The sequence below is a fragment of the Brugia malayi genome (genome assembly GCF_000002995.4).
Source record: "Brugia malayi strain FR3 genome assembly, contig: Bm_v4_Chr2_contig_001, whole genome shotgun sequence".
NCBI classification, from domain to species: Eukaryota; Metazoa; Nematoda; class Chromadorea; order Rhabditida; family Onchocercidae; genus Brugia; species Brugia malayi.
In genome coordinates, this window is record NW_025062476.1 from 13107899 (window position 1) to 13179520 (window position 71622).

Here is a 71622-nt window from a genome sequence, read left to right on the forward strand (position 1 = left end):
TTAAAAGTAATAAAAACTGTTTTTTTTTTTGAAAAGTTTATATTATGTTTTTAAGAGTTTATTATGATTTTTGCTTTTAAATTATTTGAATTTTAATGTTATATCATAAAAAATCCATTCTTTACTTATTTTAATTTTAATTGATAAACAAAATGCATAATAATTATTAATAGAAAAGATAAAAATGAAATATTTAAATGATTATCAAAGATTTTTCCTTCAATTCTATTTTGCATATTTTTTTTTTTTTACTAATTCAAAAAAGATTTTATTAGTTTTTATTTTTACTAAGCTACAAAATTACTGGTTAAAAAATTTTACCAATAATAATTAATGATATTAAATAATAAGTAGCAATAATAAAATAATAAGTAACACACTTATCACTATTATCAATTATCACTATATTATTACTTCTGCTATATATCAACAAGTATGATAAGATCATAAAAATCTATCAAAAAATTTTCAATTGATATTATGCATACAATAGAGAAATAAAATTAAATTTAACTGATAACTTATCAAAAAAAATTCCTTCTTATCACAAATTTAAGTTTATAGTCGTTAAATAGAAAAAAACAAGCAAACAAACTATAATTTTCATTAATTTTTAGTTTTAATAAGAAATTATTTTTCAATGTTTCATTTCATTTCTTTCTTTCTTTTTCTTTCTCATTTTTAAATTAAAATTTATAAAATAATTTAAACAAAAATAATGAAAGAATTGCAAAAATCAATGCATCAATTATAAAAATTACGCAAAATCTCATTTAAGAAATTGTACTTTTCAGTAATAAAATATCACTTTCTAAGCTAGCTAATAGATTAAAACCTTTTCATGCTTTTTCAGCATTTTAAAATAGCTTTTTCTTTTACCCTCTCTCTCTCTCTCTCTCTTTCTACTTTTTTACCTTTTACCTCCATTTCCACCTTAAAATAGCACCATAACAACGATAATTTCCTTTTTTTCTTTTACCCTCTCTCTCTCCCTCTTTCTACTTTTTTACCTTTTACCTCCATTTCCACCTTTAATCCCTCTCTCTCTCTCTCTTTTTTCTTTTCAATTTTTTTTTTTTCAACTAGCAATTAAAAATTATTTGATTTATTTTACCTTCACACGAAAAAAAAAATGGAAGAAAGAAAAAAAAGAATGAAAGAGAGAGAGAGAGAGTGGGAGAGAGGGAATAAGAGAGAGAGAGTGAGAGAGAGAGAGAAAAATTTGTCACCAATTTTATTGAAATTTATTTTCTATTTCTTATACATAATTTTTTCTTTTTCCTTTCTTTTCTTTAATTTTTCATTGAATTTAATCAATTAAATTTATTTGCTTTATTTTTGATTTAAAAAAAAAAAAAAAATTATTTTTTAATATTTCAATTTTCACAGACAAATTTTTTATTTATTTATTTGATTTGTTTTTCTTTCTTTTTATTTTTTTTTCTACTCTTATAGTCAAATAATTTTTGAATTGATTATCAATAAATAAAAATTTTGAAATAGAAAGAGGGAGAGAGAAAGAGAGAGAGAGAGAGAGAGAGAAAGGGAGAGAGAGAAAAGAAGTAAAAAGTGCTAGCTAAATTATAATGAAGAAATAATAATCCATGATGTTTGTCAAAATATCAAGATGGAAAGCTCTTTTAAAATATTATTCATAGATAAATGATCACATTTTTTTTTTTTTTTAAATTGTCTCCTCTCTTCTTTTTTCTTTTTCTATATGTCACCAATTTTTACTGTCATTTCTATTTTTTTTTTTTTTTTTTTTTTGTAATTTAAATATAAGTGCTAAAAGCTAAAAGATAACGAAGTAAGTAGGAGGCCTTAAAAATTTAGCAGCAAATTGAATATTAAATATTAAAAAAAAAGATTTTATTCTATTTTAAAAATACAAATTTAATACTAAATATTAAAAAAAAGATTTTATTCTATTTTAAAAATACAAATTTAATAATAAATATCAATTAATATAAATTTAAGTTAAATTTATTTATTTTTTTAACTTTAACTAATATATAATATAAAATTTTTGTTATTTACTTTTTTTTTTTTTTTCCACTATTTCATTAATTTGATTTGCATTTATATATGTATGCGCGTGTATGTGAGTGTTAAAAAAAATTAAAAATTAAAATTCGTTTTTTTTTTTTTTTTAAATAAGAAATATTAGATTGAAAAAATTTTTCTTTAATGCTACTTTTATTTACTTATTTATTTATTTATTTTTTCAAATAACATTCAAAAAATAAAACAAGTAAAATTATTGAATTAATAAAAAAATAGTTATAGAAGTGAAATTTTTTTTTTTTTACTTCTGAATAATAAATATTAGACATAAAAAAAAATTTTTGTTTTTGAAATAATAAAAGCTAAAATGAGTAAATTATTAAATTAAACAGTTACTTCCCTTGCATGTCAAAATAATTTTTTGTTTTTCAAAAAGTTAAAATTAAATATGAAACTTCTTTTCTTCTTTTCTTTTCCTTTTTTTTTTTTTTTTCATAAAGCTTTAAATAATTTCAAAATGACATTTACATATATATTTGAATTGCATTACTCTCAACAATTTATTTCATTTATCGTTTTTTTTTTTTCACTCACTCTCTCTCTCTCTCTCTGTTTTTATTCTATCTTTTTTGCTAAATAATGTATTCATACTTTTCAAAAAATTATTAAAAGGTAAAATAATCGAAAGAAGAGAGAGAGAGAGAGAGAAAGAGAAAGAGAAAGAGAAAGAATATAAATGCAATCATTGTTAAAAGAGAAAAAATTATTATGCCAATAATTTCTTCTTTCTTTTCTCTTCTTCTTTCTCTCTTTGTTTATCCTCCTCTCCCTCTCCTTCTCTCTCTCTCTCACTCTCTTTCCATATTTGTATTTATTTATTAGAATAAGAAAATAATGATTGCAATTAGTTGAAATAAATCATAATAAAATGATTATTATTTTAATTAATTCTATGAAAAAATGAGATAAATTTATTAATTAATAAATTTTTATTTTCATTCAATTTTTAATTTAATAATATTTTCACAAATAATTTTTTTAACGGTTTTTTAGCTTTTTTTTTCCCTTTAAATAAAGGACATAAAATGAAATAACTTTAATGAACAAAAAAGAAAAATTCCATTTATTTATTTTCATTCATTCAATTCTTATTTGATATGAATTATTAATAAATAATTCGTTTTATCTCAAAAAAAAAAAAAAAAAAAAGGAACGAAATTTTAATAAATATTTCAATTATAGCAGCAAAAAAAAAAAGAAAAAGATTAATAATAATAATTTCAAAAATTTAATATTAAGAATTTATGAAATGAAATGAATCATTTTGAAATGAAACATTTTACATTTTTATTTTCAATAAAAAAAAAACAAAAAAAAGTTATTTTCCAAAAATACAAAATAAATATCAATGCTTTTCTCTTTGATCAAAAATACTTCGTACACATTTCTTTGCTTTTTTTCTTTCAAAAAAAAAAATAAATAAATAAATAAATTTATTACTTTTTTTGTTTGAAAATTTTATATAAGACAATTTTTCTCCTTTTTTTTATGTTTTTAATTAAAAAAAAAAATACAATAAAATTCTGCTAAAAATATTTAAAGGAAATTTGTAATTCTTCATTTTATTATTTTATATAAAATTAATTTTAATATTTTTACATAAAATTTTGTTTTTCTTCTTTTTTTTTTTTTGTTTGTTTTTTATTCTGTTTTTTTTTTCTTTTTTGAAATTATGTACAAAAATTTGATGTGAAAAAATTTTTTTTGGAAGAAAAAAAAATTTTTTTCTCAGTAAAAAATAATAGAAATATTTATGAATAATAATGCGCAAATTATATTTTTCAGAAAAAAAAAAAATTATTCATTTACTTTCGAAAAATTTTAATTTAAAAATTTTATACAAAATTTTTTTTAATGCTTTTTTTTTTTCTAAATACTATTTGTTTTATTTGAGTTATAAATTAAGAATTCATTTTTATCTTTTTCATCCTTTTTTTCTTTCATCTTTTTGAGAAAAATTATATGTTTAAAAAGGAAAATATAAAACGATGTTGTGAATTTGTGAAAAATTTTTCTCAAAGAAACGAAACGAAAAGCATTTTAAAATAATTATTGATCAAATGCAGGTGATGATGCTAAGATATGAAATGAAATATTTTCAAATGTAATATCAACATAGTATAGCATATGTGAAAAAAAATTCTTTCTTATTTTAAAAATTTTCAGAATTAATAAAGTAAGAATTAATTTTATCGATGATATTACTTGTATGATATAACTTTAAGATATTACTTAAGAAATTACAAATAGAAATATCAAGTAATTAGATAAAAAAAAAAAAAATTACAATGCAATAAATTAGATTAAATTTTAGATGTTATAAAATTAAATTTTAATTTTAAATCCTATTTATTACAAACACCAATCAAAACAAAGAAAAAAAAAATAAGCAAAATATTTATTTAGTAGAATGATAATTTTGCAATTTGATAATGATTATTAACAAAAAAATAAAATAAATAAAAAATTGAATATATTAAAAATTAATGAATGAATTGTTAATTTATTTTTTGAATGAATTGTTAAATTATTTTTTCAACTTTCTTTTTTTCTGCCTTTTTTTTCTTCTTCTCAATCCTTTTTAAAATTAGAATTGTAATTATTAACAATGTTTTATTTTATGATAAATTTTAATTTGCAAAAATTTTCAGAAGAAAAAAATTAAACAAAATTAGCAAAAATTTTGCAAAGTGTTTAATAATTTTTTTTTTATCTTTCCTACTAGTTAAAAAAAAAAATAGTTAAAAATAGTTAAAAAAATAGTTAAAAAAAAAAAAGAGAAAAACTTCTAACATTACTTTTATTTAATTGTTTTAGAAAATAATGATAATTATTATGAATATATAATTAATCAATTTTACAGATCTTTTTTTTTTTTTCAACTTCATTTTTGACAAAAATTAAATTTAAAAAATTGAAAGCAAAAAGTGAAAATTTTTTTTAAAGCTAAAAAAATTAAAAAAAAAAATTAGAAAAGAAATTGAAACTTTTATTTTTCTTTTTTTTCCTTTTATTTTTAAATTGTATTTAGATGAAATATAGCTTGCTAGACATTTTAGGAAAACATTTATCAATCAATTTTTTGGGCATTTGATAAATGATAATGGCAGTGAGATTATTTTTCATGCTTACTTCTTATTTATCTTTTCTTTTTTCTTCATCCTTTTTCTAAATGAATGTAATTTCAATGCAAATATATACATATTTCATTATTTTTCATGTAAATATATTGTAAACACTTTTTTTTTGTTTTATTTTCATTTTCATTTTTGATCAAAAAGCAAACTTTTTTATTTTCATTTTAATTTCTATAATATTTTAAATAGCAATAATTTATATCGCATATATGTGATGCAGATTTATACAAGTTAATTTTAAAAATTTAATTGTTTTTTGTTAATTTTTTTATTATTTTGTTTTTCTAATGCATCTGTGATCATAATATTATTGTTTAGCTTAGGATTAAATTCAATCTATGAATTTGTACGAATGTAAATTTTGCAGTTTATTTCTTTATTTGATGATACCTAATGCATGTAATTAAAATAATGGTAATAATAACAAAAATTATAATAATAATGATAATAATATTATTTAATTAAATAATGATAATAATAATAGCAATAATGGTAATAATACTAATTAATCAAATAATAGTAATAATAACAATAGTGATAATATTAATTAATTAAATAATGGTAATGATATTAGTATTAATAACAATAATTATAATAATATTGGTAATAATATTAATTAATTAAATAATGTTAATAATACTAGTAGTAATAACAATAATAATAATAATAATAATGGCAATAATAATAGTATTAACAATAATCTTAATCTTAATAGATAGAAGATGATGACAAATAATAATGACAGTAATTATTATAGTAGCGATAATAAAACCAATAATAGTAATGATAGTAACAATAATAATGTTAGTACATAGACAGTAATAGTGATGATAATTAATATACTAATGATAATAAAATAATTTTTACAAATAAATTTTGATTATTTCAGGATTTAAAATGAATTAAAATTTTGATGAAATTTATTCATAAAATATTATTATCCAAAAATTAAAATATTTTTTTATTTTATTTAGCAGTTAAATTTATTTGAGAAACAAAATGACTAAAATAAATGATTTTTTTCTTTCCTTTTTTTTTTTTTTTTGATGTTTTCATTTTAAAATTGTGTGTAGAATAGAAGGAAAAAAGAAAGTACATTCATCTTTCAGTTAAAATTAAAAGGTTTAATAGATTACATCTGGGATTTTGTTGCTATTCGAGAAGTGCACAGAAAATGTTGCAAAAGTAATAAGTAAAAATGATGATATTTTAATTTCATTGATTATTTTAACAAAATAGATAAATTATATTTATTAGAAAGAACAAATGAATTGAAATTTAAAAATTCTCCGGATGTTTTTTGATATTTTGAGATGTATATGAAAATGTTTAAAGCTAATAAGTAAAAAAAAAAAGAAATGATATTGTAGTTTTAGCTAATATTCCAACATATTAGATCCATTAGAATTTGTTGAAAACAATATTTAATTTAAAATTTTTAATTTTTGTAAAAAATTAATTAATGTTACATTATATATACATATTTGATTTGCATCGGATATTTAAAAACTCATACTAAATGATTATTTCATTACAGATTATATTTTAGATTAAGTTAAATCTAATTTTTTTTTTTTTTTTTTGCTTATTCTTTTTTCTCATTTTTGATTTAAATTTCATTTCAATAATATGAAGCATTTCGTTTTTTTAGTATTTTTTTTGTTTTTTAGCATTTTTTTTTAGTGTAATTTGTTATTATTGTTAATATTAAATTAAACAGTGGAAAAGTCAGCGGTTAGTACAATTACTGCTTTTATTACTGATAATCACAGTGGTGATGACAATGATGACAGTATGACAATAATGATGACAATGATGATGACAGTGATGTCAATAATGATAATAGTGATGACAGTATGACAATGATGATAATAATGATGATGACAGTGATGTCAATAATGATGATAGTGATGACAGTATGACAATGATGATAATAATGATGATGACAGTGATGTCAATAATGATGATAGTGATGACAGTATGACAATGATGATGACAGTGATGTCAATAATGATGATAGTGATGACAGTATGACAATGATGATAATAATGATGATGACAGTGATGTCAATAATGATGATAGTGATGACAGTATGACAATGATGATAATAATGATGATGACAGTGATGTCAATAATGATGATAGTGATGACAATATGACAATGATGATAATAATGATGATGACAGTGATGTCAATAATGATGACTTTGTTGTTTGCATAAGCAAAGAGAAAATAAATAAAGTATGTAGTTGAAAGAGCAGAAAAATTTGTCGCTTCACTTAGAATGTTTGGATATAGTTGACTATTGGTTATTTAATGGTTGATTATATCATCTTCATCCTGGTACGCTGTCAACAGATGGAATAGATATTTTTCAATCCATCCAATCCAATCTAATTCATCAATTTTTTTTTTCAATTTTTTTCCTCTTATACTTGTCAACATCATCATCATCATCATCATCATCGTCATTATAATAACCACAAACACTATCATCATCATCATCATCATCATCATTACAATCATCACATTATCGTCATCATTATCATCATTATCACCACCACCATCATCGTCATCATCATCGTTACTATTACAACCATCATCATCACCATTATTGTCATCATTATCACTATCATCGCATCACAATCATCATCATCACCAGCATCACAATCATTATCATTATTTTATCTGCCGGAAATAAAAGTCCTTCAAAGATCAACTCTTCCTATTTCCTTTTCTGTCGTCCCTTTTCATCTTTTATGTATCGAAAATTTCTTTTCTTTTATCCGTTTTTTTTTTTTTTTTTGTTTTGTTTTGTTTTGTTTTGTTTTATTTTATTTTATTTTTTATTTTATTTTATTTTATTTTATTTTATTTATTTTATTTTATTTTATTTATATGTCACTTTCATTCTAACCATTTTCCTCTCCAAATTTTTTGTTTTTGTTTTTTAGCATCTTTGTTTGTTTCTCTTGCGATCTTTATTATTAATTATTATTAACTTTTAACTTTATAAAATGTTGCATGAAAAAGTTTATAGTTTATAATTAAAAAAATTTCTCCCTTTTTTTTTACATAACATTATTGCTATTTAAATTACTCATGAACAATTTTTTTTTTTTTTTTAAATTTCATCTTTATATCATTTATTGTATAAACCTAATATATTAATTAATTGTATGCAAATGACAAATATTCCACTTTATTATCTTACATAATTATATTTGAATATTTTGCTTACTTGAATTTCACATCTATTTTAAAAATCATTCAATCAATATGTAGCGGAAGGTACCAGTTAGTTAACTGCTGGTAACAACAAATAATCCTACAATTTTAATAGAGTTTTTGTGTAAAGCAGAAAATCGTTATATTATAATTAGAAATTAAGAACATTCATCGCTATTCTAAAAATCGTAATATTTTATCACTATTCAATGATCATCTAATTTTAACTATGTAATTTTGTATGAAATATTTAAGATTGTCAAACGTATAATTTTCTTTTTTTTAAAACTAATAGTGTGAAGCTATTACGTTAATTTAAGCTAATGACGTGAAACTACTGACGTTTTGATCATTTTTTTACGATATTTTGAGCATAATTGAATAATAAATAGCAATAAATGAAACGATTTTTTTTTTTTTTTTTGTCTTTTTTATTTTTATTATTCGGGAACGAACTTTTTTTTGCAGTAAATTTCCGGTTGTGAAGAAAACAAGTTCCTGTATTTTAATTTAAATTTGAACATTAATTGTGATAATGTTTAAATGGAATGACAATATTTCACCATCGTCTTTTCTTTCTTTTTTTCATTTTTAAATAGCATTAAAATATTTTGATGGAGTAAATGAAAGAAGAAAAAAAAAAAAAAAAAGAAATTGAAAAAAGGATAAAAAGAGTTATACGAGAAAAACTAGCTTCTTCTTCTTTTTTTTTTTTTTTTTTTTGAATTACTTTTTAAAATGGAATATGAATCAATAGAGAAGGAGGAAAAAAGCGAATTATTATGTATTAAGAGAGTTTTTTATTTTGATTGAAAAGCTAAAATGGATGCTACTTAATTATATTGTTGTATTCAAAGTAAGTAAAAAATAAAAATAAAATTGAAAACATTTTTTTTGAAATAAAAATTATTTATTTAAGAGAGAGAGAGAGAGAGTATAAAATAATTTTAGGATGCTAAAAGATGCATTTAGGAAGAAATGTATGAAAGCATTCAAAAAAAAAAAAAGGAAAAATTTGCTAAGATTATGAGATTTGTTATATTTGATATTTGATATGATGTGCACATTTAAAATTATTGATAATTTTTAATATGTCATTTTCTATTCTATCTCAAAAATTTAAATTAATACAAAATTAAAAATTATTTTTCAAATTCATTCGTTGCTTTTTTTTAAATGTTTGTTTATTTGTTTTTTTTTTCTTTTTCAGAAGCTATTTTATGTTCATTATATGTGAAAATTAAAAGTAAGTTGGAATTCTATTTTTCTAAATTAATCTTTATGTTTTTTTTTTTTTTTTTTTTTTTTTTTTTTTTTTTTTTTATTTTTAATGTTTGTTTTATTTTTTCATACATTCATTTATTTATTTTAATAAACTATTGATGAAGTTTAAAAAAAAAATTTAAAAAATGACTTAGGAATGTTTAAAGAAACAATGTTTTAGTGATCAATCAATCAATTTTTCTTTTTTTTTTTTTTTGTTCAACAATTTTTTAATGAATGATTCATTTGGAAAAGCTATTAAAAAATGTTGTAACATTCATAAGTACAAATAATATTACTGCAAAGTAACAGTGGTAAATTACTTATAAAATTGTATAAGTAATTTACATTTTAGTATAATTTTGCAAATTACTTAACAAATTACAAAAAGTATGAATGGATAATAAGTGTTTACTGTTCTCACTTTTTTTTTTTTTCTCCATAGCAATTTGATGCAATAATCAGATAAAATTTATAACTGTTTTTCTAATATTTTACAAAAATACAAATTAATCAATTTTGTATTTTTGCTGTTTTTTCTTTTTCTATTTCCCCATTTTTTTTTTTATTTAAAAATAATTTTGATAATATATAATTAAAATTGACAATAATTGTGATTTTGATTAATAATTGATAATAATTATATAATTTTGTGATAATTGATGTGTTTTTTTTTTTAATTTTTTTATTTTTCTTCTTCCTTTTGTGTATTTCTTTTGAAAAATTTCAGTGTCAAATTGCTCAAATTTTGGTAAAAGAAAGAGCACTATTATTTGATTATATGAACAGCAAAACTTTCATCATACTGTCTACTGCGAACAAAGTGGAAAATTGTCAAATTGCTATCGCTTTTCCTATAAACGTATCAAATCGTACAACGACGACAATTGCTACTATTACTATTATTATTTAACAATTACTATTTAATATTATCATTATCACTATTACTACTATTACTATTATTTACTATTTAACAATTACTATTTAATATTATCATTATCACTATTACTACTATTACTATTATTTACTATTTAACAATTACTATTTAATATTATCATTATCACTATTACTACTATTACTATTATTTACTATTTAACAATTACTATTTAATATTATCATTATCACTATTACTACTATTACTATTATTTACTATTTAACAATTACTATTTAATATTATCATTATCACTATTACTACTATTACTATTATTTACTATTTAACAATTACTACTTATCATTATCACTGGTATTAGTACTATTTAACAATTACTATTTATCATTATCACTAGTATTAGTATTTAACAGTTACTATTTATCATCATCATTACCACTATTACTGCTACTATTATTATTACTATTTAACAATTATTATTTATCATTATCACTAGTATTATACTATTTAACAAATACTATTTATCATTATCACTACCATTACTACTGTTCAATAATTGCTATTTATCATTATCACTAATATTACTACTATTTACTAATTACTATTTATCATTATCATTATCACTAGTATAACCCCTATTTACTAATTAGTATTTATCATTATCACTACTACTATTACAACTATTTCCATTAGATTTGCATATATTATTCATCAATTTCTATTTCTATTATTTCTATTCAATTGATCAAAATTTTTTATTATTGGTCAAATTTAATTTATACCTTTTAATTTCATCCAAATAAAAATACGAAAAGAAAAAAGAAATGTCTAATTTAATCTGTTATTATCATTATTATCATTGAATGATAAAATACAATGGAAATTTTAATTGATTTAAAATTTCTAATTTAATCAATTAAAAATTAATAATTGACTATTTTAAAATTTACTTCTTCACTTTTCCATTTCCTCCTATATTACACTACAAATATCATACTTTGATATTCTTTTCCTTCTTTCTTTTCTTTTTATTTCTCAATTTTCATTTTTATTACCATACTTTTGGCAAGGATAAAAAGAAAAAAGAAGAAATAAAATAAAATAAAAAATAAAAAAGAAAGAAAAAAATTGGTAAAAACGAAAGAAAGAAATATTAATATCGCTTAGTGGCAATGTCAAAGGTGAGAGATATTTTAATTTTTGTTTCTTTTTTTGTTTTTTTTTTTTTTTTTTTTAACCAAAATAAAAGGTTAAAAAAAGAGATTTGTTATTGTAAACATTCATTAAATTAAAATAAAAAGACTTTTAAAAATAATAATTAGAATATAATTCATCTCGTCTAAAACTTTATACTTTATTGATTTCTTTTATCAAATCTCTCTTTCTACCTCTCTCCCTCTCTCTCTCTCTCTCTTTCCTTCTATTGCAAAAGTTAATGTATGGAATAATTTAAACATAAATGTATTCACACAAGTTTACTTAGAAATGCAATGATATTATAACTTAAATTATGTATATATATATGTATGCTACTTAATTACTTAATTAATTTTTTATTAATTAACCAACAAAAGTAAATGAATATTTCCGCTTAAATTAGTTTGATTGTGAATAGTAAAGTAATCACTATCGTATAACTTTAGTTATTTACATATTTACTCATTCTACAAAAAAAAAAAAGAGAAAGAAAAGTATTTTATCCAAAAATTTACCCAAAAAAAAGTTCACTTCTACACTTCCAAGTAATTACTACGTCTTACTTAACCAATTAGTATTCATTATCATATAACTTTAGTTATTTACATATTCATTCATTCTGCAAAAAAAAAGTATTTAATCCCAGAATTTACCCCCACCCCCCAAAAAAAAAAAAAAAGTTCATTTCTACATTTTTAACTAAATACATTTTACTTAACTAATTAACTACTCTATTTTTTTTTTTTGGAAGATAAAAGGATTAGAATTACTAAAATTTAATTATTATTTATTTTTGTATCTTCCCAATAAATAATTTCAATGTTAATTACACATACATTTTACAATAATAAATTATTCCATAACACTTTAAAAAAAAAAAAAAAAAAAGAAAATTAATTTTATATATTTGTGTAAAAAATTATTATCAAATTTTTTGATTGTAATTTTGAGCATTTAATTAAATATAATTTAAAGTTTAAGTCAATTTTTTCGGATTTAAATTTGATTTAATAGCTCAAAAATCTTTGAATTTCATTGATTGATTTATTTTAAAACTACACTTGTATAAAGTTAAAAATTGTATTTCATCTTGATCTAATCCAAATTTAAATTTAATGTTAGCCTACTTAAAGTTACTTCATTGACTTATTTTAAAACTAAGTTTTTTTTTTTTTTTTCTTTTCCTTTTTTTTTCTTTCTTTCGTTCATTCATTTTTCTTTTCTTGGATATGACATAAATTAAGAAAGAAATGATACTTATGGGAAATTTTTTTTGCTAGTTTTCTTCAATTTTTTTTTTATATTTTTATGCTTAATTGCTTCTTTCTTTCTTTCTTTTTTTCTTTTTCTTTTTTTTGCAATGAATAAATTATTTATGCTATAATTATTTATGTTAAAATGTTAAAAATGCTTAATTATTTTTACATTTGATAAAAAATTTCAGATACTTTCATTATTTCATTTTATATTTTTAATTTTAAATTTTTATAAAAAATAATTTTGCATTTTTTTTTTTTAATATTATTATCAATTATTTCATTTTCTATTACCAATTTTTTTTTTTGCATTCTGTTTAAGCATTTCATTATTTGTATATGCTAATAATAGTTGCTATCTTTCAATTCTTTCTGTCAACAAATTATTTTATTGGAAATGAAATTTGCTTTTTTTTTAAACTGTTTTCTCTCTCTCTCTCTTTCTCTCTATTTTGTCCTCTCTGATTTTCTTCTTTTTCCCTTTCTCTCCCTCTATCTCTCTCTCTCTTCTTTTGTCAATTTTATTTGAAAGATTTTTTTGTCGTTTCTTTTTTTTTGAAAAGACTTTCAAATGTTATTCAAATATTATTTCAGTACTGTGATTTTGTGATTTTTTTTTTTTCAATAGATTGGATTTATTTTTTGCTTGCGGGAATTTTTCAAAAATATTAAATAAAAATTTATTATTATTCATTCTTTTTTTTTAATGTTATGTTTTAATTAGAAAGAAAATAAAATGAATACTTTGTATTCTTAATTTTTTAATCGATTTCATTTAATTTTACAAATTAGAAATTATTTTAAAAAAGAAAAAATGATTCAATTATATATGTAATATTTGTATTTTGCGACATTTTTTTTTTTGTTTTTAAATTTAAAAAGTTTCGCAAAAATAAATCTATTGTCAACTATCATTGTAAAAATATTTTTTTTTTTGTTTACAATCAGTTATCATGATTGTCTTATCAATGATAATCATTACAATACTTACATTTTGATATGCCATTATTATAAATAAACATTAACCTGTAAGCAATATTTTTCCATTATCATCAGTTATCATTATTATCACAATCATTATCACCTATCACTGAAATTAGTATCATTATAATTACAATCATAATCATATTTATCCTATGCATCACAATTTTTTTTTTTCAAATCAAATTTAATTTGGTTTAAATGGTTTATAATTCAATGAACACTTAACATTTTTTCATTTTGTATAATTGAAAATAAAATATTTCAAAAATAAATTTCATTTATGAGACATATATGTATATTGTTCGATTATTTTCAGTTCATTTTAGTAATATTTAACAAATATTTCTCACAAAAAAAAAAAAATTTTTTTTTTCACTTTAATAAATATTTATCAAATTTGAATGCTAAGCAAACTAAAGTAAAGGAAAGGGAAAAAAAAGTGATAATAAATTGAAATGAGTGAAAAAAAAAATAAAAAGATGATTGTTTTTGAAAATGTGAAATATAGAATTAATAATAATTATTATAACAGTTAATTATTATCAACTTACTTAATTAGCTATATGATAATATCACTAATTAGCAATACTTCATTTATATTTGTAAACATAAACAATAATTATTCATTTGTTTTGATTGATAAAATTATCTCATCTAATTGTGTACTTTTTGTTTTACTTTCTTTTTTTTTTGTGTAAAATATTGGATGAAATTTTGAGAGTAGAAATGAAATGGAGAAATATTAATTTATCATTTGCATGAATATTATGATATGATATGAATTAGTGATAAATTGATTTGTAACATGAGTGATATGATATGAATTATTGATAAACTGGTTTATAGCATAAATGATATGATATGAATTAGTGATAAATTGATTTGTAACATGAGTGATATGATATGAATTATTGATAAACTGGTTTATAGCATAAATGATATGATATGAATTAGTGATAAATTGATTTGTAACATGAGTGATATGATATGAATTATTGATAAACTGGTTTATAGCATAAATGATATGATATGAATTAGTGATAAATTGATTTGTAACATGAGTGATATGATATGAATTATTGATAAACTGGTTTATAGCATAAATGATATGATATGAATTAGTGATAAATTGATTTGTAACATGAGTGATATGATATGAATTATTGATAAACTGGTTTATAGCATAAATGATATGATATGAATTAGTGATAAATTGATTTGTAACATGAGTGATATGATATGAATTATTGATAAACTGGTTTATAGCATAAATGATATGATATGAATTAGTGATAAATTGATTTGTAACATGAGTGATATGATATGAATTATTGATAAACTGGTTTATAGCATAAATGATATGATATGAATTAGTGATAAATTGATTTGTAACATGAGTGATATGATATGAATTATTGATAAACTGGTTTATAGCATAAATGATATGATATGAATTAGTGATAAATTGATTTGTAACATGAGTGATATGATATGAATTATTGATAAACTGGTTTATAGCATAAATGATATGATATGAATTAGTGATAAATTGATTCGTATACTATGTACAATTGATTGAAATAATGTATGATAGATATGAATGATTATAATTTTGATCATTTTTAGAAAATTAAAAAAAAAAAAAGAAAAGAAAAGAAGGATTGAAATTTATTTCAATATTTATCTGTTATCTAAATCAAATATCTTGTTATTCTATCTTATCATATATATGTTATTCTATCTTATCATATATACATCTCTCTTTATCAATTTTTCTTCAAATTTTTTTATTTTCAAAAAAAAAAAACAATAACAATTTCTATTTCAAATTCCATTTCCAAATTCCATTTTTTACAGTAACATTTTTTTTGTTATTTTATTATTAATTGCATTTAAATTTTAATTTAATTATTTATAAAATAGCACTAAAACATTTCTTTCTTTGTCCAACGATATAAAAAAATTTTATTTAGAAATAAACAATGTCAAAGTTCATTCATAAATTTAGAATCTTAAAAATTTGTCATACTTAAAAATTTAAAAAAAATGTTATTTTTTTTGATATCAAATTTTTTTTTGATATTGGAATAAATTCATTAGTTTATTAAAATTTACATTTCTTTTTTTTTTTCATTTATTTTATTTTTCGAAATTGGTAAAAAAAGGAAAGGAAAAAAGTTGCAGAAAAAAATTTTATCACTAATCAAAATGAATATTATTTATCATTTTTTGTCCTAATTATTTCATAAAAAATTTTATAGAATTTTTTTTTATTTTCAAATGCTAATTTTCAGCATAAAATTTCATTTATTTTTTTCTCGAGAATTTCACTTCAATAATGAAATTCATTAGATTGAACTAATACTGCTATTGGAATAGAAATATAAATTCGATTTTGGGATTTTGTTATTGTTGTTGACATAACGACAAAGTTTTGATTTAGTTTACTTTTTTTTTTCTCTACAAATAGTATATACTATGATAAATTAATAAAGCAAAAAAAAAGAAATTAAAAAATAAAAAATCAAAAAAATAAAAATGAAAATTTCTTTTTTTTTTGTTTTTTTTTTCTAGCGTGGATTAAATGATTTTTTTACATCATTATCGAGTACCACAGGTGGTGGAAATTTATTAGCAACAAATTTACATGGCGTTACATTAGATAGTGAAGCTAAAAAGGTATGTTTAATTAATTAGTTAATTAATTAATTCATTTATTTGTTCTTTGTTCCTTTTTTTTTCGTCGAAACAAATTTTTATCTTCTACTTGTTTCTTTTTTCTTTTTTAATTATTGGTATTAAAAAAAAAAAAAAGGAATAAAATAAAATAAACATTGTAATTATCAAATTTATAATAGTATGAATAATACAAAATTTGAAATGCTTGTTTGTTTGTCTGTTTGTTTGTTTATTTCTAAATTTGCTAATTAAAAATTAAATTAAAAATGAAATTATCTGACGAAGTTTTTTTCCCCTTCCAATTATTTTCAATAAAAAAAAAAATAAAATAAAAATTATAATTATCAAATTAATAATAGTATGAATAATACAAAATTTGAAATGCTTGTTTGTTTATTTATTTTCAAATTTGCTATTTAAAAATTAAATTAGAAATGAAATAATTTGAATAAAAATATTAATAAATTTTCTCTTCTACTTTTTTCGCTTTTTAATTATTGATAATAAAAAATAAAATAAAATAAACACTGTAATTATCAAATTGATATTGGTATGTATGAGATAAATTTGAAACGCTTGTTTGTTTGTTTGTTCGTTTATTTTTAAATTCGATAATTAAAAATTAATCAAAACTACTGAAATAATCTAAAGAAAAATTTTTCTCTTTTTAATTATTTGCAATAAAAAAAAAAAAAAAAGTAAAATAAAATAAACATTATAATTATCCAATTAATAATAGTATGAATAATACAAAATTTGAAATGCTTGTTTGTTTGTTTGTTTGTTTTTTAATTTATTAATTAAAAAAATGAATTTATTTTGATAAAATTTTCATTCTTTTCTCTTCTTTCATCTCCTTTTTTCTTTGTTTGTTTTTTTTTTTTTTTTTTTTTTTTTTTTTAGGCTAAATTAGATTATTCAGTGAATTTATTAGCAACAGCTAGTGGAATGGTACTACCATCAATGCAACAGCAACTTCTTTCAGCTATTGCATTTGCTAATGGCGCACAATTTTTACAAAATTCCGCTTTTTTAACTCAACCATTTATTAATGCTAATACGATAACTTCTACTGCTACTAATACTAATAGTAGTAGTAGTAGTAGTAGCAGTACTACTATAAGTAACAGTATGCTTTATATCATTTTCTCTTTTCTTTTTTTTTTTTAAAAAAAATATTATTGAAAATTTAAAAAAGTTAAAATAAAAAATAAAGAAAACAAAAATTTACGTTTTATTAATTTGTGATAAATTAAAAAATTTTTTATTTATTAATTGCTAATGAAATTAATCAAATATTAATTAATAAAGTGATATTAAAATATTAAACTAATTTTTTAATAGATATGGCTGCGACAACATCAACTGGTTTAACAAGTGGTAATATTGGACATTCATCATATCATATTTCACGTGTGGTACATCTTCGAAATATACCATCCGATATGACTGATTTAGAATTAATTCATTTTTGTATGCCTTATGGAAAGCTTATTAATTATTTATTACTTAGAGGAAGAAATCAGGTAAAAAATTATCCATTTCAATTTAAAATTTGAATTTATTATTATAAAAGAATTAATAATTTAATTATGTATAATTTAGTACATGCAATTATTTTAATTAAAGTTTATTTATTAAAGAAGCTTGAACAAATAAGAAGTAATAATTGATATTATTGATTTTTATGATGGATAAATTAAAAGTATAAAAATTTCTTTTTTTTTTTTTTTTATATTTAAATTTAATCATTATTTTATTATACTAAAGAAAGGAAATTAAAAAAGTTTTTTTTTAATTTTTCAAAAAAAATTTTTTTTTTAAAGGCATTTGTGGAATATGAAGATGAAAGAAGCGCCCAAACTTTAGTTACAGTAAATATAGCATGTCCAGTAGCTATCCGTGACAGGTATTTGCTATATTTCATATTTATATATATATTTTTAAAAATGGTTATTAATTGATGAAAGTATACACCTGTTATCAATTAATAAAATCTTTTAATATTCTAAAATTTAAATTTTAGAATATTAAAAAAAAAAAAACAATAAAAAGGAGAAACCAAATTATAAAAAATTACATTAAAAATCAATAAAAAAAGTAAATTAATTTATGGAAAAAATGAATAAAAATTATAATAAAAAAAAAAAAAAACAAATAAAGAGTAAATGAAAATCTATGATTTAATAAAGAGTAAATAAATAAAAAGATTCATAAAAGACTTTTTTTATTTGATAAAAAAAGTAAATTAATATATACAAAAAAAAAGACAAAAATTTGTTTTGTAAAAAAATTTTTTTTTTTGAAAAAATTTATCATTTAAAATTTAACAAATAAATTTTTATCTTATCATCATTTTAGGACAATATTTTGCCAATTTTCCACTCATCAAGAATTGAAAACCAATCGTCGTCTTCGTACTGATAGCAATTGTTCTAATCTTATCATTGATCAAGATGATAATGAGGTTTGTTTACATCTAAATGCATTTCTTTTTTGCTCCTAAAATTTCCACAAATTTATGCAAATAAACAGAAAAAAAATTATTTAATGATAAGAGTGGCTTAAATTTTAAACAACAATTAATTAAATCAAATTCATTTTTTACTCATTTATTCAGTCGAACAATGTTAATTTGTACTTGGAAAAGAAGAAAAAATAGACAAAGTCCATTTTTAAAATTCATTATAGTTTTAACTCTTGAAATAGTATATCATTTTAATCTTAAAATTAAATAAACGAATAGATAATAAAATAAAACAAACAAAAAAAAAAAAAAAAAGGAACAAATTTATTTAATGATTAATGAAAATGGATTTTATTTGATTTATAAATTTTTTTTACATTATTTTTAAAATAAATGCCAAAAGCTTTTTATTCTTTTTTTTTTTTAATTTGATAAATAAAAGCCTAATATTATTCTTCTGTTATTTCTTTATAAATTAAGATTAGTTAAGATTAAGATTATTATTATTATTAAGATTATGATTACTAAGATTAGTTAGCTAATTCCAAATTTTTTCTTTTGCTATAATAGCAATAATCACTTATCAGTCTCTTATCATTTCTTATGAAAATCATTTGGTATAATTTGTAAATATGCTTGTGTGTATGTATGTGAAAGATTGAAGTAATCATTTTGAATAAATATACATAACTTAATTTAAGTTTATTTGTAAATTATACTAAGAAAGTATAAATTATACTAAAAAAGTAAATTATACTTTTGTTTGTTTGTAAAATAATTTAATTTAATAATTTTTGTTTATTACAAAAAAGAAGAAATGACAAGTACGAGTGGAAAATAATGCGTAGTGATAAAATATGATCAAATATAATAATAATTAAATATCAAATTAACAATATTAGTAAAAATTTGTTTAATGAAAAATTTTTCAAATATTTTAATAATAATACTATAGAATTTAGTTGAAAAAAATTTTTTTATCAAATAATAATAATAAATTATTAATGAAAAAATTTTTTTTCAAACATTTTTGTTACTTAATTAAAAAGTTAATTGAGAAATTTTACAAATTTTATTACGAACTAAATTTTTTTTCTTTTTTTTTTTTGCTTTCAACAATTAATTTCAGCAATTGTTTTAATTTTAAACAAAGCCATTTTATCATATTGTATATGATTATTGTATTAATTACAATTTAAGTAATTCAATTATAAAAATTAAAAAACTTCTAAAATGCTGAAATTTTAATAATTTTTTATCCTTCATTTTCTTTTTGGTTTCATTTTTAAAATTTAAACATTTCAAATATCATTTCTTTTTCCAAGCCTTTTTCATATATATATTTTCCTTTTTATCATCATTTCAATTCAATTCATTTCAGTTCAATCCATTTCAATTAAATTCATTTTGTAATTCGGTTCAATTCAATTCAATTCATCTCAATCCATTTCAGCTCATTTCATTTCAACTCAATTCAGTTCATTTCAATTAAATTCATTTCACTTTCTTTTATTTTCTAATTGAAAATAGCTTTTTAAAATAATGTGCTAACTTTTCTCTCTAAATGTAAAAAAAAAAAGAAGGAAAAAAAAAATGGCAACCATGAGTTTAGCATTAATTCATCAATCCTTCTTCATATAAATACATCAGACGTATTTATTTCCTGTCTCCTGTCCCCTGTCTCCTGTCTTCTGTCTCCTGTCCCCACCATGTCCCCATATTTTCATGTCTCTATGTGTGTCCTTTCCTTTTCCTTATTGGTAGGCCTATTTCCGGTGCCCCTCTCTTCGGGTAATTGGATGAATGATGATAAAATGAAAGTGGTATATGCCTCTATTCTCTCTTCTTCAAACCAATTCTCAACCTTTTATTTATTTTTTTTTTGTTCAAGCTTTTTCATTTCAAAAATGATACATACATCATTGCTCACTAATCATATATCTATTTTTATTCCCTTTTTCCGCATATCATTTTGCGCCCATGCAAATTTCAAGTAAATTATATTGTAGCAATGAATTATTCATTCATTTTTTTTTTTAAAGGAAGGAAAAAAGAAACATGAGAAGAAGAAGATTGATCAATTTTGAAATAAATTCATTTTAATAAAATAAATTATATTTTTAAATTAAATCACTTTAATAAGAAATAAATTATTTGCAAAAAAAAAAAAAGAGAGAAAAACAAAAAATATGATAATTTTAATAATGTTATTATCATTCTAATAATATAAAATGTACTCAAATAGCTAAATTATAAAATAATTTATGCATTTTTTAATTTTATCGAAGTATTATTTGAAAATTATTTTAGTAAATATTTTCAATTATTTTTTTTTTTTTATTTTCAGTTGTATGTTAAAAAAAAAAGTAAAAATGACAATAACATAATAGTAGATAGTATATTTTTAAATTTTTTACAAATTAATTTAAATGAATTGTTTTTGGTTAATCTAAATTGCACATTTATAAATGCAATAATAATACATTGCGATTTTATTTTTATTTTATTAGTGTTTGAAGTAAGACATTTCTTTTTTATATTTTAATTTTCTTTTACATCAATGTGTCTTTTTTGAATTTTAATTTGCTTGTATTAAAAACTTTTTAGTGCCTTTTTTTTTTTTTTTTATTAAAATGTTAAACTTTAGTGTTTTTTTTCTCAAATTTCTTTCACAAAATTAAAATTATTAATTTGATAAATTTATCATTTTCAAATATAAATATATCATTTGAATTCATTTATATAAATTTAAATAGATAATGATAACATAGAAATCATCTATTATTTTATTTTTTATAAACAATGATAAACGAATAGTTTAAAATGAAATGAAAAACTTTTTCCCATTAAGTATTTAGTAAAATTTTTGCAAGAGAGAAAAAAAAAGAACAAAAAAAACGAAATTCTCTTGACGATCATAAATGATAGTTTATTTCAGTTATATTGAAATCAAATAAACTATTACAAAAGGATGAAAGAAAAAGAGAGAGAGAGAGGGAGAGAGAAGAAAAGAGAGAAAATTTTTTAGAAATAAATAATGCCTTTTCGATCTTTTTCTTTTTCTATTATTCTTTCCTCTCTCTTTCCCTCTCTCTCCCTCCCCCTCTCTCTCTTATAATAATGTTCATTTCTTGTAAGTGGAAAAAAATTTAAAAAAAAAAATGAAATAAATGGATTTTTCATTTTTTTTTTTTCAATGGTATTTCATTTCATTGCAAAACCAATACACTCAATTTTGCAACTCTTTGATAAAATCCTTTTTTTTTTTTTTTTTTTTTTTGAATCTATCAATTTGCTTTGATCATTTCTTATTTCAAATTATTTATGATTTAAAATATAATTTAAATTTTAAAATGAATTTAAAAGTGAAATATGAAATATACAGGCGGCAATGATTTTGCAATAAACTTTTTTTTTTCTATTCTATTTATTTTCAATTTTTACGAATTTTATTAGTTTCATATATATAATATATTGTTTTTTTTTTCGTTTCTTTTTCTAATCACTTTTTAATAACCAAAGAAAAACTTTTATTTCTATTCTATTTTTCAAAAATGCAATTCAAATTATACATTATCATCATATTTTATCATCATCAATTTTTAATACTTTTATTTTAATAGAAAAAGCGAAAAAGAAAAGGAAAGAAAGAAAAATAAAATTTACACCAACTATTTATCGATTATCAAAGATTTATCTGTTATCTGTGATCTATTCAATAATCAAAAATTTTCTAGCAATCACTAGAAAGCACATTTTATCATTTAAAAGATCATATATACTTAATTATAATTCAGATCAAATATTATCACACTATCAAATATTTAATAATATTTATTTCTATTTATATATTTCTTGTTTGTTTGTTTGTTTGTTTTTTGTTTTTTTTTTTTTTTTTTTTCTCCTTGCAATTTAGAAATTGTGATGCTTTTTAATATCATCAAACATTTTTCAATTTAGCTTATAACACATTTTCAGCTTCATTGAATTTCACTTATCGTCAAAGGAGGGAGAGAGAGAGAGAGAGAGAGAAAGGGTTTATATGTTCGATCCATATTTATGCATTATTATTTATATTACATCAAGTTAATTTTCTTTTTTTTTTTTCAAATTCTCTCCTTTTCATCAATGCCATCCAATAAGTTTAACTTTTTACTCTTTGCTTAACGAAATATTTTAAAATGCTTTTTATAAATGATAAATATCATATAATGTTTTTTTATTCCATCGTTTCATTTTTTTTTCCTTTGCTAAAAGTAAAAAGTTTCAATTTTAAATTAAATATTTAGAAATAAAATTTAATATTTATTTGTTAAACATATCCTTCATGAAGAAGTAGCTGTTTATATTTAACAAATTATTATGCGAACATAATTTTTGTGATAATATACTATTTAAAATGTTTATCAATGTATTTATCATTTAGTGAAATAGTTTTATTATAAGAAATAAAAATTTTTTTTATCAAATTTTTTTATCAAAATATACACATTAGTCCTCTCCTTTTTGTTTTTAAATTTAATTCAATTTGCTCAAAAATTATTTGCGACGTTTAAAAAATAAATGAATAAAAAACTAAAGCAAAAATTTATCACTGTATGATATTAGCTTATCACATCAAAGTTTGTTTATTATTCATTTTGTAATTATTTATTTAAATGTTCACAAATTCTATTCGATAAAATTTTTCCCATTAATTTTATGGCAATTTTCTAACAAAAATTTTGAAATATGCCTAAAGGATTTTAGAAATTAAAATAAAAATTAATCATTTTTGTTTTTTTTTTTTTTTAAACTAACATATTTTTTGTTTCTACTGGAAAATTCTTCCTTTTTTTTCTCCATTTTCCCTTGTAAATGATCAAATTCATTCAAAAACAGGATTGGAATAATTATTTCAATTCAAAGTATTCATTTTTCAAAAAAAAAAAGCACAGATAAATAAAAAAAATTAAGAAGCAAATTCATCCTTATCAATTTCTTATCAATAAAATAATGGATGAAAATTTTTTTTAAAAAAAAATGGTAGCACATTTAATAGTTTTATTTAAATCTTTCTTACCAATTTTTGATTGCTTCCAATCATTATTTCACTTTGTTTTTTCAACTGTGAGAAAAATTTCGTTTACTCATCTGTAAATTTTTTTTTTGTTTTGTTTTTGTTTATATTAGGAATATTTATTATTGTATTTCAGGATAGAGCTATTTTTTTTCTGAAATTTCTCAATTTCAGACTAATATTTTTTAGTGGTCATTAAAAATTTACAGTTGATTTCATTTTCTTCTCTTATATCTTCTCATCATTTTATAAAATGAAATTTTTTAAGAGTTTCGTTTTATTAATATATTCACTTTTTTTTCTTTTTTTGAAAAAAGAAAAGAATGGTTTGGATGAAATTTGAAGAATTTTATTGAATTGAATCAATTCATACATACATGTATATAGGACTAATCTCAATAACGTGATAACGTGATTTGTTGACGTAATCGAGTTTACGTTATGTTAATGTTTAGTCTTTTTTCGTTAAGAATAATGTATATTTGTAACGTAAGTTGCTGATATTATTTTTGCTTGAAAAGTAAAATGATTTTTTTTTACATTCTGTTGATTTTTTTCTCCAGTACTTTTCACGTAAGTGACGTATTTCGGTCACAATTACACGTTAAATTATTTGCATTATCTCATATGATTATTTCATGGAGCAAAGAAATTATTAAATTATATTTTAGAAGAAAATGCTAATTTATTTATTTAAATTTAAATAAATAATTTTAAATTCATCAATTGTGGAGAATTTTATTGGTTGAAAAATTTTTGAAAATGATTTTGAATAAAATAATTGTTTACTGGTTGAGCGTTTAGTGTAATACCATCGATAATATTGATAGCGAAAAATTCTGACCAAATAACTTCTGTAAAAAAATATTATGATATCAATCTTCTAATTAGCGTTTTTTTTTTTTTCATTTTTTAAATTTTATTTAAAAGTTAGAAATAACAATGAGAAAAGCTTTATTTTCTGAGTGGTATTTTGTGACATTATTTTGTTAGCTAATAGTGCAATGACAGAGCTATGCATGCATTTCAAATGATACTTGTTGAAAAGCGGTATAGGCTTAAAAAATAAAAATGAAAAAAACGAAAAAAGAAAAAAATGAATTGTGCAAATTAAAAATTGATTCATTTCATTCTGCTACTATCTTCCGATATTTTAAAAGCGATCAAAAAAAAGAAAAAAAAAAAAGTTAGCTATTTTGTTTGATGGTTGAGAAGCTTTACGACAGCTTTTAAATATTGTGACTCTTTTTTTTTTTTTTTTGTAAAATTTCAAACTATTATTTATCACATTAAACTATTTAAAATCATTCAAATCTTTATTTACTTTGTAATATATTTATTACTATTATTATTGTCAACACAATTTTATTATTATTGATAACCTATTTACCTATTTACTTACTTAATTACCACATCTTTATCGTATTTTCTCCCTCTTTTCATCATTTTTTTTTTCTTTCTTTCTTCTTTCTTCTTCTCAATTTAATGACATCTCATCATTTGTTGTTATTTAGTTTAATTGGATTAGAAAGAATTTAGGATCATTGTACCCTCATAGTTTTATATGTTTCGTTCAACTATTAATTTAAGAAGAAAAAAAAAAAAAGAAAAAATTTTTTTTTTCCTGTTTCACATTCTTTCTCTCTTATAGAAATTAAATTTTCACATACTTCTCTTCTTTCTTATCATTATTATTATTATTACTATTCTTTTTTTTTCCCTCTTTCTCCCTCTCTCTCTCTTCTCAAATGATCATTATTACATGGAAAATGTCGAACAAATGACGCCATGGATAGTAGCGACAATATTTTTCATCAACATTTAAAGCATCGATAAGCAAAAAGGACACGAGGAGGAGGCGGAGGAGGAGGAAGAGGAAGAAGAAGAAGAGGAGGAGAAGGAGAAGGAAGGGAAAGGACATCATCAGTTTACGTAACAATTCCTGTCATTATAGTCAAAAAAAAAGACTATAAATAAGTTTAATTAATTCATTCGTTCAATTGTGAAACTAATTTCATTGGAATTTGATAAGTGAATGAATGAAATGAAGTGAATGAGTGAATGACTGAATGAATGAATGAATAAATGGAATGAAATGAAATGAATAAGTGAATGAATGAAATGAAATGAATAACTGAATGAATGAATGAATGAATAAATGGAATGAAATGAAATGAATAAGTGAATGAATGAAATGAAATGAATAACTGAATGAATGAATGAATGAATGAATAAATGGAATGAAATGAAATGAATAAGTGAATGAATGAAATGAAATGAATAACTGAATGAATGAATGAATGAATGAATAAATGGAATGAAATGAAATGAATAACTGAATGAATGAATGAATGAATGAATGAATGAATGAATGAATGAATGAATGAATGAATGAATGAATGAATGAATGAATAAATGGAATGAAATGAAATGAATGAATGAATGAAATGAAATGGATGAATGAATGAATGAATGAATAAATGGAATGAAATGAAATGAATAAGTGAATGAATGAAATGAATGGATGAAATGAAATGAATTGGATTAATGGAAGTATAATTGGAGCAATGTTAATTATTCAATTATTATGCGTATTTCACGTTTCATAACGTTTTCATTTCAACTGTTAACATTCATTACTAATCTATGAATAATAATTAAATTCCTTTTCTTTTATTTTCCTCTCTCTCTCTCTCTCTCTCTCTCTTTCACTCTAACTTTCTCTTTTTACAAATTTAAACTTAAAAAGTTTGATAAAATTTTTCATATCTATAAGAGGAATAATTAATGTAAAAATATACAAAGTAAACATTTTTGTTGCTTTTTTTTTTTTTTTAAATGTAACATTAATTTATGAGAAATTTAATTAATTCGTATTTAATTAAATTGAATAAATAATTTATTTTTTTGAACATAAGGAAGAAATATATTATTCTGGCAAAAAAAAGAAAAAAAAAAGTATAATTTATTCACTTCAAAAATGTAGCAAAGCTAGTTAAATGCTAAACGTTTAGAATTATCTTTTCACTTGTTTACACTAACCAATCATTAAATACATTTCCATCATTTATTTACCCAATCAGAAAACCTTTTTTTTTTTTTTTTATTTTCATTCTTTAGCGCTTCTTTCTCTCTCTCTTTTAACTCATTTATGTCAAACCAATAAGTTGTGAAGTTTTTGATCAAACAGATATAATTAACTCTGTTTGGTTAATTATATCTGAATTTAAGATAATTGCTAGCTGAATCATTTCTCAAATAAAATGAATTATATTGTTGAGGGAATTATGAACAATGGAAAGTTTAATAATAATCCATTTTATCCTTTATTTTTCATTTTTTATTTTTCATAACTATTAATAATATTATTTTACTATATATTAAATAAAATTTCTTAATATTTTTTTCTCTTTTTTTTTTTTATTTTAAAGAGAGAAAAAAAAACAAACAGAAGAAATCGTTCTTTTTTATTTTATTTTTTTCAACCTATTCGTTGTATTGTGACATCAAAAAACTTTCCTCGGAAAAAAAAGAAAAAAAAAAGGTGAACGAAATATTTTGTTTAATTTTTAAAGTCGTTATCGTTCCATCCTTTGATGTTTGAAAATACGGGTAAAAATGAGAGGTAGGGGAAAAATTTTTGGGAAAGGAATGAAAGAAATGGCAGGGATTGGCGCAAAAATGAAAAAAAAAAACAGTTCAAAAAGAATGGAGGAAAAAAAAAAGAAATTGAATGGTTGATGATATTACAGACGTATAGAAAAATTTAAAAAAAAAAAAAGAAAAAATCTTTTTGTTATATATGTCTTGAAATGGTAGGAAATGTTCGTTTATATTTCTTACAATTTACCAAAATTCACGGGTAGACAATTGCGAGGGGTAATGAAAAGGGTAAAAAGAAATGGGCGAAGTATGATTGAAAGAATGAATGAATTTTGATTGCAATGAATTAATGAATATTTGATAAAGAGAAATGAAAAAAAAAAAAAAAAAAGTGTTAGAAAATAGAAATTGTATGAAAATTTTGAAAAATATTATTTAATAACAATCATTTATCATATTATTAAAAACAAAAAATTTATTTGAAAAATATTTCAAATAAATAATTTTTTATAATTTTGTTATCATTTTAATTTGAAATGAATATTGTTTAATATAATAATAGTTTTTTCTTTTTTTTTTTTTTTTGTATCATTTATTATGAGAAACTTTTTTTTTTTTAAATTATTTTATTTTTATTATTTAATAAAAAAAAAGAAAAGGAATAAATTAATTTAGTGGAAAATATTGATTAAATTTTTAGATGAGAATGATAAAAGTTAGCTTTTAGCATTTAATAAAAAAGGAATTAATAGTATTAGAGTGTTATTTGTGTTTGATTGATAAAATGGATGGAATGAATTTTTACCATTTTTAATATACCCAATTTCATCAATTCATCGTCAATGTTTATTCCATCTCATCTAATACAATCATTTTTTTGTAAATATTTGATTGTATATCGATGTAACTCATTATTTTATAATAATTTCTTATTTATTTACTAGTTATTACTTATTTATTATTTATTGTTTACTTGTTAATTTCTCAATGATATTTTCATTATTCATAGAAAAAAAAAAAAAAGAAAGAAAGACACATAAAAACAAATATTTAAAATTATAATAGTATTAATGATATTTTCATTATTTTCAAAAAAAAAAAAAAAAAGTCTAAAATTATAATAAATTCAATTTTTTTTTGCATGAATTATTAGCCATTGTTTATCATATAAATAAATGATGAATGGTAATATTATTCAAATTATTTGAAAAATTAAAATAAAACAAAAGTATATTACTATACTAATGTTGCTATTTGAATATTTAAAAATTAAAATAAAATATCAATTCATGAAATTTCAATTTAATTTTATAAATTTTTATTTTTTTGGTTGATAAAAAATAAAATGAGAAACAAAATTCTTTTCTGTGTTATTTTTTTTTTTTTCAATTTTCGAAATTTAATTTAACTGATTGATTTGACAGAGAGAGAGAGAGGGAGTGTGAGGGAGAGACAAAGAAAAAGACAGAGAGAGGGAGACTTGTGAAAATGTGTTCTGATATGTGTGTATTATGTACCGTAGCAATCATTACAAATATTTTCATCTTACAACCATATGGCATTGGTACAAGTACAGGTTAGCTATTTTCTTCTTCTCTTTCAATTTTTATTTTTGTCACATTTCAGTGTCACCTTATTTATTTCTAATAGCAAAATAACATTTTGAAAAAAAAAAAAATGTAAATCATTTGAATATATATGTATGCAAATATATTATTATTGAAAAATTTAAATAAAAATTTTGAAACAAAAAGATGATAAGAAATGAATAATTTTAAATGTAAAATTAAAAAAAAAAATCAGTAAAGTTAATTAACATTTTAAATTTTATTAAATTTTTTTTTTGAAAATAAACTATTTATTGCCTACTAGAATATAATATTATTACTAAGGTAATAGAAATAGTAGTAGTAGTAGTAGTAGCACTTTGCATCTAATAATTAGATTGGATTATTCAATGATAATTAGAAACAATTTTATGAATTAATTTTAAATGAAATTTAATATAGCATTAGCTATCTAATAATTAATATTTATAATCTAAAATTTAAAAAAAAAAACAAAAAAATTCAGATTCTTTTTAAATAGGAAAAAAAGTTTCTTGAATGAATGAATGAATTCTTAATTAATTATTGTAGCATAAAAATGATTTGGTAATAATTAATATTTGATATGTTTTTAATATTTTTATTGTTCATTTCTTTTTCTTTCCTTTTTTTTGGACTTTTGGACTTTTTTCAAAAAATTTATATTGTCAAAAAAAATTTGAATATTTTGCACCTTCTTTTTCAATAATTTTTAATTAATAATAATTGATAACATTAATCACTTCGAGAATGGTCATTTTCTCAAGAATGATCTTTTTTTTTCTTTTCTTTTCTTTTTTTTTGTTAAGAAAAGTATTACTGATGAATTTTACAATATATCTATTTTGGCAAATGAGACATTTTATAAATATTTCTTGAAAAATAAAAAAAAAAAAATTCTTGTGTTTGGCAATGATAAAATAGAAGGACTATAATAGATATTCTTGAAATAAAACATTTCAATTAAACAAATGAATTATTACAATTATTAGCAGATAAAATAAAAAATTATTAATTTTAATTAAATAAATTTAATCAAACATAATATTAGTTAAAGTTAAATGAAAATTATATAAAATATAATTTTTATTTGTTATCTTCTAATTTCTACTTATTACTTCATGCATTTAGTCTTGCTAGTATATAAATTTTGAGCAACTAAAGATAATACTTTATGTTAATTTAAGATGGAGAAGATGAAGTGGAAAAAAGAAAAACTCTTTATTTGACAATTTTAAATTTGAAAGAAAAAAAAAAAAAAAGAGAAAAAATGAGAGGGATGAAATGAATGACAAAGATAACATCCTTAACTATTTTCATTTTGAAATTTGTGTCCTTTTTCTCTCTCTCTCTCTCTCTCTCGATACTTTTCTTTTTTTTTTATTTTTTCTATTATTGAAATTGCCTTATTAATTTTAAATTTTCTTCGTCAAATAACATTCCTTCAATTGTTATATGTGTTGTGAAGATGACAACAGCTAGCTGATTCATTTTTCAATTTTTTTTTAACAAAAGAATTTTAAAATTTTTACTTTTAATCGAAAATTGATTAATTTATTTGTATTATTTTTGAAAAACAAAAATATGTGTATTTTATGGCAAATAAAATTGAACGTTTAAAAATTATTTAGCAAAATAAATTTTTCTAACTAACAAAAAAGGAAAAAAAAAATGCTTATTTATTCAATTGGAAATAGTTAGAATATATAATTAAATTTATAGCTATACATTTTTGACTAACATTAATTGTAAAAATTGAAATTATTATTTTTGCTTTTTTCATATTTATTGTTAATTTATTTTTTTTTTTGACTCTTTTAATATTTTATATTTTAAAAATATGTTTTTACTTAGTTTAGAAATTATTATTCAATTTTTTCTTTTTTTTTTAAAAAAAAAACTACGAATCTTTCTATCATTTGACTAATTTTCAACTGAGATAAAAGCGGAAATTAATTCATTTCTTTTTTTTTTTTTTTTTTTTCTTCTTTCTTTTTTTTCCAATTTAATTTGTTTTCATTCAATTTTCAAATCTTTTTCTTTTTCTTTTTCGAATTAACTGACTTTTTTTTTTCTTTTTAATTAAATCTAACAAAATTTTCTTTAAATTTTAGCCACAACTAATAAATCAACGATAATATTAAATTTAAAACATTTGGTTAAAGTAACAATTTGAAAAAAAAAAAAAAGAAATGTTTATAATGAAAAAATTGAACAAATCATTTTGTTAGTAATTATTTTAAAATTTTTTAACTTTTTTTTTATTGATTCATTAATAATAATATCAATTATTTATTCAAGATTTTTTTTTTTGTTATCATTTGAATAAAATTGAGTAAAATTGAGCATTTGTCTTTTTTTTTTTTTTTTTTTGATTGTAATGTCATATTGAACATTTCTGTGCATCAACAATTTTTATTAAAATGTCATAAAAAAATATTTGTTAAGAAAAAAAAATAAATAAAATAAACATTTGAAAAGAAGAAGAAAAGAAATGGAACAAATAAAATAAAATTTTCTTAAGTTTATTTTAATTTCCACTTTTTTTTTGGCATTTTTCTTTGGTAGGAAGAAAAGTTTTTTTTTTTTTTCCTTGTTTGGAATAAAATGCAAATTAATTATTTCTAGAAATTACAATTATTGATTTCTGCTTAAATTGTAATAAATAATGAAAAGTAAATATTTATATTAGTTAAATATTTGAGAAATATTTTGTCATAAGTGTATTACATACGGATTTTGAACAGTATTTGTCATCAAATTTCCATTAAAATTGATGGAAAATTGATTGCAATGAATGAATGAGTCATCGTATTATTTAGCTTACTTTTGTTGACATTTTGCAATTGCTAATTTTCTCAATATGCAATACTTTGAAATAACTAAAATTTTCCTTTCCTTTATCTTTTTTTTGTTTTTGTTTCATTCATTAGTAAAAACAGTGAGCAATTTTAATATGATAATAATTTTGCATGGATAGGTTGGTGACAAATTTGATATGATGATAAGATAGCTTTATTTACAAGTATAGTGATAATTTTGTGTAGATATGATGATAAGATAGCTTTATTTACAAGTATAGTGATAATTTTGTGTAGATATGATGATAAGATAGCTATTAGTAATGATAGTTTTGTGTGTAGATATGATGATAAGATAACTTTATTTACAAGTATAGTGATAATTCTGTGTAGATATGATGATAAGATAGCTATTAGTAATGATAGTTTTGTGTGTAGATATGATGATAAGATAACTTTATTTACAAGTATAGTGATAATTCTGTGTATATGTGATGATAAGATAGCTATAGTAATGATAGTTTTGTGATGTAGATATGATGATAAGATAACTTTATTTACAAGTATAGTGATAATTCTGTGTAGATATGATGATAAGATAAGCTATTAGTAATGATTAGTTTTGTGTGTAGATATGATGATAAGATAACTTTATTTACAAGTATAGTGATAGTTTTGTGTGTAGATATGATGATAAGATAGCTATTAGTAATTGATAGTTTTGTGTGTAGATATGATGATAAGATAACTTTATTTACAAGTATAGTGATAATTCTGTGTATATGTGATGATAAGATAGCTATTAGTAATGATAGTTTTGTGTGTAGATATGATGATAGATAACTTTATTTACAAGTATAGTGATAATTCTGTGTAGATATGATGATAAGATAGCTATTAGTAATGATAGTTTTGTGTGTAGATATGATGATAAGATAACTTTATTTACAAGTATAGTGATAATTCTGTGTATATGATGATAAGATAGCTATTAGTAATGATAATTTTGTGTAGATATGATGATAAGATAACTTTATTTACAAGTATAGTGATAATTCTGTGTAGATATGATGATAAGATAGCTATTAGTAATGATAGTTTTGTGTGTAGATATGATGATAAGATAACTTTATTTACAAGTATAGTGATAATTCTGTGTAGATATGATGATAAGATAGCTATTAGTAATGATAGTTTTGTGTGTAGATATGATGATAAGATAACTTTATTTACAAGTATAGTGATAATTCTGTGTAGATATGTGATGATAAGATAGCTATTAGTAATGATAGTTTTGTGTGTAGATATGATGATAAGATAACTTTATTTACAAGTATAGTGATAATTCTGTGTAGATATGATGATAAGATAGCTATTAGTAATGATAGTTTTGTGTGTAGATATGATGATAAGATAACTTTATTTACAAGTATAGTGATAATTCTGTGTAGATATGATGATAAGATAGCTATTAGTAATGATAGTTTTGTGTGTAGATATGATGATAAGATAACTTTATTTACAAGTATAGTGATAATTCTGTGTAGATATGATGATAAGATAGCTATTAGTAATGATAGTTTTGTGTGTAGATATGATGATAAGATAACTTTATTTACAAGTATAGTGATAATTCTGTGTATATGTGATGATAAGATAGCTATTAGTAATGATAGTTTTGTGTGTAGATATGATGATAAGATAACTTTATTTACAAGTATAGTGATAATTCTGTGTAGATATGATGATAAGATAGCTATTAGTAATGATAGTTTTGTGTGTAGATATGATGATAAGATAACTTTATTTACAAGTATAGTGATAATTCTGTGTAGATATGATGATAAGATAGCTATTAGTAATGATAGTTTTGTGTGTAGATATGATGATAAGATAACTTTATTTACAAGTATAGTGATAATTCTGTGTATATGTGATGATAAGATAGCTATTAGTAATGATAGTTTTGTGTGTAGATATGATGATAAGATAACTTTATTTACAAGTATAGTGATAATTCTGTGTAGATATGATGATAAGATAGCTATTAGTAATGATAGTTTTGTGTGTAGATATGATGATAAGATAACTTTATTTACAAGTATAGTGATAATTCTGTGTAGATATGATGATAAGATAGCTATTAGTAATGATAGTTTTGTGTGTAGATATGATGATAAGATAACTTTATTTACAAGTATAGTGATAATTCTGTGTATATGTGATGATAAGATAGCTATTAGTAATGATAGTTTTGTGTGTAGATATGATGATAAGATAACTTTATTTACAAGTATAGTGATAATTCTGTGTAGATATGATGATAAGATAGCTATTAGTAATGATAGTTTTGTGTGTAGATATGATGATAAGATAACTTTATTTACAAGTATAGTGATAATTCTGTGTAGATATGATGATAAGATAGCTATTAGTAATGATAGTTTTGTGTGTAGATATGATGATAAGATAACTTTATTTACAAGTATAGTGATAATTCTGTGTATATGTGATGATAAGATAGCTATTAGTAATGATAGTTTTGTGTGTAGATATGATGATAAGATAACTTTATTTACAAGTATAGTGATAATTCTGTGTAGATATGATGATAAGATAGCTATTAGTAATGATAGTTTTGTGTGTAGATATGATGATAAGATAACTTTATTTACAAGTATAGTGATAATTCTGTGTAGATATGATGATAAGATAGCTATTAGTAATGATAGTTTTGTGTGTAGATATGATGATAAGATAACTTTATTTACAAGTATAGTGATAATTCTGTGTAGATATGATGATAAGATAGCTATTAGTAATGATAGTTTTGTGTGTAGATATGATGATAAGATAACTTTATTTACAAGTATAGTGATAATTCTGTGTATATGTGATGATAAGATAGCTATTAGTAATGATAGTTTTGTGTGTAGATATGATGATAAGATAACTTTATTTACAAGTATAGTGATAATTCTGTGTAGATATGATGATAAGATAGCTATTAGTAATGATAGTTTTGTGTGTAGATATGATGATAAGATAACTTTATTTACAAGTATAGTGATAATTCTGTGTAGATATGATGATAAGATAGCTATTAGTAATGATAGTTTTGTGTGTAGATATGATGATAAGATAACTTTATTTACAAGTATAGTGATAATTCTGTGTATATGTGATGATAAGATAGCTATTAGTAATGATAGTTTTGTGTGTAGATATGATGATAAGATAACTTTATTTACAAGTATAGTGATAATTCTGTGTAGATATGATGATAAGATAGCTATTAGTAATGATAGTTTTGTGTGTAGATATGATGATAAGATAACTTTATTTACAAGTATAGTGATAATTCTGTGTAGATATGATGATAAGATAGCTATTAGTAATGATAGTTTTGTGTGTAGATATGATGATAAGATAACTTTATTTACAAGTATAGTGATAATTCTGTGTAGATATGATGATAAGATAGCTATTAGTAATGATAGTTTTGTGTGTAGATATGATGATAAGATAACTTTATTTACAAGTATAGTGATAATTCTGTGTAGATATGATGATAAGATAGCTATTAGTAATGATAGTTTTGTGTGTAGATATGATGATAAGATAACTTTATTTACAAGTATAGTGATAATTCTGTGTATATGTGATGATAAGATAGCTATTAGTAATGATAGTTTTGTGTGTAGATATGATGATAAGATAACTTTATTTACAAGTATAGTGATAATTCTGTGTAGATATGATGATAAGATAGCTATTAGTAATGATAGTTTTGTGTGTAGATATGATGATAAGATAACTTTATTTACAAGTATAGTGATAATTCTGTGTATATGTGATGATAAGATAGCTATTAGTAATGATAGTTTTGTGTGTAGATATGATGATAAGATAACTTTATTTACAAGTATAGTGATAATTCTGTGTAGATATGATGATAAGATAGCTATTAGTAATGATAGTTTTGTGTGTAGATATGATGATAAGATAGCTTTGCACAGATGCTTACGATGATAATTTTATGTAAATATGACGATAATATTATGTAAATATAGTGATTAATATGTGAGATATAATGATATGATAGCCTTATGCAAATGTGTGGATATGGTGATAATCTTATGCAAATATAGCGATAATTATGATTTAAATATATTGATAATTTTTGTACAAATATAGTGATAAATTATATTCGATGATAATTTTACATAAATATAGTGAAATTTGCATTATTTGATGATAATTTTACATAATATAGTGATAGTTATATGGTAATAATTTTATGTAAATATATGATAATAATAATAATTTTATGTAAATATAATGGTTATATGATAATAATTTTATGTAAATATAAATGATAACTTTATGCAAAATATGTTAATAAATTGTATCTTATTATTCTCAGATTAGTATTCAATTTGCATATAATTATTATCATTACTAAACATTTGGACTAAATATTTGAATGATAATAGAAGTATATCTGAGTAACTATGGTAATGGTGAAAAAGAGTTGAAAGTGTTAAGTTTATTCACATTCTAATCTATAAATTCTTTCTCATACTATTATTTATTATTATTTTTAGGGGATTTTGATTTCTTCGTTTGAAAAAAAATGTTTTTACTATTTTCTTTTGTTTTAAATTTTGACTTTTTTTTTTTAAATTGTCACTATTTTTTTTTTGTTTTAAATTTTGATTCTTTTTTTTTTAAAATTGTCATTGTATGATTTTTTGTCCTTGAAACATTTCCGTTTTTGGTGATGATCAAGAAATGAAAGATGTCCTGATAGGCCAGAAATAATAAATATGTAATTTGAAATATTGCATTAATAAATAAAATAATATCACATTTCTTATCAAATTTTTATCTCATAAAATTCATATTTATTGATGGTTAATATTATTTTACAGAAATCTGATTAGTCAATTAATTAAATTAACAATTATTATCAATTTGATAATCTAATCAATCTTAAATTTCTTTTTTTCTAGACAAAATTATTTTATATTATTTTTTAAAATTTTATTTTTTCTCATTGTGATTGCAGTTATCATCATATAATTTAACTGTTAAAATAAATTTTATATTGACATTAATGATTGAAACAATATTTTTTCTTCAAATTTAAACTACTAATTTAAACAGATCAAGAATATGATCAGATTATTATCTTTGTTCAATACTTATTTGAATATTTCTCAACTAATTCTTCCTACTAATTTTAATCAAATTAATCAAATTCATCATTTCAAATTTTAAAAATGTATTTTCATTGTAATATTATAATGAATTTGAAATAAAAGAAAACATTTTTTCTTTTTCTTTTTTTCATTTTTTTAAAATGTAAATATGAAATAATAAATATGAACAAATAGAAATGGTAAAAATAATAATTGAGGTATTCATTGAGAAGTAAAAAGCATTTAGCATTAATAATATAGATGAGAAAAGGTGACAGTAGAAAATGACATTGAAAGTCAGTACTGATCCGAATTTGTTGTCAACTTTGTCCCATCATCAATTCCTTTTCCATTTCTCTTTTTCCTCTCTCTTTTCTTTTCTTTTCTTTTTTTACCCCTTTTTTCCTTCCTTTTTTACATCTTTTATTTTTTGTCAACCAAATATTGAAAAATCTACGACAACTAGACGATTTATCTTTTACCTTTTTCAATTTCTCTTCGTTAATATGTTTATAACAAACTTTTCATTATTGTTCATTTTTTCATCTTTTTGTATTCAAAATTTGCTGTTAAATTTTTTAATTCATTTTTTATTTAATATATTACAAATTGAAAAATAATTATTGTTACATTTTTTTTTTTTTGAACTATAATATGTATGCATTAATATATTTTAAGAAGATTTAAAAAAAAAAAAAAAAAAAGTAAAAGATTATTTAATGATTTGCTATCAATAAAATGAAATATGAAATTTATTATTTCTAAATAAAAAGAATAACATACAATTTTCTAACATTATTATTCAATAATTTATTAATAATAGTAATAATTGGAATAATTAAAGAAAACTTTTTTAAAAAAATTTCAAAATTTTTTTATTAAAAAAAATTGTGTAATTATGGTTGTTTTGATTTTTTTTTTTTTTTTTTATGATTTTTCGTAATTTTTCATGATTTTTTTTCTACTATTTGTAGTATTTTTTAAAGATTAATTAATTTCGTTGAAATTTAATTAATCTTTCAAATCATTAAATTTATAATGTTTTTATATGATTAAATGCTATTTGATTTCTTTTTATTATTTTATTAAAAAAAAAAAAAAAAATGATTAAAAAAGAAGGAAAATGAAAAAAAAAAAAAAAGCCTGCGAAGCGCAATATATCTATGATATATGTTGATTATTATTTTACAATATATCAAAATTTTATGCTTTGATTAGATAAAAGATAAAAGTAGATAATTTGATCTGATTAATATATACATATTGATCTAATCCGATTGATATATATTGATTTGATCTAATTGATATTATAATGTATATTTATTTTTCTCTTCATACATTTTATTTCTGCCTTTTTAAAATAAATGATTTTTTTTTTTGCCTTCTTTTTTTTTTTGGTATTCCAAATATTAGATGTTATTAAAAAGTAAAAAGATGAAAGGAAAGGGTATTTATTTATTTATTTGTTTATTTATTTATTTATTCCATTCATTCATTCATTTGTAAATTTATTTCCAATACACATTTCCATTTCTGATCTAGTCTTATCAATTTTGTTTATCATTTCAAAAATTTTTCATTACTTTTTTCACAAATAAATATTATTCGTTGTCGATCAGAAACGAGAAAAGAAAAAAGGGAAAACTGATACTGATATGGCATATTTGTTTGTAGACTAGAGCGAAGCAAACAACAATTTTAATAATTCGATTCATTTGAGTTCGATATTTAATTAATGTCATAAGAAGATGGAACAAAATAGATGGATGAGAAAAATTGAAAATTAAAAGTTTTTTAAAAAAATATGATCATAGTTTTTGTTATATTATATGCAAATAGCATCAAATAGCTCTTATTTTCTCATTAATTCTGTTATTCTATCACTAATGAAAGCAAAAAAAAAAAAAAAATTTCACAAAAAAAAAAAAAAAAAAAAAAAAAAAAAAAAAAAAAAAAAAAAAATGAAAAATGAACTTATCAGAAAAATGAAAATAAAATTATGAAAAAAAGAGAACGAAGAAGAAGGAAGATTAATTACAATTTACTTCAGTTTTTTAGAATTTTAAATTATTGGCCCATTTTGAACATTCATTCATTTTCCATCAAAGTTATTTGTGTCAAAAATAATATTTATTATTTGCTAATAATAATAATAGGATTAATTACGATACATAATAACAAATAATAATAGCAATAATAATAATAATAATAATAAAATAGCAATAACAATAATAAGAATAATTAAAGATTTAAAAAAATTGGCTAAAAAAATTTTTAAAAAAATTAATTAAAAAATAATAATAATAATGGTAGTAATAATAATAGTAATAATAGCAATAATAAATATAATACATAATAACGAATAATAAAATTAAATAATAATAATAATGACAATTTCATTTTCTTATTGTAGCTTCTTTCTTAATTTTTTTTTTTTTTTTACAATCATCTTTCATTTTCTTCCATCTTACTTCTCCTCCCTCTCTCTCTCTCTCTCTCTTTTATTTGATTTTATTTATTTTTCTTTTTTAAAAAGTGATGGTGGAGAAAATTTGAAGGATATTTACGGGTGTGATTTTAGTCTTCGATTAGTTAATCTTTAACAATGTGAAACATCTGGTAGTAGCACATCAGATTAATTTATCATTTTGTTATATTAGTGAGAAATTTTTCACATTTAAAAAAATAAAAAGTACACTTAAAATGGAAAATATATTATCATTGTGGAAAAAAAAAAAAGATTTTCTCTCTTACAAATATTTCTGTCTTTCCTTTCCTTTCCTTTTTTTTTTAATTTTACCCTTTCTTTCTTTCTATTTTCATTTATTACAAAAAGAAAACAAAAAAAAAAAAAAAAATTTATTTTCAAAAAAAAATTAGAAAAGACAAAAAAAAAAAAAAAAAAGCAATAAAAATTTATAAAAGTAATGAATTTTTTTCTGTAAGAATGAATACATTTATATTTATAAATACTACTTTGTGGAAAAAAAAAAAAAAAAAAAACGAAAAAAAAGAAAAATTGCTAATTTAATAGTTTTTTTTTTTCTTTTTATTTTTTTAATTTTATTTTTAGCATTTGACAATTTTATTCAATTTAATTTTTCAATGTATTATTTTTATTAATTCCTTCTTTATATGATAATAAAATTTTGATTAAATATTATATTTAGCATATTATATTGCAGAGAAAAAAAAAATAGAAGCACTAAATAATATTTACACACAGTGATAATTATTGAAATAAATGATGAAAATATGTTTGAGAAATTTTTGAATGATTGAAATGAAATAAAATGAAAATGAATAACTGAAATTGAACGAATAAATTATTCATTCAAACATTTAAATTATTTTACTATTAAAAAAAAAAAATTCTCAACGAATATAGCACTTTTTTTAAAAAAAAAAGAAAAAAAAAATCTGATATCTTCTATTTTTCATAAATTTTACAATCATATGGTATAAAATATAAAACTTTTTAATGATACTTTCAGATTTATTCTTTCTCTCTGTCCCTCCTTCTCTCTTTCTCTCTCCCTCTCTCTCTCTCTCTCGCTCTCTTAATCATTCTTCATTTCATATTGAATTTATTTTCCTATGTAAGCAAAAAAAAAAAAAATGCTCCTTTTCGCTGTTATTTTCTGAATTCTGAATTTTTTTAATTTTTAAATCTATTTCATTCATTATTTAATTCTTTTTTTGTTTTTTAAAAAGAGGAATGAAAAAAAAAAAAAAAAAATCATAATTTTATTTATTTAAATAATCAAATAAAGAAAAATGTGAAGTTTTAAAATAATTGAATATTGAATATCTAAAACTATATACTTTCTAATTTTTTCCTTACAAATTATTGATAAATTTACTTAGTGATAAATGAGTGATAATTTTAGTGATTAACTTTGAGATAATCATTATAATTTATGAAATGGCAAAAAATAATTAAAATAAATTAATGAATGATTGAATGTAAAACTTATAGTATAAAAATTACTGAAAATAAAAAATTAAAAAAATAAAAAGAAACAAAAAAAAATCCAATTAAGAGTATTTTCTAAAAAATTTTTTTAATTCAAGAAATTTAATAATTTCAAGAGTATTTTTTAATAAAATTTTATGAAAAATAAACGACTACTATGAACATAATTTTTACTATGTTTTTTTTTTTTTTTTTTTTTTTTTTTAGAATTTTAATAAATTTAAATTAATATAGTTACATAATTATAGATATATTCATAAAATGTTTGTATTAAAATGATTTTTGTTTATTTATTTGAATTTATTTTAAATAAAAAGTTCTTTGCTCCATTACTTACATTGAATTTTATATTTCATTTTTCATTAAGTAAGCTTTTTCTTTACAATTCTATTAGATATATGCATGGAAATGTTTTTCTTTTCTTAATTAATTATTGAATATCATTGGCATTTTATGCTTTTTTTTTTTTTCCTTTTAGGCATTTATTTTCTGCTATGTTTTAATTTTCTTTTTTTTTTTTTTAGATTTATTTTACAAAAATCTTTCTTATTTAAATATTTAAAAATATTTATGAAAAATTTGGTTACTACTATGATATCTTAAAAGATATTAAATACTTAAATAACTTTGTTTATTTGTTTATTTTTTCTTTTTTTCACTTCACTAATTGTACAATTATTCAAAAAATAAAAATGAATGTTAAAAAAAGGCAAGGTTTCACTCATTCTCGATTATTTACTTATTCATTTCATCGCTTTTTCCGCCTACAAATAATAGTAATACTTTTCTACGAGATGCTAACAATATATGTATATTTTGTAAATGTAAAATTAAATTGATAGTATTTGATTAATTTTAGGATAATATCCTAAAATTGTAATTAAATTAGCATATCGGAATGAATAATTGATTTAAAGTTAGGCGCAAATATTATTTACTAATTATCAAAAAAGATTTTTTCCATTCATTAGACCATTCCAATAAATATATAATATATTTTTTTCTTTTCGAGTGCTTTTTTACGATTTTTCATATGCTTTTAAAATTTTTTGAAATGAAGAAATTTGATGAAAAAAAAAAAAAAAGAAAAAAGAAAGCAAAAATGTAAGATTGGTACATTCCTGTAAAATGTTGTTTTGAAATTTGATGATTAGTAAAAATTTTAATTTTAATTTTTTTTTTTTTTATTTTCTTTTTGTCATCTGTATGAAGGACAGCATTCCTGCTACCATCATTAATTTCTCATTTGATGTTATTAGAAATCAATATTTTTTTCTAAAAAAAAGAAAAAAGGAGAAATTAAGATAGTTAAAATGAAATTAGTCAAATAATTATTAACTTAAAATTGATCATCTTTTTGACAATTTTTAATTGTCAAATTAAACTATCCAAATTATATTTTTATTGTGAAAAAAAAAAAAAAAAATGGTAAAAATTGGTGACATTCATGGAGTATTTAAATTGTCAAATTATCTCAAAAAATGCAAAAAAAAAAAAATTATTTGAAATTTTTTCACTTCAATCAAAAATAATTTGTCTTTTGTTAAAATATGATATTAATAATTTGTTATAATCATAATTTTTTTTTTTTTAATAATAATAATTTTAATATCTAATTTCATTTTCTAATACTTTTTCAATTATATAAAACAAATCATATTATAATGGAATTATTTAGTTAAATAATTTCATTATTATCGAAATTATTTTTAGTATCTAATTTAATAAAATAAATGAAATTAAAAAGAAAAAAATAATTAATTTTTTTAAAATTTAATAATAAATAATCCAAATCATTTCAAAATATTTACATTTACATATTAACAATGAAATTAACTTTTATTTTTTTTTCAATAATAATTCCTATGGATAATTTATTTTGAACATTTCATTAAAAAAGTCCTCAAATTATCATTTCTTTTCTCTCTCTCTCCCTCTCTCTCTCTCTCTCTCTCTCTCTCTCTTTAAGTAGCACTTCATGACACATAACACTTCTCTCCACTTTTTTTCTTTTCTTTTTTTTTTTCTGTTTATCTTCTCGTCTGAACTTTTCTAAAATTCCAAAAATGATTCATGCTATAACCCATCCCTTTAACACATTTTCACATTCCTTTCATCTTCCTTTCTCTCATTTCATCCTTATTTCTCCCTTTCCTCTCTCTCCCTCTCCCTCTCTCTTCTTTCTCTCTCTCTCTCTTTTTTCTCATTTAAGAAAAAAAAGACCTTGGAAAAGGATGGTGGAAAAAGAAAGGAATGATTGTTCGATGGAGTACATATTTCCTATCACTTTTCCTTCCCTCTTCAAAAATATCATATAAATTTACGTTTACTGATTATTTACTTTTTTATTTGTTTATTTGTTTATTTTTTGTTTCGCATTGCTTTGCTTTGTTTTATTTATTTATTTATCTATTATCATCACTATTATCATTTTATTAATTGTTTATGCATATTTATTATTTATTTATTATCATCATTGCAATCATTTTATAAATTGTTTATTTATATGATATATGATATTGACAATTAATTTTGCATTAGCACTGATTTTAGTAAAAATTTTAAGTTAAACTAAATAATTATAAACTTTAATTTCTATTTTTTGATTTTTTTTTTTCATTTTTAGTAATACAATTATAATTTAATTATATTAATTGAGAGTAATTTTTTCATTCATAAATAAAATATATAATATTTGTTAATTTCTATATTAATAATGAAATTTAATATTTCATATTTTCTAGTTAAAAGTTTATTTGTTATTATTACTTATTGACTAAAATTTATTTGTGACTAAAATTTTTTTTATTTTGTAAGTTTGACTAAAATTTATTTTTAAGCTTATTATTACTCATTTTCTGCACCTAAAAATCTTTTATTTTATTTTTAAATTTGCTAATCTCTCAATTATTACCTCCAATTTTCTAAATTTTTTTTTTTTACATATTTTTTATCACACATTTAAATGTTTGTGAATTAGAAAAAAAAAATTTTTTTTTAAAATAATACAAATGCTTAGAGCAAAAAAATATGCGTAAATTAATTTTTGAATAAAATAATTTATTCATTTTTCAATTATGAATAGAAGCTAAAAGAAATAACAAAAAAGAAAAGAAAAATCCTTTAAACTGAAAACTTCAAATTCTATTTTTATTATTATTATTATTATTATTATTATGGGAAATATTTTTCAACTTTAATTTTGATAATTATTAGTAATTATTGGTTTTACAGTAAAATTAAAAAATAAAAAAACAGTGGAAAAGAAGAAAAAAAAAAAACGAAAGAAAATCCAATTGGTTAGAAAGAATGAATTTTCTTTTTTTTTTTTTTTGAAAATAATCAGAAATCATTTTAATGTCATTTTGTTTTGCAAAAAAAAAAAATGAAATAAAATAAAATGAAATGAAATGAAAACAGGTCGCACATTCTTTCTTATAATTCTTTCTGCTATTTCTTTCGTTTTTTTTTTTTCCAAACAAAATTTACATATTTTTAATTTCCTTTTTTTTTTTCTAAACCAAAAAATCAACCATTCATTTTTTTTTTTTATTTTTTCATTAAATTAAATTTCTTAGTTTGCTAATGTGAGCGATCATTTTACAAAAAAAAAAAAAAAAAAATACAGAAAGTTCTTCGATTAAAATTTGACAATTTTTGTTTGATAAAAGATTCATTATTAAGCAATAATTGTCTCGATGAGAATTAATTTTCTTTTTTCACAGTTACTTATTTTTTAATTTCATTTACTTATAAATGAAAAAATTTTCTATTCTATTTATTTTATAAATGAAAAATATAATTTTATAGCTTTAATTAAAATATTTAATCATTTAATGAAACAAAAAAAAAAAAAAAAAAGTAAAGAAATATGATTTTAATTTAGTAATGTGAAATGAAATAAGGCCAAGAAATATGATTTTAATTGATAATGTTAATTGGAAAAACGGAAGAAATATTATTTTTATTTAAGTAATATTAAGTAAGATGCAAAAAATAATAATAATAAATCCCAAAACTAATTCAGGCTAATTTAAAAAATTTTTCAGTTATTAATTGTTAACATTAAAAGTATTATTTTATTATATATATATATATGTTCGATTAAAATATAATAAAATAATTACGCTAGAATATATAGCAAAAAAATTGAAATAAATTTTTTTTGATTTTTATACATTTCATTTTTTTTTTTTTTTTATACTTCCATTTTTGCTTTTTTTTTTATTTAATCAAAATTTTCTTTCAATAATTATTCCATCATTCTCATTCATTTGCGCATAAAGCAATTCTAGAATATATCAAATATATATATATTAAGAAAAGAAATAGCATATGGTAATTTTACGATGCTATAAAATAATTTTTGCAAATTATATAAATTATTTTAAAAAAGGTGTGACTTATTTGAAAATCATTTGCAAATACTTTAAACTTAAACAAAAAAGAAAAAAAAAAAAAAAAAAAAAAAACATTTTTTTTTGCAATAAAAAAAATTATTAAAAAAAAAAAATTATAAAATTATTAAAAAAAAAAATTATTAACATATTCCCAATGAGCGACAAAAAGATACATTTAATATTTCTCACCATTAAAATGCAATAATTTTATCACTGGTTGGAATAATTTTAAAATCATTTATGATTAATTTACAAATATTTCAATCGTAATTTCTATTTATTTAAATTCAGTAAAATTATAATCATTATTAAATTTAGTAAAATTATGACGAAGAAAAAAGAAAAAATAAACGAAGTTACTTCTTTTACTTTTTTTTTTTTCTTTTGTTGAAATTATAATAGTTTATTTCTTTCTTTCTTTCATTTTTTTTGTTTAATGATAAGAAAGTATATGATGATAATTTGAAAATATCAAAATAATTCAATAAATTTATTTTGACAGTACGATTTAATTTTTGCCGATTCTTTTTCTTTTCTTTTCGTCTTTTTTTTTTCATTGAAAATTCATTCTTTGCTTCATTTGAAATTTATGTTTAATTTTTTTTTTTTTTCAAAAAAAAAGCAAAAAGAAAAAAAAATTGAAAATTATGATTATATCATTCGTCATCATATTTTTTTCTCTTTCTCTCTCTCTCTCTCTCTCCCTTTCTTTTCTCTCATTTTTAATTTATTTAATCAGTCAGTCATTTGAATACAATTTTAATTCATCATATTCATTTATCAAATTGGGTGATTGCATTTGTTAAATTATATATTCGTAGCACTTTTTTTTTTTTTATTGGAAAGATGAAAGGAGAGAGAGAGAGAAAGAGGGAAAGAGGGAAAAGAGATTCTATAACTACAAAAATCATTCATAAATTTTTTTCTCCATTATTTTATTTTTATTTTTGTTCCATTTAAAACTTTATTTTTAAAAAAAAAAACTTTTTTTTTGGCACTTCAAAAAAAAAAAAAGAAAGAAAGAAAAGTTCAAATGATATTGTTTAAAATTATTTCAAAATATTTAAAATAAAGAATATTAATCAAATCAACAGTTAGAAAAAAAGAAAAACTTAATATAATAAATACTTTATAGAATAATATTTTAAACTAATTTTTCATATCCATTTAAAAAAAAAAACAATTTCTTCATTAAATTTTCATAAACATAAATATTTCATAAATAAAGTATAATTGAAAATTAAATTTTTATAAAATGTTTGAATGAATAAATAAAAATGTTTTTCTCTTTTTTTTTCTTTTTATTTTATTTACATTTTAGGATACCATTACAGGAATTAAAAAAAAAAAAAAAAAAGAATTATATCAATTGACGTCAATATCTTATCTCATTTTCTTTTTCTTTATTATTATTATTATTATTTCCCTTTCATTTTTCTTTATTTCAAGATTTTTTTGTTTAATGCTATTTTTTCTCTTTCTTTCTTTCTCTCTCTCTCTCTCCCTCTCTTTTTGTAATATGGAAGAGTTTCAAATTACTTTATTAATGAGCTATTACATAGACAACACACATGGCTTAATGGAACAGATGAGAAATAATAGCATTAGCATTAGCAAATGTTTGAGAGATAAATGTAGAAAAAATTATGGAACTGATAGAGGGTAGGAAGGAAGGGAAGGAGGAGAAGTAGCGAAAACATTTTGTATTGTTTGCGGCGATTGAACGGTACAGTTAGTTTTGATGGTGATGATGATGGTGATGATGATGGTGGTGTTGATGATGATGGTGGTGGTGATTGTTGATGATGATGGTGGTGGTGATTGTTGATGATGATGGTGGTGGTGATGATGATGGTGGTGGAGATGATGATGGTGGTGTTGATGATGATGGTGGTGTTGATGATGATGGTGGTGGTGATTGTTGATGATGATGGTGGTGGTGATGATGATGGTGGTGGAGATGATGGTGGTGGTGATGATGATGTTGATGATAATGGTAATGATGGTGATGTTTATGATGATGATGATGGTGATGATTATGATATGATGATGATTATGGTAATGATGATGATGGTTATGATAATTATGATGATGATGGTAATGATGGTGATGATGGTTATGATGATGATGGTGATGATAGGGTGCTGGTCATTGTGGAAATAATAGTGGTATGCCGATGGTGATGGTGGTTGGTTGGTTTGGTTGCTTGGTTGATTTGCTGATAGATGGTATTACATATTATATTTTACTATACTATATTTTAATTTCTAATATTGCATTTTATTTCGTTGACGAAATAACATGATGATGATAGTTGATTGATTGATTGCTTGCTTGATAAATGATATTACATATTACATTTTGATATTAAATTTCAATTTCTTAATTGAAATGATGTGATCTAATGATGATAATTGGTTGTTTATTGGTTGATTGCTTGATAAATGGTGTGATGACGATGATGATGTTGATGGTTGATTGGTTGGTTGATAAATGGTATATGTATATAGTACATATATTATATTTCAGTATTACATTTTAATTTCCAATATTATGTTTTAATTTCTTAACGGAATGATACAATGATGGTGGTTGACTGGTTGCTTGGTTGACTTATTGGTACATGAAATGTGTATGTATGTATGTGTGTGTGTGTAGATATATATTTTATGCATGTGTGTAGATTATTAATACATATTGATTAAAATTTAAAATTTAATTTCAACGAATGTTTGCAAATAATGGTTGTTGGTAGTAGTTGGTGGTTGATTGGTTTGTGTTTGTGAACTAATATTAAATGATAACATTGGTAATTGATGGTTGTTTCAGTGGTTTGGTTGATAATATGTATGTATGAATTAAATATTATTATAATTTCATTTTTTTTCTTTTTTTTTTTTAACGAATGTTTCAAAATAGATTAACGCATGAATTTTCTATTATTTTTATCTAAATTCATTCCTGTTATTCAGTTTTTTTTTTTTTTGTTTCTTTCAACAATTAATTTTAATTCCAATTTTTTTCTCACTTAGAAATTAATGATATTTTATTCAATTCTATAAAGTAAAATATCTCTTTTGAAAAATTATAATAGTAAATGAGAAAAAAGAAAAACTTTTTTAGTTTTTAAAATCTAAAAAAATTTTAAATCTTGAATGTTTACATATTATTGAAATGGAAGTTAGTGGTGAATTTTAGTATTACTATATGAATTATCTGATGAAAATATTGGTTATTTATTAATTCTTCTTTGCAAAAAATAAAATTAATTATATTGCAAAAATTTAATTATGCAAATTTAATTATTTTTTTTTTTTTTTTCATTAAGATATTTTGAATCTTTTCTAATTAATATCATTCATAAATTATAAAATGTATCAAATAAATTCATCATTTCTTCAGTAATCCTTCTGTAATTTATTTAGCAAAATATGAAAAATTTTTTTTTTCCTTTTCACAAATTTCAGTTATAAAATTTTTGAAATGATATTGCAATTTTGTCTTAAAATTAATTCAGTTATGTTATTATGATTGAATACGGAATGAAATTATTTCATCCATAAAAATTCGTTTTAATAATTATTACATTTGCATTTCCTAAAAAAAAAAAATTCATTAATTTATACCGGAAATATAATACTTGATAGATTTTCATCATAGCATCCGGTTTTTATATAGCATTCAGATTTTGTCATCTTTGTATTTTCATCCTTTTTTTTTCCGGTTTCCATATGCAATATTTTATTGTCTCTTTTTTCAAATCACATTTTTTTCCTAAAATGCTTTTTTTACATTCTCAGAGTCTTTTTTTTTATTAAATGAAAATTCATCTTATTTTCATTTTTTTTTCTCTCTCTCTATTTGCTATATTTGAAAATAGTTAATTCTATAAAAATTGATTAATCAAAATTTTTTAAATTACTAAAAAAAAATTTTTAATTAATAACAAAAAAAAAGAAAGAAAAAAAAGAAAAATTATTTGATTAATCAATCAATCATTGATTTTTTTTATTTGAGTTTTTTTTTTTTGAAGTAATTTTAATCCATTATTTTACATTATATCAAATTTCATCTAATTTTTTCTTTTTGTAATCAAAAAAAAAAAAAATAAAAATAAATTCTAATCTTTGCAGTTATGAAATTATAAAATTTGTAGTTTGTAATTAATTATAGTATTTCTATTATTTAAATATTTTTTTTGCTCCAATTCTGAGACATTAGTTCCTTTTTTTTCTTTTTTTTTTATATTATAATAAATTAATCCAATTTATTAATTATTTTAATTTTATTTTTCCTAACAACTTACTTTCTTCTTTTACTACTATTTTTATTTTTTTCTTTTAATTGTAATTTATTGAAATATATTAATGAAAATTCATTTTATCTTCTAATTACATTTTTTTATTATCGCATATATTATGTAAAAATTTAAAAAGTGATTTATATATTTAATATAGAAATAAGTGAATGAATCAAATTTGATAATATCAGCTTATTTTAGTGCTCATAAAATAGGTAACTATGTTATCACTATCTCTCATCTATCACTGATAGATCACTTATGCATATCTAATGCTGTGTATAACATTGATTTTATGATTTATTGGAAAAATGATAATATAATGATGATAACGATGATAATGATAGTATAGTGATAATAATGTTAATAATGATAATTTACTGATAACACCGATGATGACAATAATATAACGATGATAATAGTATAGTGGTAATAATGAATAATAATGATGATAACATTAATATAATGATGATAGCGATGATAACAATGATAATGATAATATAATGACGATAACAGTGATAGCGATAATAATGATAACAATGATGGTGATAAGATAGTATAATGATTATAACAATGGTAACGATAGTCTAATGATGGTAAGAATGAAAATGATAATATCATGATGATTATAATTATAATGATTATAACAGTGATAATAATAATAATAATATAATGATGGTAGCAGTGATGATGATAATGATGATCATAACGTAAAGAAGCATTTGAATGCGAAGAATTAAGAATTTAGATGCTAACAATTTTCCGGTTTTTTTTTCCGGTTTACGATCTTATATTGCGGTTTTTTTTTTTTCTTCTTTTTTAATTTTTCTAATCAATCAAACGTGCAAACAAAAAAAAAAAAAAAAATTGTTTTTTTTTTCTAATTTTATGTTTTAAACCATTTTGCCAAAATCAATCAAAAATATTTGCCAAGAAAAAAATATTGTTGCTTTTTTCTTTTATTTCTCAAATTAAACTATTTTTTTTTCTTTTTTTTTTTGTAAGAAAAAATGATTAAATAAAATACATTTGATATTTTGATTTTAATTTCTTCAAAATAAAAAATATACTCCAAAAAAAAAAAAAGATTTTATTCTGAGTAAATTAGACTCAAAAAAGAAAAATTAAATAATTTATTAATTTTAAATTATTAATTTATTTCTATTATAATCATAACAAATTGTAATTATTATACAATAATTTTCATATATTTTTATTAAAATTTGTATTTTTCAAAAAAATTTTTTTTCTTTTTTGAATAAAATTGTTGAAAGAATGCTACCAATGAGAAGCAAAAAATGCATCATAAAATGGACTACTAGAAATGAATGATCGATTTAGTCAGTCATATGGCCAATAATTGCTTCCATATGAGCCTAATAGTATTTTTTGGCCTATTTGTATCCTTTCGAATTAGTAATAAATTCACTTCTTTAGTTGGCTAACATACACTTTTGTTTTACATTTCTTTTTTTATTTAAATTAATGAAATCAATTTTTTTTCTTTTTTTTTTTTTTTTTTTTTTGAATGAGATAATAAAATATATTAAATTAAGTTATTTATTACTACGATAATAATCATTGAACGTTTTCCTTCAATTTTCTTCGAAAAAACATAATTGATTTTTTTAAGCTTTAAGCTTAATTTTAATTTATATATTATTTAATTTAAAAAAAAAAAAAAAAAAAACAATAATTTGTATTTTAAAGATATGAAAAAGAAATTTTTCACTTATTAAAAAGAAAAGTCAAATTTCAATAAATTTTATATGAATTTTTCTCATTTATGATTTGCTCTATTATTTATATTTTTTTTTATGAAAAAAATGCTCGAATTATTATTATTATTATTTTTTTTTTTGAAGTAATGTAAAATTAAAAATACACTAATTATATTTCAATAGTTTAAATTCAATTTCGACAGCAATTGCATATTATTTACATTTCGTTTAAATCATTACTTATCACTATATTTAATCAATTATTAATCATTTATTATCAATAAAAATTATAAAATCAAATATAATCAATAAAAATAATTTCTACCATTTTAATAATAATTTATGCAAAAATATTCCATGTATTTATTTATTTTTATTAATAAATATTTGTTAATATTATTATTCAATTTTTTTTTTTCTATTATCAAACATTAATCATTTTAATTGGTTTATTTTTTACTTACTTACTTACTTACTTTTTTTTTTGCATTCATTTGTAAATTTAATTTCATTCATTTTCAACAAGAAAAAAAAAAAAGAAAGAAAGGACAAAATTCCCCAAAGGTTTATTATATTGTAAGAAACATTTAAATAATATTTAAAAAAAAAAAAGAAGAAGAAATTTCCATTTCCCAAAATGATATTTATTTAAATTTCATTCTACATGTAATTCTGAGATTATAATTTTTCTATTTTATATGCTTAAAAAAAAAGAAAAATGTGATAAAAATGAAATAAATAGAAATAATAAATATATATTTTGGTGCAAAATGCTAGCAATGCTACTCAAAATTATAATAAATTTATTCATTTATAAATTAATTAATGATATTTAATAATTTCCTATAAATTAATTGAAATTATTAGTGGTAAAAAAAAAGAAAAATCATTTATTTTTATTTATTTTCAGGAAGTAATTTTTTCATAAATTAATTAAAATCAATAGTTTAAAAAAAAAAAAAATTTTTTTTATTTCTAAAAAGTAATTTGTTACAAAAATGAAACTTCCTTTTCATTAATTAATAATTAAAATTATTAGTTTAAAAAAAAAAAAAATTATTTATTTTTAATAAGTAATCTGTTACAAAAATGAAACTTCCTTTTATTTATTTATTAGTGTTCTTTTTTTTTTCTTTTTTGCTAATTATTAAAAAAACATAAATGCTTTTTCTTAATGCTAATTATAGTTACAGCATATTGTATCAAAAGTGAAATTAATAAATAATAAACTTTTTAGAAATAATCAAAAATTTTTAAATTTAATTAATTTATTCATACATATAATTTTTTTCCCAAAAATTTTCCATTATTTTTTGTTTTTTGTTTTTGTTTTCTTTGTTATCATTGTGAGAAAAAATAAAATATTCTCAAAATTTTTATGCAAAGATTGATACGATAAAGATAAATTTTCTTTCTCTTTTCCCTTTTCTCTCTCTCTCTCTCTCCCTTTCTTTTTTTTTAAAAAATAATATTTATTTTAAGATAATTTGTTTACACTTTACTATCCAATTGATATGATAAGATTTATCAGATTTATCAAAATTTCTCAAATTCGTTACATTCGTTTACATTTAATACTGTAAATTTCTAAAATATTACAATAATTTGTGCTACAAATATCACTCTCTTATCATTCCTTATCATTTCTAAATTATTAATGAAAATAAAAATGTAATTGAAATTTAAAAATTAATTAATTGTTGAATTTTATTTGTTAATGACTTTTTTTTTTTCTTGTAGAAGGATATTATCGTTATCATTGATTACTTATAAATTTTACTAAACTTTTTTGTTTGAAATTTTCAAATTTTCATTGATTGTTTTCAAAATTTTTTAATAATAAATTTAAATTTTTAAATAAATAAATTTTAAATAAATGGTAAGAATTCAAATGACAATTTTTTTTTTCCTTATTGATAATAAAATTAAATCATTGAAAACTTTTTTTTTTTTCGAACCCAAATATATTATTTGTTTACTTTAACGCCTTTTTTTTTTTTTTTTTTTATTTTATCACAAATTCGCAGGTATGTAATTTTAGCCATTTTGAAAGCAGCTGCATTTTTTATTTTATAGTTTAAATTATTGAAGTATAACTTATGAACTTTAGTATACGCACATTAATTAGTCAATTTATTTGTTTATTTACCTATTTGATTATCGATTGATTCATTGATTGATTAATTAATTAATTAATTAAATTGTCATTTGACATATATTATGTTTATATATATATATTGTGATTAATGAACACATATTGTAAAAACTAACTTTTTGAAATTATTCCTCGCAAAATTGTAAATGTCATATTTTGTTTAATTCATTGAATTATTTGTAATATTAATAGTGTCACCAATTTGTCAACATTTCTTATTTCACAATGCTAATATGTCATTCGTCGTGTCAACTTTTCAATGAAAGTTGCATATTGGTATTTAGTGAATTGTCAATAATGCACAAAGTGAATACTTAAAGATTAAAAATCCAAAAAAAAAAAAAGATCAAAAATGTGATTTTTGATCTTTTTTTTTTGTTAAATCTCTTAAAGAATGATAGTTTTTCTTTTTATTTCTTTTCTAGTCTTTCTTTTTTTTTTTTTTTTTTTTTCTAATTTAATATAAACTTTTAATAATTTTTAATTTAACACATTCATAGATTGAAAATTAGGCCATGAATAATGCTAATAATTTTGGCATTAATCAGGAATGATAGGTTTGATTGAAATATGTCGCATAAATGGGTGACTGAGAGAGAGAGAGAGAGAGAGAGAGAGAGAGAGAGAGGGAGAGGGAGAGGGAGAGAATATTTAATATGAAATATGGCAGATAAGAAATAATTACTTGTTGATTTTTTTGAGATAGAACTTTGAACTGATATAGAATTGTTAGAGAACTTTGAACTGATACATAGGACTTTGAACTTTTTTTTTTTAACTATAAATAACAATTACTGATAGTATATCATCGCCATCATCATTATCATTCTTTATCATTATTATTATCATTATTGCCATCATCACTTATTATCATCAATCGTTATCATCATCGTCACCATCATCATTATCATCGCCGTGATCATTGTCATTATTATTATTATTATTACTATTGTTACCATCATCAATCACCATTATTATCATCATGATCATTATTATTATTCGTCATTATTACCATCATCTACTTATCATCATCATTATCATTATCACTATCACTTAAATGAACCCTCTAAAGCATACAATGTCTATAACCGGTAACTAATCCGGTAATATTCCGCCGTAAAATGAATGCATTTCAAGTAGCGAAACAATATGGATAGCTTTTAGTGTCTGTCATAGGTAAAAATGAATTGAATTGAGAAGGTCACCAGCGTGTCGTATTAAATGCCTCTCAATAAACTCGAGAGGTCATCATCATCATCATTATTGATGTGCTCTAAGTGATGAGAGAGAGGGAAAGGGAAATGAAGAGGAAAAGATAAAGAGGGAGAGAGGTAGAGAAAGAGAGAGAGAGAAAGAGGGAGGAAAACGGTAGAAAATTACAGAGGCGTACATTAAATAAATTTCTTAAAAGTGTTTGCTGTCTGTATATGTGTGTGTGTGTGTGTGTCTGTGTGTGTTTGTGTATGTCTGTATGCAAGTGTATGTGTATGTGGGTGTATTTGTGTGTGTGTGTGTGTATGTATGTATGTATGCACATGTGCGTGTATGTACCTGTATGTGCACATACGTATATGCATGTACGTACGTAGGTTTACGTTTGCCTATGTGTGTGCATGTATGTGTGTATGTGTGTGTGTGTGTGTATGTATGTATGTGTGTGTGCATGCATGTATGTATGTATGTATGTGAAGTGAGAATTTTTGGTGCAAATAAAATTTTGTCTTTATACCATTGACATTCTCTTCTTTCAGTTGGCTGTAAGGGAATTATTTCATTTGTTTCCTTTTCAAACTATCAGGGATACATTTTATTAATATTATTTTTTACATTTAAATAAATTTTTATGAATATTTGTTGAATAGAAAAGCAATCAAAAATGGATTTTTGGAATAAATTGATGGAATGCATTGAGATATTTGATAAATTTTGTTAAAATTTAAACAAATTTAATATATTTTAATTGCATTTCTTTTTTTTTTTTTTGCTCTCGTTTTTACGCGATAATTACGACGTTTATTAATTTTGAAATATTCTGTCGTTTTTTTTTTTTTTTTGTTTTAATTTTGTTTAATTTCAATTATTTATTTATTTGTTTGTTTTTCTTTTTTCATAGATTTCGACAATTGGTTTTTTTATTTTTTGAAAAGAGAAATATCAGAATATCAGAAAATTCTTGGAATACATTCAATATCTGTTCTTACGTATTTTTTTGACGTTATTCAACGAAAGACGGACACGTTTACATTGACGTATTCTTCTGCAAAAATAATATAATTAATTATTATTATTATTATTATTACTGCTGCTTTTAATATTTACTGTAATAATTATTATTTACTATTTCATTTTTTTTTTTCGCTTTAGTTCTTCCTATCTTCTTCTATCTCTCTTCCTTCCCTTTTTTTTTCTCCTTTTTTTTTTGTGCTTTATTTTCTGTTTCTTCAACTTTAATACAAAATTTGAAATATTATTTTTTCTTCCACAAACAAGTTTTCCTGGGATAATTAATTAATTAATCTATCACAAAGAAGAAGAAAGAAGAAGGAGAAGACAACAACTATATTATTACTATCTACTCCTACTACTACTACTACTACTGCTATTATTATTATTGTTATTGTTATTATTTTTATTTTACTACTACTGTTATTGCTACTGATATAATTATTTTATCAGTAATAATAAAGTAATTTGTAAATTAACCATACAATCCAGGGTTACTATTTATTTGTAACCTTTAATTAATTTTTTAATATATGCTCTGATCGATATTTGCATATCATTGCTTTTCTTCTTTTCTTTTCTTTTCCTTTTTTTTTTCCCTCTCTCTCCCTCTCTCTTTCTTTTATCAAATAAGGAAAGATCAAAATTTTCGAAATTTCTATTTCATCATTTTGACAGGATCTACCATATTTTACGGAACATTCCATACCATTATTACTATTATTAATTATTATTATTATTATTATTCCTATTACTGTTACTGTTATTATTACTCTTTTTTTTTTGGTATTCTATTATCAATAAACTAATTTCTACAATCTAATAACTATTATTATTATTATTATCAATTATTATTCCAAAAACAAAAAAAAGAGAAAAACGGAAAGGAAAATTTTGAATTAAAACACCGGATACGCAATTATTTCATATACAAAATATATATTCCTGAATTTTTGGACAACAGAAAAAAAAAACGGAGAAAAGTGAAAAAAAGCAAAAAAAAAAAAAAAAAAAAAGCTTTGGATCTCTTTGAATTTTATAATCACTTAAAAATTCGCTTATCACTATAATATCAATTTTACTAATTGCTATACAATATAACAAATACATCAAAACGTTACCGTCTTGCATCATATCAGCTCCAACATTATCAACGGTAACACTGTTTCCACATACCGTTGCTACAACATTTGATAATTTAAATCAATCCCAGAATTTTCTCAATCCTTCAGCATTTTATCCGTTATCAGGATATACAACAACAACAGCAACAACTACTGCTACTACTACGTTTGCTACTACAATAACAACAACAGCAACAACAACAACATTAATTCCAATTGGTGAAGCACAAACTGTATTTTTAACTCATCCTAATACAAATATTTCTACTCCTAGAACTTATTATCATCAACAATATTCAAATTTTCAACCTTCTGCTACAGCTGCTGTAGCAGCCACCGCTACCTTTCTTTCTGGTAATATTCTAAAGAATACAACAATTACTGGTATACCATTTAATACCACTAATAAACGTAAATCATCAACAATTTACGGTAATATATCAGATAATAATAGTAATAATAATACTAAATTATATCGTGGCAATCATTTTACTACTACTATCTCTGAATCACTATCATCATCATCATCATTATCATTAGCATCATCAACGATACCAGTAAATTCGAAGAAAACGTGTCTAAAACTTGATCAGAACACATTTTCCGGTATTGTATCGGAAATTACACCAACAGCAGCACATTCATTTGCAGCTACATGTATGGCTGCATCACCTATAAGACCGATAATTGGTCAACAACAACAACAGCAACAACATTCACCACAACAACAATTTATAATTGCTTCTGATATCAGTAATCGTCATCAGTGTCGTAATCATCATCATCATCATCATCATAATCATCATCAACATAATCATCCTCATTCAATATTAGCAAAAAATCAACATCATCATCATCAGCAACAACAACAACAACAACAACAACATCGTCATTTAAATATTAACGAACAATCATCACGTATTGCTGTCATATCATCATCATCATCATCGTCAACTGCATTTAATCTACACGAACCTACCACATACAATAACAGACGACAACATTCATCTATGGATCAGATGCGACATTCGCAACAATCACAAACACAGCAATCACAGTCGCAACAAGATTCGCAAGAACAAATGGTATCCTACTGGATATACCATTGTATCAATAATATATTTAATAATATTCAATTTATACTATTATATTATTCGTATGAAAATTTCTCAATTCAAAAAAAAAACATTTCATTTCGTCTTTTTTTTTTTTTCTATCCTAGAATTTAGAATTTTATTTGATATAAATAAAAATTTGAAATTTTTTAGTAACATACTTCATCATTCATTCAAAATAAGAATTTTTGTGATCATATTTGATTTATAGCAATTAATTGATTGAATAAATTCTAGCATATAGTTAATTAGTTTAATTTATTAATAATATTTATTCCATTTAAATGTAAGAATTTAACCAGTTGATTTAAATCATAATTTAAAATAATTGATTCATTAATATTAAAAAAAATTTTCATTTCATTTAAAAATGATATTTATTGGATGATAAGAAAATAATTTTGCTAATAAATGAAAAATTGATTATTTAATTTGAAATGATAAGAATATATATGTGTGTTTCTTCTATATCTCTGTCTATGTTTAACATCATCAACTGAATTTCTAGTTGTAAATTGTCATATTTTCATCATCATCATTTTTTTTTTTTAAATCTAATTTAAAAATTCACATATTCATATTATTATCATTTGATAATGATAATATTAATTATCAAATACAGCAAATATTCAATTAAATGAAATGCAAAAACAATAGTTTTATTTTTTGGAATAATTAAAAATAAAACCTTTTTTAAAAAAAAAAAAAAAAATTCTAAATCATTTTTTACATTTATCAATAAATATCAGAAGGCATAGTTTTTTTTTTTTTTTTCTTTTTTAAATTAAATAGGATTTGATGAAATGTAATAAAAAAAAATAAATTTAATTGAATTTTTTTTTTTTTTTTCAGGCATCAAATTTGTTAGTTTTGGGTAATGGTTCAACAGCCACCGGTACAGCAGCAATTAGCGCTTCCGCATTGGACATTTCAGCATGCACACAGCAACAACCAAATTCAGTGTTGCGTGTTATCATCGAGAATATGCTTTATCCGGTAACTCTCGACGTGCTGCATCAGATATTTTCCAGATATGGCAAAGTTCTTCGAATTATTACATTTAATAAAAATAGTTAGATTTTTTTTTTCTTTCTTTTTATCCTCATAAATACATATATTTTTTTTATTAATACATCAATATAAATTAATTAGGTATAATTTTTATTTTTTAAATTATTTTCAAAAAATTTTTTTCAAAGTTTACATCAGTATAAATTAGGTATGGTCTTCTTTTTTGAATTATTTTTAAAAAAAAAAATTTTCCTTTAAACTTTACATTAATATAAATTAGGTGTAGTTTCTTTTTTGAATTATTTTTTAAAAATTTTTTTTAAATTTTATATCAATATAAATTAGATGTAATCTTTTTTTTTTTTTTTTTTAAATTATTTTTTAAATAAAAGATTTCTTTTTTTCTTTTTTTTTTTGGTAACATTTATTGACTTTATTACCTTTTTTTTTTATTACTTTAATTAAGTAAAATATAATATGGACAATAGCGCTAGAATAAATATTTCATAAACATTCAAAATTAATGTATTTCTTATCAAATAAATTGGCACAGCTGCACATATCGGTTTTAGCTATAGCAAATTAGCCTTAACTAATTATTTCTTCTAAATTTTTACAACTGGCTAAGCTATTGATAGGATTAAAATATCTCTGACATATTCAGAAATGAATTTTGAAATGCAAAATATAAAGATGATAACAAATAAAATAATTAATTATTTAATTATACAATTTAGAAAGTTTTTAAAATAATATAACAAAATTATTGAAGAATTAACTAAATTTCATTCTATCAATATAATTTTATGAAAATATGTTTCATTAAAAAAAAAAACTCATTAAAAAAAAAAAGAGAAATAATTCAATAATTTATATTAGTTTAATTAAATGATTTAAATTGAATCAAATGAATAAATTAATTTTATTGGCGCAAATATTCTTTTTTTTTTTTTATTTAACTGAATTTTTTCATTCTTTTTTCTTTTTTCAAATTCTATTTTAGATACATTTCAAGCATTGGTGCAACTTAGTGAAGCTAATAGCGCCCAATTAGCGCGACAATCATTAGATGGTCAAAATGTTTACAATGGATGTTGTTGTCTTCGTATTGATTATAGCAAACTTGCAACACTTAATGTGAAATATAATAATGATAAAAGTCGAGATTATACCAATCCAAATTTACCATCCGGTGAATTAACTCTTGAACAACAGCTTAGTCTTGGTTGGTTTGTTTGTTTGTTTGTTCTTATTTGCTATCAAAATTACAATTTATAAATATAACAAATTAGGACGATGAAACTTGACAAAAATTAATTACAATCAATTTCTTTCATAATTAATCTCTGAAAAGTTCATCTTCAATAAGTTCAAATTTGATCGAAAATTAATAAACTCTTAACAAATGATTGGTAATTCATTATTTTAACACATTTATAGTATGTAAATGATTATTTTACTGGCGTAAAACATTGTAAAACCGTCAAAAATTTATGTATTAAAAAGAAAAAAAAAGATAATAATAAACATATAATTAAAGGTTTAAAATTTGTTTTCTTTTTTTTTTTTTTTTTTTATAGGTAAGCAATTTTACTTATTTGATTTTATAAAAAAGAAAAGAAATTTTTGTTATTTTCAAATTTCTCTCTATGCAATCCTTGAAAGTTATTTCTTTTTATAATTTTTTTTTTTTTTTTTAACAATAATTTTACAATTATTATTTTTAAATATTTTTTTTTTTTTTTTTTTTATAGTATCAGCGGCAACAGGTGGACAAATGGGTCCAACAATTGCATCACTTGTGCAATCACCGTTTGCTTTTCCATTTGGTGCAACAAATCCGCAGTATGCTTTTCAGCAGCAAGCTGCGGCATTTCCGCAAGCTGGTATATTTTTAAGAAAAAAAAAATTGTACTTTTAATTTTTTTTTTTTTAATTTTCTCTTTCTTTTTTTTTTTCAGTATAAATTTGAAAGAAATTTTATAGATGCCTTAGCATCACCAACCGGAATTTCGCCATTTCTTACTGGTTTAACAACAACACTTGCATCCGGTGCAACAAGTCCGGTAACAGCTAATGCAGCAATGATTAATGCTACCGCAGCGGCACTTCGTTTTCCACATGTCAATGTTTTAAATATGTCATCCGTTGTACTTGTCTCCAATCTAAATGAAAATGTTAGTAACATCTTATTTCTAATATTCATTTTTTTTTGTTAATTTATTCAATTTAAATTTTTTTTTTCTTTTTTTTTTTTTTTTTGCTCTATGCTTTATATATTATTTATTTATTTGCCTCATTTTAATGAATTTCTTACGACTTTCATAATAATTTTCCATTTCTTTTTGTTTTAACAAAAATATTAAACACAAATTATAACAATTTTTTTTTTAAAAAGTTAATTCAAGTTTAATCAATTATTATATTTTAAAAAAGAAGAATAATATAGTATCTATTTTTTTTTATATCAAAATTTTTTTTTTTTTTGTTTTTAATAAATAAATCATTAATTAATTTTTTTTTTCAAACTTTTTGTCCTTTTTTTTCTTTTTTTTGATTTATTTTTCCTTTCTTTTTTTTTTTTTTTAAATTTATTGCTCTAAACTATCCTACTTTTTGTTTTCCCTATAAAATAAACATTATTATCAATTTTTTTTTCCCCTTACTTTCTAGTTAATTTTTTTTTTTTTTAATTTTAATTTTTTAAATTTTTCTATTCACACATTAAATAGAAGGAGACAAGGTGACACAGTGACACACACACACACACATACACACTATCTCTGTCCTATTTTCAGAAGGTCACGCCAGATGCTCTCTTCACTCTTTTCGGTACGTATTGCTTGTTTCTCTTTCCTACTTTTTTTTTCTTTTTTTTTTTTTTTTCATTTTAAAAATTTAAATAACATTTAAAATACATATATAATTTGAGGAATTATACTAAACAATGCAAAATTAATTAGATATATTTGATTGATTGTTAAAAAAATTTTTTTTTATTAGCTTTTTTAATGTATTATATTTCATTGCTTAAATAAATTAATAAAATTATATTTTAAAATTATATTTATATTTCAGGATCTGTTAGCTTTATCATTTTCAATTAAAAATATAATATATCTAATCTATTCACTTAAATGCTAATGAAATATTATTTATTGTAAAACTTTTTGTAATAATTTTATAGCAAAAAAAAAAAAAAAGAAAAAACTAAAAATTAAAAATGGAAGAGAAAAGAAATAAATTTCAAGAAATAATTTAATTTAAAGAATTGTTTAAAAAGAAAAAAAAAAAAAAAGAAAACGAGAGAGAGAGAGAGAGGAGAAAAATTCTAATTTTTAGTATAAATGCAGAAAAGAAAAATGCATAAAATGGTTAAAATTGTTTTTTTTTTTTTTTTTTTTTAAATTAAGATTTAAACTTTCAGAATTTTTTTTTTCTTATCCCTTTCTATCCTGTTTCTCTTTCTCTCCCTCTCTCCCTCCCTCTCTCTCTCTCTCTCTTTCTCCCCTTCTTTAACCATTATTCCTTTTTATTAAAATTTTTTTTTTTTTTTTGAATTATTAAACAAAATGCTACACAGATCCTGAATTATTATTACACTATCAAAAAAAAAACATACATATTAGCAATGTAAAATTAAAATTTTTTTTTTTTTTTTTAAAAATGAAAACTTCAAAAAAAAAAAAAGGAAAGCAAAAACTTTTTTCTTTAAAAATATGCTTACTATCATTTTCTATATTCTAATTTCCCCTTTTTTTTTTCTCTCTTTTAATCCTATCAAACAAAAATGTAAATAAAATTAAGCCAATTTTTTTAAAACTTTCATAAATTACCAAAAAACAAAAAAACTTTTCACTTTTTTCTTTTTTCTTTTTTTCCATTTCTTTATGTTTCATTGATAGATAAATGCTAATTACTTTTCAAATAGCGCCAAAAAAATTTTTTCCCTTTTTTTCTTTTTTTTTTTTTTACTTTCTTTTTGTAATTATAGCAAAATACTATTGCTTTGTTCAACATTTTTTTTTTTTTTATATTTTATTAAATTTCAACAAAAAAAGAAAAAAAAAATGAAAAAAAAGTTATTGATAAAAAAAAAAGAGAGAGAGAGAGAAAAAAAAGAATTTTAATTTTTTTTTTTTTTAAATTTTGAAACTAAATTGAAATTCATGCAATCGCTTCTTTTTTTTTTTTTTTTTTTTGATCATTTTATTATTATCAAAATATTTATTATTAATGTAAACAAACTCTCAGTACTCCTTTCAAATGATATATATATTTAATATAGAAATTAAAAACTTTTTTATTCTAAATTTTTTGCATTTTTTTTTTTTTAAATTTTTGTTACTTTTTTTTTCTTTCTTTTTCTTACACATGAATGAATATTAATAAATAAAAAAGTTTTTTTTTTTTGAAAAAAACAAAATTTGAAATTATTTGTTGATAAAAGATATTTGTTTGTTTGTTTGTTTTTTCCTTTTTATTTATTTTCAGGTGTATATGGTGATGTACATCGAGTTAAAATTCTTTTCAATAAGAAAGATAATGCATTAATACAATATGCTGAACCACAACAAGCACAACTTGGTTTATTTTTTCATTTTTTACTCTTTTTTTGTTGTTAAAAATTTTAAATCTTTATTTTTAATTACTGTTTAATAGGAATTATAATATAATGTAACCTGAAATTGAATTATCATCAATAATTTAAATTACTATTAATAGAAATTGATCGTAAATTTAATTTGAATTATCATCAATAATTTTTATTTTATTTAATGATAAAATCAACGATTTGAGGCATTTCTCTTTCCCTTCTTTTTAGTCTTTGTTTGAAAATAATTCCAATTTAAGAACAAAAAAAAAAAAACTTTTTTTTTCCTTTTATTTTATAGTTAAATTGATTTGACACATAAATTTACCATTGTATGCTTACTTTTTCATTCTAAAATTAGTCATTCGTTTGTCAACAATTATTTATTTATTTATTTTTTTTTTTCTGATTCTGTTTTTATATTCGATTGTTTTCTTTTATTATTATTAATTATTATTACTATTATTGTCCTTTTTTTTTTTTTTTTTCGTTTTATAGGAATTATTACTTATAAATTTTAAAAAAAGAAAAAAAAAAATTTTTGAAAAGGATGAAGTAATTACCCATAATTTTTCCACAATTTAAAATATCTTCCATCTTTCCTCTTCTATTATCATTAGCTATAATCAATCATTCTATTAAATATTCCTCTACAACTAATATTGCTGCAATGTGAAGGAATATTTTTTTTACGTATGCGCAAATAATATGCGCAAAAGTCGCAGTATATTTTAGATTCAAATAGATATGAAAATTTTTTTTTTTTTATCAATTCTATCCCTCGGTTCACTTTTCTCTCTCTCCCTCTTCCTCTCTGTCCCTCTGAATCCTTTTTTCTCTCTTTGAAATACATTTTTTGGATTATTTTATTCTCCTTTCACTCCCTCCTTCTCCCTTTCTCTCTCTCTCTCTCTTATCAAATTAAAATAATCATTCAATTCCGTCAATAATATTAATGAAATTCTGAAAGTTATGTAGAATTTTTTTTTGCGGAAAAATGAAAAAATGAAACAAAAAATTTTTTTTTTAAATATAAATTTTGCTTTTTTCTCTCTCATCTTTTATATTTCAAAAATTTTTTTTTTTCTTTTCTATTTATGAAGAAAAAAAAAAGAAAGAAAATGATTTTTTGTAATTTTTAAAAGTTACTTAAAAATTATTCATTCTTTTTCAACTATTCCAATCATAATCTAACTTCAAAACTGATATTATATATTCAAAAATAGTCCTAATCACTTATCTTTATTCAAATTTAAAAAAAAAATTTTTTTATAATTAGCAAAGAGCGAAAGTATCATTAGATTTACTTTTTTTCATTAGATTAAGTTTTAATATTTCATTAGAAAACATTGTAACACTTTAAGTTTTGATATCAAATTAAAAAGAAAAAAAATGATATTTAATTTGTGATTTCAAACTTTAATATTTGATTTTTAATCCCAAAAAAAAAAAAAAACAACGCCAAATTTGTAGTTTTAAATTTTTTTTTTTTTTTTTAAAGAATTAAATTATGATACCAATTTAAAATTTTAGTATCAAATTAATTCAAATTAATTTTTTCAGCTATTCAACATCTCGATAAAGTCCGCTGGCATGATAAGCAAATACGTGTTGCAACATCAAAACATAGTAATGTTCAAATGCCAAAAGAAGGTAATTACGTGTTCGTATGCGTTTACGTGTACGTACGTACGTGTGTGTGTGTGCACATTTGAATATATACGTGTACTGAATGTTATTTTTGTAAACTTCTAAATTGTTTATTTATATCAATTATTTAAAAAAAAAAAAAAAAAGAAAGTCTATTGATGTGACACGATGTCATTGCAGGAATTTATTCAAGAAATTGATTTTTTAATTTTATCCTTAATATTTGTCCAAAAAAGAAAAAAAAAAAAAACAAAGAAAAATAAATGAAAGAATCAAAAAAGGCAAAATAAAAAATCTTTCATTTCATCTTTCCTTTCACCCTCTCTCTCTCTCTCTGTGTTTTAAAAAAAAAATGAACTCAAAAGAAATTTATAAAATTATTCTAGAAAAAGAAAAAAAACACTTATTTAAAGAAAAAACTGTTTGAAAAAGAAAAAAAATAATTTTAATTAATGAAAAGTTTTTTTTTTTTTTTGAATAAATTTTTTAAAGAATAACTCATTTTTTTTTTTTTTTTTTTTTCAGGAATAACCGATTACAAAATAAAAAAAGAAAAAAAAAAAAACATAATTATGCATAATTAAATAATTATTTTTGAGGACAACCGGATGCTGGCTTAACACGTGATTACTCTCAATCATCATTACATCGTTTCAAGAAACCTGGTAGCAAAAATTATTTAAATATTTATCCGCCAAGTTCAACACTTCATCTTTCAAATATTCCACCAAATATTACGGAGGAATTTCTTACAAATGCTTTTGAACAACATGGCTATATCCCTAAAGGCTTTAAATTTTTCCCGTTTGTTTTTATTATTATTATTATTATTAATTTCCTATTAATTAATTTCTTATTAATTTTTACTATTATTCATATTAATTAATTTTTTATTAGTCAAATTATTGTTAACTTTTATTGTTCTTATTAATTAATTTCTCATTAATTTTTATTATTATTCATGTTAATTAATTTCTTACTAATTGAATTATTGTTAATTTTTTTATTATTCATATCAATTAATTTCTTGTTAATTTTTATTATTTATTTTAATATTGATATTTTTTAATAAAACCATCGATTATATCTAATCTAATGGAAAATTTTTGAAACATTTTAATTAAATTTGAATAAAATTTTGCATTTTTTTTTTTTCTTATTTTTTGTAATAATTTCATTTTACAATAATGCATTTTTTTTTTCTTATTTTTACAATAATTTCAAATGTGAAATTAATTGATTATAATAAATATGAAATAAAATGAAATAAATATAAAATAAAAAATATAAATATGAAAAGAAAAAAAAAAATAAAACATAATTTATAATAAGTATGAAATGAAATAAAAAAAAAAAAATAAATTTTATGCAAATTTTTTTTTTTTTTTTTTTTTTTTATTTTTTATTTTTTTTTAGAAAGGATCATAAAATGGCTTTGCTACAATTAAACGATGTGGAAACAGCGATTAATGCACTAATCGAAATGCATAATTTTAAACTAGCCGAAAATGCACATCTTCGGGTATCATTCTCAAAAAGTGGTATATGAAAAAGTAAACAAATTAATCTTTTCTTTCTTTTTAATTATTATCATTTTTGTAATTGGCATAAAATTAATTTCGTTTTGTTATCAGTGAAAGATAAGCATTTTATCATTTATTGTTTTTTTTTTTTGATTTTTGTTATTTAAAAAAGAAAAAAAAAAGAAAATTTTATCATTTTTCTGTTTATTTTTTGCAATGTACCCAACGTTTCCCTTTTTTTTCTTCTCTCTCTCTCTCTCTCTCTTTTGTCCTCCTTCCCTTTTATTTATTTATTTATTTATTTTTTGAAATAAAAAATATTTTCTTTTTTGATAAATATTGATTTTAAAAAAATGAAAAAAGATGATAGATGAACTGATGAAAATATATTTAATGAAATTATTTGATTTAATTTAATTTTTTTCACTTTGTTTTCATTTTTTCTTTCTTTCTCTTAAAATTATCATCAAAATTTCTCTCTCTCTCTCTTTTTTTTTCAATTTTATTTTGTATTCATCTAAACTATTAATTGAATTTATCATAGAAATTATCATTTGGAATTTATTATCATTTATCAAAATGTATCGGAATGTCCTTTTTATGATGACCAATTTTAAATTTTTGTTTTTTTTTTTCTTTTTATTTTTTTTTTTATTCATGTTTTTTTACATATTAATTTGATAAAAAAAAAACAAAAAAAAAAAAAAACAAAAAAACAAAAACAAAAAAAAGAAGAGAAATGCAATTCCAATATTAAATAATTAATTCCTAATATTCCGATTTACAATTTTGTTTTTTTTTTTTCTTCGTCATTTTTCTAAATTTTTATTTACATTTATTTATAAATAATAAAATGGATAATATACATTTTGAAATTTCATCGAATTTGTTTTTTCTTAATCAACTAAATTTGCATATTTAATAGAATATTTTAAGACAAAAAAAAAAAAAAAATTTACAATTAAATTTAAATGAAAAAAAAAAAAAAATATTTGATGCAAATTCAATCTTATTTAACATTACGTGAAATGTTTCAGCGTAAATAAAATTGCATTATTATTTCATTTTGGTTTGTCATTGATACATTTTTATGATATCATTAACCCACGTCAATAATAAATAAAATTGCTACTGCTAAAAAAATTTAATTTTCTTTCAATTCCAATTTTTTTTTTTTTAAAAAAAAAATTACGTTATGAAATGTAATTAGGATAAATTTAATTTTCTTTCAATTAATTCCAATTTTCTTAAATTATGAAATGTAATTAAGATAAATTCAATTTTTCTTTCAATTAATTTCAATTTTTTTTTTTTTTTTGTTTCAATTAATTTTTTCTCTCAATTAATTTCAATTGAATTAAGTTATATATATATTTGAATTAAGTAAAGAAGTTTTTTTTTTTTAAAATAATCTTTCTTTCTTTCTTTCTTTGTTCTGTTTCATTCATAAACGAAATTAATTTATTCACTGGAATTGAACAAAAATAAATTGTTAAAATTTTTTAATTAAATTTTCTTTAGTTAAACATTTTAAAAATTTGTTTTTCATCCTTCTAAAACAAAAAAAAATATTCTTTCACACACATACATATGTTGTTAAATTTTTGATTATTAAATTTTTTAAAATTATTGAATTTCTTTTTATATTCAAAAAGCATTTGCTATTATCTTCAAAATGAAATTACATGCAGTTTATTTTAACTTTCTCATTGAACAAAATGAATTCTGTGAAATTTTCAGGCTAATAATCAAACAGAATTTTTCTTTTTAAAAAAATTTTAACCAATAAAATATTTGGAAAATTTTTACAATAAAATCTATTTCATTCATTTTCTTTCCAAATAAATAACTATTAGTATTATTATCATCATCAATTATTCGATTATAATTGATTTAAAACGAAAAAAAAAAAAAAAAGAAAGCCATTTTCAAATGCCATTTTATGCAAATTAAAAATTCGCTCATTGCATATTTGATGTCATTGAAATTAAAATAGAAATTGTAATTGACAGATTTGAAATGTGATATTTTATTTTATTTGATCGTCTTTTTTTCACAAAAAAAAAAGAAGTAATTGAATTTGTAATTTTTGAATTTTTTTTTTTTTCTTTGGTAAAAGGAAAAAAAAAATTTCACTAAATTGAAATTATTTGAAATACACTTATTGCTTTTTTTTTGCGTTCATTCTTTTTTTTTTATATATTTGTTTTGTATAAATTTAATTTTACAAAAAAAAAAAGAAAAAAAAAAAAAGACAATAGCAAAGATATGGAAATATTTTTTTCTTAATTTTTTGAGTGAAATTTTTAATATGTTTTTATGCATTTTATATTTCATATTTTAGTATACTGTGTGTTATTTAGTAGCATACTTTTAATTTATTAAAGAAATTGTAATATATTTAAAATTAGTAGAACTGATTTCAAAAACAAATTTTAAATTTTTCCGTGATGAAAAACAAAAAAAAAAAAAGAAGGTAAAATTTGTTTTTCATTTTCAACTTATTATTCAAAGCTGTTCATTTAGATAATCAGAAAAAAAAAATTGTAATTATAAATTTATTTTTTCTTATTGCTTGATTTCCTTTTTTTTTTTTTTTTTTTTCTAGAAAATACATTCCTTCTAAATGGCATAAATTTCTAAAATATTAATTTCTGCAAATTTTGTTTAAAAAATTGAAATTTAAATTGTGGAAGATATTTAATTAAATATGAATTTAAATTGTAAGTGAAAATTTAATCAAATTTCCAATTTCAACTAATATATCCTTCAATAATTTTGTTTTTTTTGTTTTGTTTTCAAGGAAACGAAGGAAAAGTGTTGCAAATGAAAATGATTTAAAAAAGTAGTGGTAGTAAAATTTAATTCATTCGAATAGATCAAATGAAGTAAAATATTGATGGAAACAAATCATTTTATCAGTTGATCATTTCAATGCGGGTTTATCACTCATTATCACTTTTTTTAGCTTATCATCATTTATTGCTATTTGAATTGTATTAACAATTATTGTAGCTATTATTTTTGTCTCTATTTTGTAAATTTTATAGTAAAAAAAAAAAAAAAAGGGAAAAGAATGAGTTGAAAAGAAAATTGAAATCAATTTTAATTCATTGCTTAATGGATGCTAATTTATATTAAATTTTAAATGAATAAAATTTCACATGTTTAATTGAATTAGATTTTGAATAAGTATTGTGTGTTTCTTTTTTTTTTTTTTTCACATCTTTTTTAATTTATTAAATCAACTTTATTTACTTATTTGTTTAACTTTTTAAGTTTAAATCTAACTTTTTTTTTTTTTTGCTTGATTAATTTCTGCATAATTAACCATTGTTCACTTTGTTTGCCTTTGTTTGTTTTCTTTTCTTTTTTTTATTCACAAAATCTCTTTTAGAAAATTTTTTTTTTTCTTTTTGAAATTTCAGTGAAATTATTCACAAATGAATCATTCATTATTCATCAGTGTTATTTGAATTATGCATAAAAAATGCATGATGTAAATTTTTTTTTGAATTTTCATTTTAAACAAATCTTTTATTCTTTCATTTCTTTTCCTATCCACTTTTTTTTTTCTTTCTTTTTTGTTGACATAAATTTTTTCGCAATGAGTTTGATTGAAATTTTAATCTAATGGTCGATTAATCTTTTTTATGAAATTTTGTTTTCTTTTTGTTTTGTTGATAAATAATTTTTGCATTTTTAAAAATTAATTTCTGCATTTGAAAGGCATTTTTGATGATTTAACGCACAAATTTTTAAAACTGTAATTTTAAATTGCTCATTTGTTTGTTTTTTTTTTTTTTTTTTTTTTAAATTTTTTGTAACTTAAAATATTTGAGAAAGAAATTTTTTGTTAATTATAGATTAATATAAATGTAAAATATAATATAGACAATAGCTATTGTTCATCCTAAGCTTTTCCTTTTTTTTTTTTTTTTTCTGCAACAGTAATTTTTAACGTATAATTCATTTCCGTCAAACTGTAATTATAATTAGACAAATGCATATGTTTCAATTATTAAAAAAAAAAAAAAAATTCATAAAATTCATAAAAGATTTGAGGGAGAAAGAAAGAGAGAGAGAGAGAGAGAGAGAAAGAAAAATAATTGAAATAAATAATTTTTTAAAAAATTTTCTTTTCCTTTTTTTTTTTTAATTTCCATTTTTGCCTCTGCATGCATCATCTTCATTTCAGTTATTAAATTTTCAACAAATAAAGAAAAATTTATGCTCAAAATCATATGCAAAAAAAAAAATAAGCAAATATGAAATGTTTTATTATCAAAATTAATTTCTTTTTTTTTTTATTAGCTATTTTACATCTTTTCAATTTAATTATATATATTTAATTTTTATATGAAATGAATACAATGTTTTGCTAGAGTGTTTAATTTGATTTATATATCAA

General features: G+C 20.4%; 2 protein-coding genes and 1 further gene across 3 annotated transcripts; all 3 read left to right on the forward strand.

Moving 5' to 3' along the window:
• Positions 1–11755: 11755 nt before the first annotated feature.
• Bm17574 (Uncharacterized protein) lies at positions 11756–19205 on the forward strand (the record flags this gene model as incomplete). Its single annotated transcript, XM_043079415.1, has 6 exons — positions 11756–11764; positions 16595–16699; positions 17603–17828; positions 18044–18225; positions 18526–18608; positions 19061–19205. 6 exons carry the CDS (start codon positions 11756–11758, stop codon positions 19203–19205), a joined length of 750 nt encoding a protein of 249 aa, XP_042935349.1.
• A 2935-nt stretch (positions 19206–22140) lies between these two features.
• On the forward strand, positions 22141–22286 carry Bm16202. Its single transcript, XR_006228052.1, has one exon. The product of XR_006228052.1 is annotated as a pre-microRNA Bm16202 (primary transcript).
• A 35691-nt stretch (positions 22287–57977) lies between these two features.
• Positions 57978–67237, forward strand: Bma-ptb-1 (conserved hypothetical protein,hypothetical protein; the record flags this gene model as incomplete). Its single annotated transcript, XM_043079416.1, has 10 exons — positions 57978–58403; positions 59286–59505; positions 60448–60669; positions 61199–61330; positions 61431–61621; positions 62243–62276; positions 63939–64031; positions 65602–65691; positions 66288–66492; positions 67105–67237. The coding sequence occupies 10 exons, from the start codon at positions 57978–57980 to the stop codon at positions 67235–67237; spliced, it is 1746 nt and encodes a 581-aa protein (XP_042935350.1).
• Between the last annotated feature and the right edge of the window lie 4385 nt (positions 67238–71622).